A 72,089-nucleotide genomic window follows, 5' to 3' on the forward strand; every position below is an offset into this window, starting at 1 on the left:
ATTCAATAATTAGTGTAGTGTATCTGAGGTTCTTCAGATTAAGGTTCTAAAGCGAACCTTCATTATTTGTGATGAAACTAGAAGAAAAACGAAGAAGGAAGCCAGGAAAGAAAACCTCACCAGTGATTGTTCTCCACCCAAAACGCTCTTGATAGCACTCTTTAGATTCACCCTGTAGAGGGAAGGAGTGCAATAAGCTTTTGCCTCAATTACATTTATTTAGCAAAATGGCTTCAGATGCTCCTTTACCAGAATTTCATTGATGAATGGACTTGTTGAAGGTAAGAATAAACATACTGTTCTTCTAGTTTCCCACACATACCAGGTGCTAAAACTTAAAATGGGGTCAGCATCAACAGGTCAAAACCACCATGGACAGACCCCGCCGAATCCAAGAGCCAAAATAAATCTTTCCTTTTCTTGTTTATCTCAGATATTTTGTCACAGTATCAGAAAGCTACCTAATACAAATAGATTGTTAAGCATTTTTAGCTCATTTTATGTCAAAAATGAAAAAAGTATTTGCTGTCATACCCTGAAGAGTTAGTAAGTTTAATACACACTTTCTAAAGACAGAGAGAAACTCCATCAACCCTATGGGGAAAAGGTAACAGAAAATACAGACAAGTCAGAGAAAAGAAACTCAAATTACCTTCAACCTCCTCCTATTTGCAGGAATCACTTCTAAAGACACATTTGATATTTGTGATAAAATGATGTACTCACAAGCCTGTCTACTATGGCACAGTACTCTCTGCTTTTCCACAGTGTTGCTTTCTCAGCTTTCCTTGACCTAATCACAACCATCATCAGAAAATGTTAGATGAAAATTTCCAGCAGGAAAAAAATTCACCAGCTTTAAATTGCATGCAGCTGAGTGGTGTGCCCAGATCTCATGCCATGCTATTCCTGCCCCAAGACACAGATCATCCTCTGCCCAGTATAGCTATTCGATATATACTGCCTATTTATTAGCTACTTACTAGCCAACTGGGCTATCAGAGTGATGGTGTCATATTGCTTGTGTTCTAGTAACCCTTATTATACTTAATTATAGCCCTTTATATCAAGGTTTTTTTAACAGTATACTGATATACTGCAATAACATATAATAATCCCTCTATATTATAATATGTTGAATTATATATTTAATTAGGGTATATTGAATATAATTATTTAGCATTGTAGCAAAATATTACAATTGTATTCTATTTTTGGTGCTCTTAAACTCTTACTGGGCTTAATTTATAAATTAGACTGTATCATAAGTATATATATCAAGGGAAACCATATAAATAGGGTTGGATACTAGCCATTGGTTTAGGAATTCATGTGCATTTTGGAACATATCTCCTGCAGATGAGTAATGATTCCTCTATTACTTTTCAAGAGTAAGGAATACAAAACTATTGCTTCAATGAACCAAAAATAGAGACTGGTTAAAGAAAGAACATTAGTATTGAGTATTAAAAGAGCAATGGGGGGGGGAGCGAAAAAATGGCGGCTTGCTAGGAAGCTGGATAGAGAACGTCTGTGGAGAAATCAGATCAGATGCTAGAATATGACAACATGGATAACGATTCTTATTAACCAAGGCGGTAACTGAAAGAAAAAATAAAAATAGGAAGAGGAAGGAAAAGCACAGGTGGAGGACTGAAACCTGACATGCTCACTGAGACCCATTCCGCACTGTACTAGGCACACCTGGATGATCCAAACTCGTGCTGAGACCACAGCTACTGATAACGGGAGTTGGTGAATTCCGGGCCCTTAACAGGAAGACGTGGTGCAGTGAGCAGTGGATCCAAGGAGAAGAGGTTTATTGGCTCTCATTGAGTGCTGGAAATTGGATCCCGGAGCCCTGTGAAGCAGCTGGAGCTACCTGGCTGCATCAGAGGAGACTGCCAGAGGACCATACACCTGGGCATTGAAGCCGGGCCCAGTGCAGTTTTCTGACCAATCCGCGCTGTGCTGGGAGTGCAATGAAGACATGAGGTGCAGTGTGCAGTGGACCCAAGAGAAGGAACTGCATTGATTCCCAGTGAGTGCTAGGGATTGGGTCCTGCGGCTGCTGTCACTAGCTGGAGTTCATGTTGGAATTGGGCAGAGCCCAGCAACATGGTAACATCAGTCAGCTGCCACTGGTGCAGAGAGGACTGGTGGAGGACATCTTCGAGTTGGACAGAACGCAGCGCTGTGGTGACGTCAGTCAGCCACCCCTGGTGCAGACAGAAATGGTGGGATCTGCAGGGGCTGAGCTACACCTCTGGTTGGGACCCAATAAGCAGGTACAAAATTGTCATGACTCTGTGACGTCCACAAGGTACAGACTAACTTGTGGATTGACTGGCTCAGAGGCTCAAGACTAGCCTGCACCATCCCTGCATCCCTGCGTGTACCTCAGATAACAGCAAATTGGGGAGGGCAGCAAAACCCAAGTCAGCATGCTTTGGAAAGACACTCAGCAATACAGAGAGGGCCAGAGACCCCCAGGACATACCAGGTTTATTTTTTTAAATTTTATTTAAAAAGAAAAAGAGAAAAAACAAAACAAAACAAAGCGGTGTAAGGGTACAAGTAATACAGAACTACAAGAAAAAAAAAAAAAACAGTAAGAAATCACCAGTCAATAGATTACACATTATCATCTTAGAGATAGTTGCTCAAGTCACAGTATCAAAGCATACAAAGTGAACATTCAAACAGAGAGACTGCCAACAGTTGTGTTCAATGATCCAACCAAAAATATTAATATGGTCAGCTATTTAACACCCCTAAACACACTTGCATTGTATCCTTTAGAGCACCTTTTTTCCCTCCCTTTTTTACAACAAAATTTACACATTTTGGCTTTTATTACTCCTTAGTTCTTATTACTTTTTTTTTGGAAGAGAATAAAGTCAAATATGGCAAAACAAAGCTGTCAGTCAAAACCAAGGATAGACATAGTACATGATGTAAAAACAGACTACAAGATTATCAACAATGGTTACCATAATGCCTCTTGCTTCCTTAAAAAGAATTGTCTATCTCATTAGGTATTATAAAGTTGAACAAAACAGTAGAGAACAAGACCAATAAAACTTAAACATTGTAAACATTACAGGACTTCCAAAGGAGATAATAGTCAAACCAGAATGGGCATCTTAATGAATCTTACTGCCTTCAAAGTAGTTGCCTATACCCTCCAACTTGATACTATCATACAGAATGGAACTAAGTGTAATCAGTCAAAACAAGATAGTGGGATTATTACAGGACTTCAAAACAAGTTAATAGGAAATCAAAAAAAGTTATTATAATATATCCTGCTAATTTTTTTAAATTTTTCACCTTAGTTAAAAAAACCATAAAAATAACTAAATAATTTTTTTAATGAATAAGGGAGAGATTGAGATAAAAGAGGATGTAACAACATAACAATACAGGTCAAAGCATGACTGTGCTTCACCAGCAAATAACCCGACTTAATAGTAGTTACTATAGTGTCTGTCTTTTTCCTTGAAATATTTGAATATAACTTCATATACTATGGCTTCAAATATTTCCATATCAAGAAGCCCAGAATAAAGCCTTTCCAATTAATAAGTGAAAACTTGATAAGGCTTCAAGGCCACATAATGGGGAATCATGATTACCACATACTTTTTATATATTTGAATCATTACTTACATTAGGGAAACTATTTGGTATTTACACATGCGAGATTGATTTATTTCACTTATGAGTATGGTCTCAAGCTGCACTCATTTAATGATCTCAATGTGATCCTTCTTTATAGCTGAGTAATGCTCCATTGTATAGAAATACCACAACTTTTTTATCCACTCCTCAGTTGATGGACAGTTGGGTTGTTTCCAAGAGCTGGCGATTACAAATTGTGCTGCTATAAACAGAGGTGCACATATATCACTGTGGTATGATGCTTTCAGTTCTTCTGGGAATATGCCTAGAAGTGGAATAGCTGGAATAAATGGGACTTCCAATTCCAGCTTTTTGAGAAATCTCCAGACTGACCTCCACAAAGGTTGTACCAGCCTACACTCCCACCAACAGTGTAGGAGAGTTCCTTTTTCCACACAGTCTCTCCAGCATTTGTTGTTGTTGGTTTTCTTGATCCTAGCCATTCTTTCAGGAGTGAGATGGAATCTCAGTGTGGTTTTAATTTGCATTTCTCTAATGACCAATGATGATGAACATTTTTTCATGTATTTATTTGCCATTTGTATTTCTTCATCTGAGAAGTGCGTATTCATCTCAGAGGCCCATTTTTGGATTGGCTCTTTGAAATTTGGGGGTCTGAGTTTTTTTAATTCTTTATATGTTTTAGACAAGAGTCCCTTGTCTGAGAGAGAGTTCACTAAAATTTTTTCCCAGTTTGTGGTTTTTCTTTTCACTATTCTGGAGATTTCTTTTGACATGCAGAAACTTTTTAATAAGAAGTGGTCCCAGTTATTGATTCTGGGAAGTATTTCCTGTGCGGTTTGAGTCCTGTTCATCAATTCTCTACCTACCCCTATGTCTTCAAGGTTTCTACCCAATTTATCTTCCAATAGATTTAGTGTTTATGTTTTAATATTCAGATCTTTGACCCATTTAGATTTTAATTTAGTACATGGTGATAGGCATGGGTCTAGCTTTAGTAGCTTTAGTTTTCGGCAAATGGAGAGCCAGATTTTCCAGCACCATTTATTAAAGAGACTGTCATTCTTCCAGTGAACCTGCTTGGCTCCTTTATCAAAGATAAGGTGGTTGAGTATGTTTGTAGTTGTGGTTGTATCTTCTACTCTATTCCATTGATCTTTGGCTCTGTTTTGATTCCAGTACCATGTTCATTTTACTACTGTTGCTTTGTAGTATAACTTCAAGTCAGGGATTGTGATGCCTCCTGACTTGCCTTTGCTGCTTAGAATTGCCTTTGCTATTCTAGGTCTCTTCTGGTTCCAGATGAATTTTAGGAGTGATTTCTCTAGATTTATAAGGTATGTTGATGGTATTTTTATTGGGATTGCATTGAATCTGTATAACAGTTTTGGGAGAATGGCCATTTTTCACAATGTTGGTTCTTCCTATCCATGAGCAAGGGATGTCTTTTCATTTTCTGAGATCACCTTCAATTTCTTTTTTCAGTGTATTATAATTTTCCCTGTATAGGTCATTCACTTCTTTCGTGAAAGTAATTCCTAAATATTTCTCTTTTTTGCTTGCTAGTGTGAAGAGTGTGGTTTCTCTTATTTCCCTCTTTGTGATTTTGTTGTTAGTGTATAGGAATGCTATTGATTTCTGAGTATTGATTTTGTATCCAGCTACATTACTGAATTTATTTATTATATCTAAGAGTCTTTCAATGGCGTATAGGGGGTCTTCTATGTAGAGTATCATGTCATCTGCAAACAATGATAATTTAACTTCTTCTTTTCCTATCTTTACCCTTTTATTTCTCTCTCTTGTCTAATTGCTCTGGTTAGTACTTCCAGTACTATATTAAATAGGAGTGGTGATAAAGGACATCCTTGTCTTGTGCCTGATTTTAAAGTAAACGCTTTCAATTTTTGGCCATTTAGTATGATGCTGGTTGCTCGTTTGTCATAAGTGGCCTTTATTATATTGAGGTAAAGACCATCTATTCCAATTTTCTGTAAAGTTCTTATCATGAATGAATGTTGGACCTTATCGAAGGCTTTTTCTGCATCTATAGAAATGATCATGTGACTCTTACTTTTGGCTCTATTGATATGGTGGATTACATTTATTGATTTACGTATGCTGAACCATCCTTGCATTCCTGGGATGAATCCCACTTGGTCATGGGGACACACCAGTTTTAAAAAACCAGAAAACATGACAAGAGATAGGAAACAAAAAACCTCCAGCTGCTGAACCTGGGCAAATAAGCCCAGTAGAAGTAAATACAGAAGAGAATCAGTGCAGTAACCATCCAATACTAGACACAGCATCAGTGGACATAATACCTTATAATACCAATAAAAATACCTTCATGTCCTCATAGACAAATTTAAAACTGTACTTCTGATCCAAGTGAAGCAAGATATAAAAAGATTAATTAAAGAAATGGTTCTCCCAAGAGAACACAGATGGAAGAATGGAGAAACTGAGAAAAGAAAGAGAAACCTCTGATGAAAAATTTAAACAAAATCTAGAATACATAAAGCAGTTCCAAAGAGATTACCAGGAAACTAAAACTCATTTGAAAACTGGCAAAATGCCTTGACAGAAACTAAAGTTAGCCTTTTGAAATTTGAAGAGAGATTTGAGATATACGATCATGAAAGAAAATATCTCTAAAAAATAATGAGGAACCAGGAAGAAACAATTCACAGGCTAGAAGAGTACAAAAGGATCTATAACTTAAGAATAAAAAATGTGAGCAAAGAAGCAGGAGTAACCACAAATGAACTACAAACAATATTCACAGATATAATTAAGGAAAACTTCCCAAGCATAGGAAAAAGAAATGATATCCAGATAAATGATGCATACAGAACTCCAGCCACCTACAACCAAAATAGATGTACACCCAGACATATAATAATCAAGATTCCAGAAATCTACCAAAAGAACAGAATATTAAAAGCAGCCAGGGAAAAGAAGCAGATTACTTACAATGGAAAAATTATCAAAATAACAACAGACTTATCAACATAAATTCTCAAATCGAGAAGATCCTAGGGGGAAATGGTCTAAGCCCTGAAAGAAAATAATCTGCAACCAAGACCAATGTACTCAGAAAAACTCTCTCTCAAAATTAATGGAGAAATAAGATATTTCCAAGACAAGGAGGAACCATGGGAGTTCATGGCCACCAACACAACCCTAATACTGAAGGCCATTCCAGAGAGAGAGAGAGGAAAAAATACCAGGATTCCAGCAACAGTGGCAGAGAGGCCTCAATGAATGGGGCAGACTGTGGAATGAAGAAGTAAAGTGGACAAATTATAGCAGAAAAATAGAATAGCAGACATGAGGCAGAGGTGGTAAACTATAATATTTAATATAGATAGCCCTGATACACTAAAATTTAAAAAAATAAGAAACACAGGCAGAGTAGATTAGGAGGCAGATTCCATCGAGATGCTCTGAATAGGAAATATACTCAACCCAAAAAAGGGTTAATAAACTGAAAGTTAAAGATGAGAAAACAATGCTATATGTGACAAGAAACCAGACAGAAATAGGGACAACTCATCCAGCAGCTGCAGATAGATTGGAAAGCTATGACACTTTTGGGCAGTGTAGAACTATACAGCTGGAAGGAAGGAAAACCCTATGACTTTAGTAAGCAAAGGAGTACAGCCCAAGATCAAGCTCAGGGGTAAAAATGTTCAGCAACACTCAGGTAGATAACAGGCTGGCCCCCTGATCTAAAAACTAAAGGAGCTAGTGGGACCCAAAACATACAACGCATCCTGAGAAGGGGAAAGGTGAAAAATCGCCTAAAAAAGGATGGCAGAGGACATTGTTAATAGTGTATCAGGATTTAAAAGTCACAGTAGTCTTATTGCTCTGTTTAGTTTGATTTTATTTTGTTCTGGTCTGTCCACTCATATCAGATTTGAGGACACAGACATCTAACCCAAAAATAGCAGGTTATACCATGGTAACTATCCTTAATTTCCTATTAACTTAAACTGAAACCCTGTATTACTTACATTGTCATTCTATGACTGATCTTATTTGAAGCTGGTTTGTTAGACCGTGATTTTACCTTGGCTCATTTTATTTGAATTTGGTATGCTTGATAGTATCAAGTCTACGAGTAGAAGCAACTACTCTGAAGATGACAAGAAGTAAAAGATATCCATACTGGTTTTTATTATTAACCATTTTCAAGTCCTACAATGTCTTCAAAGTTTTGTTTTCATAAAAATAGCTATGTAATACTATGCTTAAATATATTAAGCCTGATAAGAAAAAGCATAGTAACTATGGTAGATCACCTAATATTGTGATCTTATGTGACTTTTTCATTGCATGTTTTTCTAGGAATTTGTTTTGTTGTCTTGTTATGATCTGTTTTTCCCTATAACACAGAGAGGATAGATATACATGTAGAAATTCACACATGGGAAGAATTTTTTAAACCATTTACAAGAACAGATTATATAATGCAAGATGTAATGAACAGATACTCTAAAGAAGAAGAGACACTAAGAAACCCAATGCTAATTCTGTAGCATTATAAAATCTAGCAATACTATTATTCACTGTTCAGAGTGATATTTGTCTAGTCTCTTAAGTTCAATTTCAGCATATGTAAAGATAAGGACAGCTACTATGAAGAGAATGAGAAATGTGATGGTAGTTATTATTGTCTTCCCCAATGTCAGGTCTTGAAGACCTAAAAAGCCTTCATCATCCTGTAATGATTTGATTAGTTCTATAATATGCAGTATGTATTCACTGTGTGTGAAGATGGAGACAACTATTTGGAAGAACACTAGAGACAATAAGATAGACATTGAAGATCTCCAGTGGACTTGCTTTGAAATCTGTATTTCTTTAAATTGTTTCTTTATGCACTATTTTGTTCTGTTTTGGTATGTTTATTCTTAGCCTCTTTAAGATAAAAACAAGCATGTAGCGCTGATAACCATATTACTAAGTTTTTATTGGATCATTGAGCAAAATGGTTGGCAGTGTCACTATTTGAATGTCATTTTATATGATTTAATTTTATAACATGAACAACTATTTCTAAGATGACGATATATATATATAACATCAACTAGTGATTTCTTACTGTTTATTTTTCTGTAATTCTGTATTATTTTTACCCTTTTTTTCTAGTTTTTTTCCTGTTTAAACAAATAAATAAAAGAACAATGGAAGATAAAGCAAGGAAAGGAAAGATGATGGCAATGGTAGAAGGAAGAGAAATCTGGGGTGGAAGAGAAGTTGGGAAGCTGAACAAACCTCATTTCGAGCTTTTGGTTTTAAACGGGACTTTTCCCCTTAAAATCCTAATGCAAATTTAAATTATATACACGATGCAAATAATATTTTTTAAAATAAAGCAAAAAAGTCTGTTAGTGTTTTTAACGCTGAGGATTTTTGTAAGGCTGACATAACAAAGTACCACAGATTGGGTAGCTTAAAAAATCAGAAACTTACTTTCTCAAAGTTCTGGAAGCTGGAAGCCTAGAGTCCAGTTGTCCCCAGGGCCTCCCTCCTTGGGTTGCTGGTGGCTTTCTTCTTCCTGCGTCTTCTCATGAATGTGTGGGCCATGTTCTAATCTCTTCTTCTCATGAAGACCCCAGTCATGTTGGAGTAAGGCCCATGATAAAGTCTTCATTTTGCCTTCCTTACTTCTTTAAAGACTCAATGTCCAGGCACAGTCACATATGAGGCACTCTGGGGGTGAGGATTTCATGTGTGAATCAGGGGAAGAGTTCAAGCTGTAACCCAATTCAGCCCACACACTATTTACAAATGGGCAAAGTTAGTCACGTTTGTGTGAGCATGTGAGGAAGGATTCCGAGCAGCAAGACCATTTTTGCCTGGTTGAAGTGCCTGAAGGATGAAGAGGAAATGCGAATGACAGGGTGATTCCAAGTGACCCATTCAGCCAGTGACCCAAGCATAGCATTACAGTGGATGTGCTGCAGCGCAGGAAAGGTGGCTGTTCATATTCCATCGGGACAATTGTCCTTCAGAAGTTGTGACATACCTGGCTCAGACTGAGAAAGGTGTGGCATGTTTAATAGGGGGCACAAACTTGTCTGTGATCCACAAGATCATGACAGCTGGACCACTCCTTCCCTCTCAGGTCCACAGCATCAGGGAGCACCAGAGAGGATTCCTCAAACCTAGTCTAGCTCCTGCCTAGAGCTGAGTGGGGAAAGCAATGCAGGAAAGTGTCATGCCTCAGTTTACACCCTGTGGATTCCAGCATGCTGCATGGAAACCCCATTGCTGATGACCTTTCTTCCTTTGCTACCTGTATCAATATCTTGCAATGCTTGAAATTGTAAAATCCTCACCCCCAGATTGTTTCCTACATGTCAGATACCAGTGAGTCCTGGCAAGTCCCTATCAAGTATGAGTCCCACTGTGAGGTGTACAAATAGGAAGAAAAAGCTATTCTAGCTTTTATGTGTTACTTTGTTTGACACTGGGAATTGAACTCAGGACCTTTGCTCTTGCCAGCCAGGCAGTATACTGTGGAGCTATATCACTGACACTATTTTATTTTGTTTTGTTTTATAGGGGTGTGTGTGTGTGTGTGTGTGTGTGTGTGTGTGTGTGTGTGTGTATGTGTTTTGCTGGGGAACAAACTCAGGATCTCATGCGTGATAAGCAAGTCAGCTTCACTTTTACCCTTACCACAGATTTTAGGACAGGTAAATCTTAATTCAAAGAGCCTCTGAGCTCCCTGACACATTTCTTCCTGCTCCTAGTCACGTTTGCAGATATACTGGATCTAGACAGTAAGACTGACACCAGGCAAGGTTTCATACTCAACATCACTAAGGCAAACCCAGTAACAATTTCTTTCTCACACCTCCTCCTAAAATAAGCAAATCCTCCAATATGATTTTGATAAGACAGTTAGTTTCTGCAATCCAAGGACTTCTTTGAAAAGCTATTATCTTCACCCACTTTCCTTCCCACCACAGGTATTTAAGGCTCCCAATGTCCACTCCTGTTGAATGGGCTCCACCTCTCAAGTGTTCATCATGTCCTGATAAAGCCGTTACATGATGCTCCCATCAATGGGTTACCCCTCTGGTGAAGCTAAGCCCTCACGATCCAATCACCTGAAAGTCCCACCTCTGAAGAAATGGGACTTTGGGAGAACACTGTGGATCTAAACAGAACACCCCCTCCTTGGAGTTACACTGCAACCTTAGAACCCGATGAGAAATTTGGAAAGGAAATAACCGTGGAAGAAACAGAATACACAGTGCAGGAGGGTCTCATGTGGCTGCAATCTGGGTAGCACAACTTTTTATTATTCAAGGTGCAAAAGCTGTCAAAGACTTGAGAAGAAAAGGTGGTGGAAGCTGCTGTTAATGGTTCATTAGGAAGTAACTGTCGGCGCCCTTCAAATGCTTGTGGCAACAAACAAATTAGTTCATCTCAGCAAGGTGGGAAAATTGAGGATGAGAATTCCATCTACTGAAAGCATTTACAAATTTTCCTCACATAATATCATTTCAGAAACTCAGAGGGAAATTTGAATATCAGCAAATGGTACTTCAGTTTTTAATAATGGCTTATGTTGAAAAGAGAGATGGCAAAATTTAGAGTCCCTTGTACATTAAATAAAAGGTCATCAGATTTCTTAAAAATATCTCCTGAAATGACAAATATTATAGAAGTCAAAACTTATCCAAACTATCTTCATAAGAGCAAAATATTGGGATGTTGGATGATATCATTAGTAGAATGTCAACAAAAGGTGTTTGTGAAGTGTCATAAATACTAACAGAAACTTTCAGCACTTAAAAAATGCTGATTTTCCTTTCCCAATTATACAATCAATATGTGTTTCATTAATGATACAGAAATAAGAAGAAAGTCTTGGTCCTACTTTAATGTTTAAACAGATAATCACCACTAGTATTATTTCTTGTTGCCTTACAGTCTTTTATTTCTATTCTATTTATTCTATTTCTATATAACTTCTACAGTTGAAAAAAAGAAAAGGAAATGACTCATCTACCCTTGAGTCTGTCCTGAGCGCTGTCGCCCATTTCTGATTAACTGCATGCATCACCATGGAGACCAAATCATCACCAGTGCTGCCACCAGAGACTCTCTGACCCACGATTCCCATTGCTCACTGCACGTCTACATCACCGCACCGACAGGAGCCTCAGCCCCTAGTGCACAGACCCTCAGCGCTGAACCCACAGCTGCCATTACTAGACATGCCAGGTTCATCAAATGAGAAAAATATAGAAATGGGAAATGTATCACTCACTTCCTGCCACAGGAGCTGGAGGAGAGAAGTGGGGAGAAAGTGTGTGCAGTAAGAAAGAGAATAGAGACTCCACAAGATGGAATTAGATCATATGATCATTGGGTTTTCAGTGGAATTTTATTTTTTAATTGTTTACTAATATAATTGTGTCATTGCAACTAGTCTGTGGATTGTAAAATGTTATGATTTGGAAAAACTTGTGCTCATAGATATACAGATTTCTGTATATTATTTCTTACAAGGCTCTGTGAATTTATCCATCTTACTTCAGAATGAATGACCCTTGTCAGGAAATCAAGTAATAGCCAATGTTGGCAAGGCTGCAGGGGAAAGGAAGACTTCTTCATTGTTGATGAGAATGTAAACTAGTACTTTCATATGCGCATCGGTGGGGAAGCTTCGCAGAAAACTACAAATAAGGGCTGGGGATTTAGCTCAAGGGCATAAGCGCCTGCCTTGCAAGCAGGCAGTCATGAGTTCAATCCCTGGTACGGATTAAAAAAAAAAAAAAAGAAAATTACAAATAGTACTGCCATTCGACCCAACTATTCACCTTCCAAGTATCTTCCCAGAGGGTCAAACACATCCTATTACAGTGATACATGTGCACCAGGATTAGAGCAGCACAATTTATAACACTTAAATCTGGACATGGCCCCTATGCCCATCCACAGATGAATGTGCAAAGAAAGTGTGGTTCACTGAGATTCCATCTCACTCCTGAAAGAATGGCCATAATCAAGAAAACCAACAACAACAAATGCTGGAGAGGCTGTGGGGAAAAGGAACTCTCCTGCACTGTTGGTTGGAGTGTAGACTGGTGCAACCTTTGTGGAGGTCAGTCTGGAGATTTCTCAAAAAGCTGGGATTGGAAGTCCCCTTTATTCCAGCTATTCCACTTCTAGGCATATTCCCAGAAGAACTGAAAGCATCATACCACAGTGACATATGTGCACCTATGTTTATAGCAGCACAATTTGTAATCGCCAGATCTTGGAAACAACCCAAGTGTCCATCAACTGAGGAATGGATAAAAAAGTTGTGGTATTTCTATACAATGGAGTATTATTCAGCTATAAAGAAGGATCACATTGAGATATTTATTAATAAATGGGCACAGCTTGAGACCATACTCATAAGTGAAATAAATCAATCTCGCATGTATGAATACCGAATAGTTTACCTAATGTAAGTAATGATTCAAATATATAAAAATATGTGGTAATCATGATTCCCCATTATGTGGCTTTGAAGCCTTATAAGGTTTTCACTTATTAATTGGAAAGGCTTTATTCTGGGCTTCTTGATATGGAAATATTTGAAGCTATAGTATATGAAGTTTTATTCAAATACTTCAAGGAAAAAGACAAACACTATGGTAACTACTATTAAGTCGGGTTATTTGGTGGTGAAGCACTAGGTTGCTGAAACAGTCATGCTTTGACCTGTATTGTTATATTGTTATGTCCTGTTTTATTTCAATCTCTCCCTTATTCATTAAAAAATTATTTAGTTATTTTTTGTTTTTTTTAATTAAGGGGAAAAATTTTTTAAATTAGCAGGATATATAATAGTAACTTTTTTTGATTTCCTATTAACTTGTTTTGAAGTCCTGTAATACTCCCACTATCTTTTTTGATTGATTAGACTCTGTTCCATTCTGTATGATAGTATCAAGTTTGAGGGTATAGGCAACTACTTTGAAGGCAATAAGATTCACTAAGATGCCCATTCTGGTTTGACTATTGTCTCCTTTGGAAGTCCTGTAATGCTTACAATGCTTAAGTTTTACTGGTCTTGTTCTCTACTGTTTTTTTCAACTTTATAATATCTAATGAGATAGACAATTCTTTTGAAGGAAACAAGAGACATTGTTGATAACCATTGTTGATAATCTTGTAGTCTGTTTTTACATCATGTACTATGTCTATCCTTGGTTTTGACTGACAGCTTTGTTTTGCCATATTTGACTTTATTCTCTCCCCCAAAAAAAGTAATAAGAACTAAGGAGTAATAAAAGCCAAAATGTGTAAATTTTGTTGTAAAAAAGAGCTCTAAAGGATACAACAGCAAGTGTATTTAGGGGTGTTAAATAGCTGACCATATTAATGTTTTTGGTTGGATCATTGAGCACAACTGTTTGCAGTCTCACTGTTTGAATGTCCACTTTGTATGCTTTGATACTGTGATTTGAGCAACTATCTCTAAGATGATAATATGTAATCTATTAACTGGTGATTTCTTACTGGGTTTTTTTTTTGTAGTTCTGTATTACTTGTACCCTTACACCACTTTGTTTTGTTTTGTTTTTTCTCTTTTTCCTTTTAAATAAAATTTAAAAAAAACAAAGAAAGTGTGGTATTTATACACCGTGGATTGTTACTTTGCTATGAAGAAGGGGGAGTTTGAAGCACTCACAGGTAAATGGATGCTCCTTGAAATCATAATACTACGAAATAAATCAGATGCACAAGCTTAACTGTCACATGGTTTCTCTCATATGAGATGCAAAATATAAATAAAGAGCAAAATAAAAGGTAGATAATAGAAAATAGGGAGACCTTTTTCAAGTACGAAGAGAAACAAAAGATGAAGTGAAAGAGAGGAGGGAAAGGGGATAAAAATAATTGAAAGATAAAAATGGAAACAGACTTTTGCAAAGGAAGGAAGGGTGCAGGATAGGAGGGACAGAACACAAGCTAAGAGGTGTTATGTGCTTGTACCCAACTCCCCACAATAAATGTTTATGCACTGCTAACATGTACGAATAAAAATAAAAATGCCTGCAAATCTGTAATTATAAAAAATAAAAATAAACAACTAGCCATCAATGCATGTAATAACACAGTAGACTCTTAAAAGCATTTTCCTAAGGAAAAAAAAGGCAAATGCTTAACTTTACATGTTGTAATCATGTAACATAGAATATGTTTTAAGGAAAAACAGGGAAATATTAATTTTTTCCTATAAAAATAAAAAGTCAGCAGTTGCTGGGTTTGTAGGAATTGGTGGGAATGAGTAAAGGAGGGCTGCTTGGGCTCTCTAAGGTGACTGAACAGCTCTGTGTGATCCACAGGTGGGAGATCCAGGCTGTGCATTTGTCAGAACAATAAGATGCACGTACGGCACACAATGTTAAACTTCCCTGTTTGTGGCACAGAAAGAGAAGTAGGAAGGCAGACAGACAGATGTCTGAGGATGACAGGACAGAATGCAGTATAGCCCGTGACAAGAGAATCTAAATTGTTAAAAAAAAAAAAAAAAAAGTACGACATAATCTCATTGAAGGGAGTGAAACCAAACAAAGCTAAACTAAATAACTTGGAAAACATTGTTTAGATTAAGCATATTATAAATCTAAAGACAAAAGGATTTGTGCAAAATTCTAGTTGGTAGGTTTGTTTCTTCTAGGGATAAAGGTTAGCAGCCCTGGACTACTTTACGTTTCACTAGGAATGATAAACAGACCAGGAGCTCCCACGGATGTCTACACTCTAATACCTGGAAGGAGTCTGAATGAATTACCTCATACACCAAAAGATATTTGCAGACATGGTTCATTATAGGGTCTTGAGACAAGGAGAGTATCTCTGACTGTCTGATTTGGCTCAGTGTAAACACAGGAGCTATTAAAATGAAAGAGCAAGGCAAGGAGCCCTGGGCGGGAGTCATCATAATTGAAGCTTTGAACCCGCGGTCAGGAGGGATGTGATTATTTGTTCTGAAAACAGGGATCATGACGAAAACTGTGTCAGCAGTGTCCAGAAGCTAGAAAAGCCCAAGATGTAAATTCTTTTTAAGGTTTCCTAAAGAAACACAGCGCTGGTTGCAACTGGCTTTTGGTACAATGAAATTAATTCTGGAGTCCAGAAGTACAAGATAATATACCTGTGCTGCTTCAAGCTAATTTTGTAATAATATGTTACAACAGAAATATAAAATCAACATAGATTTTTTGGGTCATAGGAAGTAAGGGTTACTTTTGTGAATTCCTAAAAGAAGAAACTTTAGAAATGAGCAGTAACTACAAGGTAAAACCATTAAGTAGCATTCAAGAAAATTCTAGATTGCAAGAAAGTGTTAACTGGAAATATGGATCCTTTTCACTCTGTTATGAGAAGTAAAAAGAATGGTGGAGCAAAAATATTACTTTAGAAGATGCCTACATTTTCATAAAGATTGTTCAGTAAAAATACAGTTGTTTAAGATATTGCCAATGAGGGCTCAGAAGGAAATGAGGACCATGTTATTAAAAACTGTGAGAAACGAAATCTTTGTTATTTAGAGGCAGAAACTTAGTGGAATTGCTTCCTGTACAGATTGTACCAACATGTGAGTTGAGTACTTATCAAAAAACATGTTGAAGGCACAGCACAGCCTATTTTCTTTTGCTGTTACAGTAAAATGCAAGTGTAAAAGAAAGAGTGATGGAAGAAATGTTAAGAATAAAGAACCCAGGGTGTGATTGCACAGGGAATTCTCAGCATATCAGGCTTGCAAAAGGTACTGCCTTTGGGGTATTCACTATCAGGAAAATATGCTTGCAGAGAAAGCCCAGAGTGTGGCAAAAGCATCTTTTGCTGTGTCTCCGCAAAAGAGACAGACATTCAGGATGTTCCATCCCACAGAGGGGTCTTGGTTGAAACTGAGTGTGAGTGGTGAATTCTCTCAGCTACACCCACAGAAGGTAGGAACAGAGATCAGAATACACAGGAAAACCATGGGAAGGAGCTTTCGGACTCATGGAATGAACCCTGTGATATATACAGCAGATCCACAAAATTATTTTTTATTTTAAAAAGCAAAACAGAAAAAAGATAAAAATGATACAGAATTTCAAAAAATAGAAAATTAACACTAATTAATATATTACATATTGCTATCTTAGAAATAGTTGTTCAGCTTACAGGATTTAGACTTTAAAAAAATAAACAATAAAAGCACAATTTTTTGTATGAATAAAGATTCGTAGCATAGCTGTCTATCTTGTGTACACCTTGTACATACAATCTTTTCTCTTCTTCCTTCTCTCTTTTCCCCTACCCCAGGGTTTCTTTCCTTTTGAGCACTTTTCCCCCTTTCATTATCACAATATCTATTGTACATTTTGGATCTTATTTATTTGTTTTCTTTTACGCTATTGAGACAACACAGTATTTACAAATGTGAGTTTGATTTATTTCACTTATAACTGTGGTCTCAAGTTGCCTCCATTTACCTATAAAAGCCTCAAGATTCCACAGAATTCTTTATAACTTTATTTCAGCAGCAATAGACAACGAGTACACCAGTTTCTCAAGAAATAAGTAAAGAAAAATGTAATGGGAGGCAGAATTATCACTGCTGTGGAATGACATTGTAAATAACAAAAAAAGAAATTAGAGTAAGTGTTGTTTTGTGGGCTCAATTAGCACGATCAGTATAAACATATATTAATGCATACATAGATAGATAATAGATAGATGATAGATGGATAGATAAATGTGGGTTTTTTAATTTCTTACCTATTCTGTTTAAATTTATCTCTGGTGCTGCCTTTACATGAAATGTAGCTTCAGAGCAAATCTTGGACAGTCATGGTGATACATGCCCGTAATCTCACCACTCTAGGAGGCTGAGGCAGGGAAATCACAAGTTCAAACTCTGTCTGGGTAAATTATCAACTTGGTGAGACTCTGCCTCAAAATAAAAAGTAAAAATAAGGGTCAGGGATGCAACTCAATGAGAAGATCATGGGTTCGATCCCTAGAACCAAAAACAAACAGAAAATATTGTAATACTATCCTTAGTGTATAATAATGTCATATAAAATTTTAGATTATTGTTTTACTTGTGATGAATTTTCAATAGTTCAAGGTTTATATATAGAAAGGAGAATGACATTCTAACTGATACAGTTAGCTCTCTCAAAGACACAGGTCATCAATTCTAAAACTATGTTTTATGCATGGTAGGTCTGAACAAATAAGCACATCAATTACATAAATTAGGAGTCAATCTTTTCAAGGCCATATAAAGAAGTGGTAAACAGGGGAAAAAAATAGAATGGTTTTGTTGTTCTAGATTAGACACAAAGATATTAATACAAATTCATTTCTACACACCAAAAAATGCTAAGAAATATTTTTGTATCTGCAGATAATGTTTCTGAGTTTTATCTGCTCAAAGCACCCAATTAAAATGATACTTAATTAGCTGTGAGTGTATTCAGGACTCAAATATTGGTTTCTAAACATGGTTCTCCAATTTCAAAAAGCTAGAAGCATAGATAATGGGCACAGAGGCCAAGCTGAAATTTTACCCAATAAACAGTGCTATGACAACGTAAGCAACAACATAAATGCTAAGAGCACTGAGATGTATCTCAAGGGATGTAATAAATATCTGTTGGTTCATATTATAGAGATGAGTAATTTAGTTTCATAAATAGGACAAGTCTTCCTGTAAATGAATTCCAAGTAATATATAGATATTCATTCATCCATTGGATGAAGCTTAATTTCACTCCCCTTGAACGTGGAATGCCTTAGTGATTCACTTCCAAAGCATGAAGAATGGAAAGGAGAATCAGTGACTTTATAGTAGAGAAATCTGACAGGCATAACTTCATCCAAAGAGTCAGGGTTAACATCTCCAGTGATAAATCACACTGATGTGATGATGTGATGTGAGAAAGAAGGACAACTCACTCTGTGGTATTCATCACTTAACTCCTAACATAACAATACACAAAACCCAACTCACGATATATTCTTCAATGTATCTAAGCAGTACTCTTCAGAATTAAAAAGGACCATGAAAGAGGGAAAGACCGAATTATTAGTACAGATCAGAGGTGTCTAAGAAACATACTGACTGAACACAACATGATATCTAAGTTAAATCTTGTTCCAAAAACAAAAAAAGCATAATGAGAAAATTGTCAAACCAAAATAACTCTGTAGGTAAGCTTATAGTATTACATTAGTGCTAATTTGAGTTTTTCAAAATCTGTCATTATGTAAGAGCTTTTCACTAGAGACAATTGGGTGAAAACTATTTGAGAATTTTCAGCAATATTTCTGTAAGTTTACTTTAAATGTAAAATTATCAGTATAACAATGGCAATGTCCTTAAAGAAAAGATAAAACAATAAAAACTAAATCAACAGGTAACTATGACATAAATAGAAGTAAAATTATTTACTGACAGACTCACAAGTGACAAGAGATGATAGGATTGGTAGACAGGAACATCAGAAAACTTTTATCAATGCACTTTGAAGTATCATAAATGCAGATTAAAATATTAAGATGATAGGCTAATAAATGGAGGCTATATAGAAGCAAAGAAAACATGCAGAGATGAAAAACATAGCATGTGAATTAAAATGTATACTGGATGTGATATTTTTTTTCCAGTACTGGGAATTGAACTCATGACCTTGTGCTTGCCAGGCAGGAACTTACACCACTGAGCTAAATCCCCAGCCCACTGGATGTGATATTTAATAGCAAATCACTGAGTGTTAATTTAGTAAAAATGTTCATACAATGCAATCCCAATCAAAATACCAACAGCATTCCACAAACTAGAAAAAGCAATCCTAAAATTCAGATAGAATCAGAAGAGGCTCAGAACAGAAAAAGCAATCCTGGATAAGAAGAGCAAAGCAGAAGGTATCACAATCCCAGATTTAAAGTTATATGACAAGTCAACCGTAATACAAACAGCATGGTACTGGCAGAAAAACAGACACATGGATCAGTGAAGCAGAATAGAGGGTGCAGAAACAAGCCCGGGCAAAAACATACACTGGAAGAAAGATAGCCTCTTTAATAAATGGTGCTGGGAAAATTGGCTATCCACATGCAGAAGACTAAATCTTAGACCCATGTAAATCATCATATATGAAACTAAAATCAAAATGAATCACAGATCTAAATGTTAAAACAGAATCATTTCCCCTGCTCTAAGATAAAATAGGTAAAACTTGAAAACATAGATATAGGCCAGGACTTTTTTTTTTTTTTTTTTTTTTTTGGTCTTTTTGAGACAGGGTCTCACTATGCAGTTCAGGCTTGCCTTGAGCTCATTTTGTAGCCTAGGCTGGTCTTGAACTCGCAAAGATCCTCCTGCCTGAGCCTCTCGAGTGCTGGGGTTACAGGAATGAGCCACCACACCCGCGGAAAGGACTTTCTGAACAGAACCCCACTGGCATGAGAAGCAGTACCAGGAATCAACAAATGGAATCGTATCAAACAAACCTTCTGCACATCAGAGGAAACAAGGGCACAGAGACAACCAACAAAATGTCCGCTGCTTTTCAGACAGAAGACTAAGTCCTAGATTATCTACAGCACTCAAAAATATTAAACCTCCCCAAATAAAAGACCCAGTCAGAAAACAGGCAATTGAAATGAATAGATAGTTCTCAGAAAAAGTACAAATGGCGCACAACTAGATGAAAAAATGTTGAACATCTTTGGCCTTTAGAGAAACACAAATTAAAATTACATGAGATTCTACTTTACTGCAGGAAGAATGGCTATCATTAAGAAATCCACTGATAGGAAATGCTTGCAAGGCTGGAGGGAAAAGAAACTCATCTGCGTTGTTGGTGGGAATGTAAACGAGAACAACTACTGTGCAAATTATTGTGGAGATTCCTCAAAGAATTTAAGTGAGAAATTCCCTTTGGCCTAACTATTCCCCTTCTGGGCATCTTCCCCACAGAGTTAAAGACGTCGTATCGCAGTAATAACATGCATCGCCATGTTTATAGCAGCACAGTTCATAACAGCTAAATCTTAGAAGAGACTTACATATCCTTCAGAAGATGAGTGGTTAAAGGAAATACCGTATTACACACAATGAAATGCTACTTTTTTATGAAGAATGTTAAATTTGAGTCATTTGGAGGAAAATAGATGAACCCTGAGATCATTATTTTAAGTGAAATAAATAAAATCAGACCCACAAGTTTAAATATTACATGGCTTCTCTTATACGAAAAACCCAAAATATAAATGACAAGCAAAGTAAAAGGTAGACAGCAGGAAGGAGGGAGAGAGATCTGTGTCAAATGAGAAGGAATCAAGACATGGAAGTCAGGGAAATGGGATGGTAACAGAACTGAGATATGTTATACACACGTACGAGGACTGTAATCATCTGTCACAGCAACATGTATTCATACAAAATAAAAGCTGAAGAGGGCCGATCTCACACTACTAATAGACACAGCAGGAAACTTGGAGATACACTCATAGTGACTAAACAAAATGAAGTGTAAGACATGAATTATGAAACATCTCAAAAATATCTTTCTTCTGAGGATTTTATATCAGGGTAATTCTGGCTTCAAAAACCAATATATAGTGACATATAGTTTACTGGTTTTCAACTTTAATATGACTGTATAAGTAAAATATACTGTATAGGTAAAATATTTCAGTACTGAATATAAGTATTATTGACCTAATAATATAAAATTTAATGTAACTTGGGTGCAAAGCAGAAAGGTAAAAGCAAAAAGGAATAATCCCAGAAAAAAATGATAACTATAATATACTTATTTTATAAATTAATGATTGAGTCATATACAATAGACCAGAAAACAAAGTTTTTAATAATTATGTACATGTAGAGTAGCAATAATGAAAGGATTGCAACAGTAAAATGACTACTAATTAGGGAAAGGCTGGGGGAAACAGAGAGTTGGATAAGGAATGTGAAGAGAAAAATCAATAAAAATTTCCAAATACCATATAGCTGTAGGAGTGTATATGGGAGACAAGTATAAAAAACACTAGAATGTATATAATATCTGTCCCTAGGGAGCAGCACAGCAGTGAGACTACAAAGGAAAAGGGAAGTTTGGAATTCTGTTGTAAGGTTTCCTGTAATAACCTAGTGCTTCTATTGCTCCATAAATTTTTTTAAAAAATTCAAAGTGTCCTGTCTGTTCTTTTTCCTGCCATGTTGAGGACCATACTCTATAAAATTTGGCGTATTTTTCATTGCACATTTAATAGTTTCTACTGATGACGCCATTAGTGCACAGAAGTAACCATTTTGTCCTCTGTGTGCATTACTGATGCTGTATAAGAGCACTCAGCAATAAAGGGAGTGGACAGTACGTGGAAAGCATGGGTGACTTTTAAAAGTGTTGTGATGGAAGACACCGAACAACAGAGGGATTGTACCGTGTGGATCTATATCCAGAAAGTTCTAAGACAGACAAAATGGATCTCCAGAGATAGCAGCTGTTGGTTTTGCCTGGGACTGACCCTGCCCAAGTGGATCCAAAGAGGAATAAAGTAACTGCAGTAATCACAGCTGCTGCTATATTGTAATTGAAATGTCACTATGTGGCACATTTATTCATTAAAAAGCCATCAAACTGTGCGGTTAAAGTGTACATATCTCGCTGCCTGTGCTTTTTTCCTTACAAAGCCTGATCAAATTGGCAACCATCATGTTTCTGCTTCATGCAGTCCAGCGGGTTGACTCCCCATGTGACGCCATCTGGGGCTGCAATCAGCTTCAGACTGAAGAAGACCACAGCACGCTTGTGCCACTGCCCAGAGTTAATACACCCCCCACCTTCAAGCCGCTTCTCTTTCCAGAGAAACAGGTGACCAGAAGTCCCTTGGGTGCTGCATTGGAGTCGCCCTCATCTCTCTTCCAAGATCGCCCTCTATTAGGAACATCCAGCAGCAACCATTACTCTCAACCTGTCTCCGTGCATCCACAGACCCATTTGTTAACCAGCCCTGCATTTGTTTGTTTTGGTTTTTTGTTTTGTTTGGCATCACCAACTGTATAAAAGTTTTTAAGTGAGATAAAGCCTTAGTGTATTGATGTGGGGTTCTGGGCTAATTGTTTATGGATCTTTTTTGTATCATACGTCTGTTCATAATCAGGAGAGAAGCACTTGCCTCTGTTGATGAATTCTGGCTGAAATGTCTTGAAGTTATGACCACCAGGCATGGTGAAACCCAGCTCTGACCACCTAACACCTGGATCTGTCTTCACCATGGCTCAGCAGGCTCCCTCCTTCAGACTGTATTTTTAAGGTCAAACCAGCAAATTAAACCCAAATATATTGAAGACCCAACTCACTTTTCCCTCAACATGTGGTTATGACTTCTACCATTATCATTAACTATGATATTGTTTATTTTGTTGTCTCAGAGGTCAGTTTCAGAAGTTGTTGTATTTGTTAAGATGAATCTTATACTAAAGGAAATTTTAAAAATATGGTATTTACTGCAATAGTGTCATTTATATCTATCCCAGTTCTACTTTTTGTGAATTAAAGTGATAACCACAAGTGATCTAGAAGACACAGTGTCATCTATTTTCATGGCTGCAAACAATGTTAATTTCCTGAGCCCCATATATGCCTTCCACTATCTCCTTCAATGAGCTTTGCTCCCAGTTTTACCACTGTGAGCCCCATATGATGGCATAGTGCAGATCTACAAAGTAATTAGATACAATAATTTGTAGCTCCCAAGTTTCTAGAAGGAGATTAGGCAAGAAAGAAAACTCATTTTTGACACAGAAGATCAAATGCAAGTTTGGACAATGGGTGATCCTGTGGGAGTTGCATTCACAATGTGGGACTCATTAGGAGTCTCTGGTATTTCATTTCCTAACACTCACCACCTGGAGATTTCTTCCCTCTTGGATATTGTGCCAAACTCAGAAAGCTTTTCCTGTAATTTTCACTGTCATTTTTAAAGACTACATAGGGATGGGAGATCTTCTCACCCTTGTCTTCATCAACTGTTGTATGTTGGCTTCTGATTCTCTCTGAGAGGTGTTTAGGTCATTAGGATTATGTTATTGAAAGAGATTATGAGAGCCTGATTCATTCATATTCTCTCTCTCTCTCTCTCTCTCTCTCTCTCTCTCTCTCTCTCTCTCTCTCTCCCCTTTCCTCCCCCTCACTCCCTGTCCATGAGGTGAGTGGCTTTGCTCCACTGCATGTTCCTTGCTGTTACCATAGGACACCCTCACCAGAGACCCAAAGACCAATAGGTCCACCTGACTATAGACTGCAACTTCTAAAACCATAAGCTAGAATAAACCTTTTTCTTTGTAAGTCTATTATCTCAAGCATTTGTTGTAGTATCAGAGAGCACACTAATACAATAACTGAACATATTGTTTTTCATATTTGCTATATTTTAAAAAGAAGATAAAAATTCTTACTATGATCTTTGAAGCTCTTCTAAATCTGTCAGTTTCAAAAAATTCAGTACAGAAATCTGTGTACCTAAAGAATACCTTCTACAAAATTAAACAAATCATGTGGTCCTCTTATCCAAACTTGGATTAAGAAGTGCACAAAACAAGTGTTGATGTGGAATCTGTGAGTTTTATTTGAATTTTTTTCAAAATGACTGTTCACAGAGTGCAGAGAGGTGTTTGCCTTGGTAAACTGCACTCCTTGAATACACAGGAGGAACAATATTACCACACACTGAGACTATAAGTAGGCAGTAACCAGTATCTATATGGACGTCTCTCCGAAGGGTATACAAAAAGAAAATCATGTGGTATATACAGTATGTTCAGTGCATCCTTGTTTGTGTAGAAAATACAGGAATAATGGAGCAGAAGTGAATGCAGGAAGGGTTTAATCAGGACATTCCAGACCTCAAATACCTTCCACACTCCTTCAAGGCAGGGTGCAAAGCTTTCTGTTTTGCAGGGAAGATAGGCTCTAGGATAAAGAAAGAAAACGAGATGGTAGAATGAGCATGCATGGGACCCTTCATGTGTTTGTATTCAAGATTTCACTTCTACATGCTTCTATGCAGGGCTCAAAACAACAAAATGTGCCTGCCGCACCCACACCTAGGGTCCCCGAGTCAACCTCCACAGGCATTGAGTATTCACCCATTTATAACCACACCACAGTAGTAAGACAACATGGTGAAGGAGTCTGTCTTCCCACCAGACTCATCACCTTTCACATAAACAGCAGATACAGTGCAGAGAATCCAGAAGGAACAGAGACCAACAGGAATCAGGGACCAGGTGAGAGCCCAGAGGATAGGGGAGGATTTAGAAAGAGAACTTTCAATTCCTCCGTCTTCACTGATATTACAGCATTAATAAAATTTAGATAGCTAATATTATTCCTTAAGTGCCATAAGGAACATGAAGGCTCACGAAATGAAGCTTAGACTCAGGGTGCTAAGGTGAAAATCCAAATTTTATTAATGCATGGCTGTTGCACCTAAGGGCAGGTCATCCAAGCGCTCTGCCTCAGATTCTTAAACTGTGACATGTAGATAATTACAGAAACTCTCTGCAGGGTGATGAGCAAGTTTATATATTTAATAATGGAAGACACTTGAAATTCCTGAAAGCAAGTAAGCACTCAATAAATTTTGCATTTGGATTATATTTATTATCATTACTCTATGGTTAGTATTTATTATTACTGAAACTACCAATAATCAATGTTCCTAATATAAATGAGGGCTTACCGTTTATAAACTGCACACCATCCATTTAAACATTGATTTATCCCTGTGTTTACAATAATCTCTTCATTCTTAATTGCTGTATTAATATCAATTATACTAATTATATAATCATATCAATGATGCATCATAGCTATTCCTCAGTGCACACAATAGGATCCATGATAGTATTATTAATCATGATTATTATATTCTGCTAATCAAAATTAACAACGTACTAAAAAATTCCGTTTCCCAGAGGGAAACCAGTATTCCCAAAGAGAATAGCAATAGACTTTACAATTACCCTATTAGTCCTGAAAGATCCTGGGGCTTGACAGCACTCTCTAAGATGCACCAAGATCTCCGAGGTCAGTCCTTACAATCATGGCCCTCCATCATCATGCAGAGCTGTCCTGCTCCCCATGTACATAGCTATGTTCCTGTCCTCTCAGTGCAAGGATGGTGGCACAGGATGAGCCCAAAACCTTAGTTTCACCTACTAGTCTGAGAACACCCGGGTCTGGAGACTCACGGGCTGGAATTTCTTGCAGATCGGGGGCCTCCTGTCATGTCCCCAACACAGTTCTTCCTTAATACACAATATACACATTTTTAGGCCACGAACCCTACATTTGACTATACCCATTCTTCAACCTCAGCAGTAAGAACAAAACAGGGCAGGGCTGGTTTCTTTTCCTCATTCTCTCTTTCAGGGTCTCTTAGTGCCACTGAAGAACTGATCCAATCCTCCTACCTCAGCAAGAGGGAGAAAGGCTCCACTGCATCCCATGGAGGTAGAGTTCTCAGTGCTGTCAGTGCGGTATGAATGCATGTTTATTAAAATGTGTATCTAGCTACATGTACACAGAAATATTTACATAGAGAGTTTCTCTGGCTCTGTACCTTAAACTCATCTCAGTAGCAATGAGTGTACCTAGTGTCCTGATCTAAACCCTGCTAGTTTCAAGCATCATGATGCATTAAAAGAAACAAGGGCCTCTGAAGAAAGGGCTGAATACAGCATCAGGGCAGCAAAAATGCAAGAGAATCCTGGTTATTAGAATCCATCTGAAACTCTCCAATAACCAATTGTCATAGCAAGATATATAATGATAGCATTGAAACATAAGGCACAGAATAAATAAATATTCATTAGTTTATACTGATGCTTAAAAAGCTTGAAAAAGTAATTGAACAGAGAGATAACAAATCTTCCTTACTGAGAATTCCAACTAATGCATGTAGACTCCTGCTGTCTGGAGGTAGGAATTCATTTCTTTCAACTTAAATAATTGGAGAATATAACCATATCCAAAGAATAGAATACCAAAAGGGGAAACAGTGATTTTATAATACAGAAACTGCCAAGACCTGTGCAGACAGTGGGGTCCTGAGAGGGGCAACAGCAGATTAAGCAAAACCTAGACACATACTAAAAGGAAAGCTGGGACCAGAGGGCTTGACCTCTCTGATGTTTCCATCCTAGGATGGTCTGTGTCTTGATGTGCACACAGTGACCCGGGGGAGTGGGGAGAGGGAGTGTGTGAGGGTAGGAAGCACAAGGCCTCAGTGTTTTGCTGAGAACACTGAAGCCGAAACATTCTCAGAGCTTTCTGTGCTGTAGCTCACAGGGAGGAACACCAGGGCCGGACCCTGCTGGACTGGCCTTGCTCTGGTCCCAATAACCTGTTTACATGGATCCTTCTGGTGCTCTGTGTTCTGGGGCTGGCCTTGATCTCACCTCAAATATGTGGTCAATGTCCAGCTCATCCACTCTCCACAGAAAGACTGAAGAGACCATTTTTGTTTTGTTTTGTTTTATTTTTTTGTACCAGGGAATTGAATTCATGACCTCATGCTTGCCAGGTATGTGCTTATGCCACTGAGCTAAATCCCCAGCGAAGAGACCATTTTAATCAAGTGATCAAGACCAGTAGCAGCAGAGATAACTGGTAATGATCTCGTGTGCATGTCTCCTCTGAAGTGTTCTTCCTAAAATCAATAACCCAAATCTAAGTAAAAAATAATATCAGAGAAACCAACACTGGGAAAGAGTTATTATATAACATTTCTGGCCAGTATAATTTAAAAGTCTTATGATTTGGAAAAATTGGGAAAGTCAGCTCTAAGGTCCAAATTTTGTGCCCCTCCTCATTTGAACATTGAAATTGTGTCCCCAAGCATAGTATTTTGAATTGGAGCTCAGAGGAGGTGCTTGCCTGAGAGTGGAAACTTCCTGAATGGAATTAGTATTCCAATGTCCTTTTCACCTTATAGAGCTCGATTGTCTTTCTAATACATGAGGACACACTAAGAAGGTGCTATCCCTGAGAAATCTGGCCCTTGTCAAACACTGACTCTCCTGGTACCTTGATCTTACACTTCTGCTTCCAGAATTATGGGAAATATTTATAAGCCATCCAGTCCATTTTTATAGCTGTCTGAATACAAAGACAGTCAGAGAAATGTCACATATTACAAAACACTAAATAGCACATGAAGACTTAATGTAATCTGTCATCCTGGATTTGATCAGGGAAAGGAAAAACAACCTAAGTGGGAAAATGTAAGACCAAATAAAATATATTCTTTAAGTAGCAGTATTGCACCAATGTTAATGTCATAGTTTTGACAAAGGTACTATTGTTATACAAGGTATTTGCACTCTCTTTACAACTTTTTTGTAAACCTGAGAGTAATTCAAAATAATTAGTGCTTTAAAAACTTAAATCACAAGCAGTGTACTCCCAAAAAGTAATGTAAACAAATACAACCTAAGAGTAGGTGAAGTCGGTGACTATTATAAAGAAAACCATTAGCTTGTGAATACATAATTAGCCTGTAAATCCCTTATGAATGTACTCAAAAGATGAAAACAATGTGGGTGATTAAATAGTCCCAGTGGAGTTCAAAAGCCTTGCAGAACTAAGGGGGCTGTGGAGTGCCTCAGCCAGCAGTGGAAAGGAGACCCATTCTAGAAGAGGAGCTAAGACTATGAATCCTGTCCATGGGACCAAGGGCCTTTTACGGTGCATTCCCAGACCACTGGGTATTAAGAAAAGTTAAGCTTTCCCAGGTTAGTGCGATTTCTGGATAGAGAAGGGGAGAGATCTAGGAGTGAAAATATTCACGCCTCAAATTATTTTATACATCACAACTCAGTGAACACAATGGATGTGACTTCCTTCTGGTCTTTGCTTTGCACTAGTACATCTGACACACTTTACCATGCTTGTGAGTATAAAGTACTATAATCTCACATAATTCACTGCACATCAGATACTAGTGAGCCTGGGGAGACTCCAGGCTCCACAAAGGAGGTTCCACAAAGGAAAGAGCATTGGCTCTCCTGATGGGAAGGCTACTGGGCCCCTGCCTCTTGCCTAACCTACAGGCCTCCCTGACAACAGTCTTCTTGCTTTCATACCATCATAATTACATTTATGTTCCACAAGAGTTGCCACCACACAAAGGAGGTTCCACAAAGGAAAGAGCATTGGCTCTCCTGATGGGAAGGCTACTGGGCCCCTGCCTCTTGCCTAACCTACAGGCTTCCCTGACAACAGTCTTCTTTGCTTTCATACCATCATAATTACATTTATGTTCCACAAGAGTTGCCACCACAATAGGTTATCCTGTTACTACAATCCTTATAATTCAGCGTACATGTTCCATCACTGATTCTGAAGTCTGATAGCTCTGAATAACACCATGATTGGCCACATAGCTTAATACAGGACATAGAGAACCTTATCACTGAGGCCATCAATTCCAGAACTTTCCCCACAAACCCTGGCAACTTCCCCTTTAATGCCTCAAACTGAAATCATTAAGTAGCGTATGTAGTGTATGTGGCAAGTGTCACTTAGTCTACTACTTCTGAGAATTCTATTTTATGTTGTAGCATATGGACACTTAATGCCATTCCAGTGGGTATGAAGTGGTTTCTCATTATAGATTTAATTTACATTTTCCTCATAATGACATATAATGATGAACATCCTTTCATTTGTTTGTTGATCATAAATATATTATCTCTACCAAAATATCCATTGAAATGTTTTGTCCATTTTAACTTGTTATTCATCACTTTATTGTTGAGTTAAAATCATCCTTTGTTTTAGACACAAGTATTTTATTAGCACGTGATTTAAGAATTTTCTCCTATCTTGTGATTTAATTTTTCCCTTTCTGATGATGTGTATTGACAAATGTAAATTTTGTTGAAGTATAATGTTGTCACATTAAGAGTCAATGTATGTATGTGTCCTGTTGAAATGTCATCAACCAGTACATCATGTAAATACTTCCTGTATTATTTTAGATCAGTGCTGAGTCATCTTTCATCTCTATACATACAATCTACCTGAAAATAATTTTATCATATGAGAAAGAGACTTTATAATAACTATTGATATTTTTAAGCCTGAAAAAAAAAACCAAGAACCAGTTACTGCTCAGTCTTGTAATCCACAAACGAGCCCCCCAGAGTCCCCAAATTTGAGTCCAAAAATGGGGCAAAACATGTTTTTTTAAAAGCAGCGCTGATTTATTTTATCCTGGGCCCAGCGATACAGTGCAGTTGGAGTTTGCAAAAGCTGTGTGTCCCCCTCAAAACTTGCAGACTTTTTGTAGATATCACAGTTCACAAAGTAAGGGGTTATGGGCATGGATAAGGAAACCTGCTAAGGAAAGGTTTCCCTTAGCAGAGGACAGAGAAGTCTAGCAGTAATTAACAATTCTTTGTCAGCTTATTTTAGCACCACATCTGTTATTTGTAGAGGGCAACAATGGTTAACATATCAATTAGGTTAGGTTCCCAGGGATTTACAATTCTTTACAGAGGGGAACATTGATTAACATATCAATTAGGTCACCCAGAAGGGGAAAAAAAACATATACAGAACAGTAGGCGGTATTACAGGTACTTTGGCATAATACAAAAATAACGAGCAATAACAAAGCTCTTTTTGCTAGTGTACAGCATTTTCAACCTCCGTACTAGGATTACTAGAAATGGCTGTTCATTGTGAGACCATCCGGGCTTCAGGATGTATGTAGCATCTGTGTCTACTCTGCTGACATCAGCCAGAATGCCAGCACTCAGTAGCCTTCTGTTTATCTGTGTGACATACACATGTGCTTCAAAGTGATGGGTTTCCACCACATTTCATCTTCCTTCCTTTCTACTGTGTATTTTGTTACAGACAACTGAGTTAGATAGAAATATTAGAGGTAGTCAGACAGGGCTGGGTCCTCAAAGGAGCCAGTATAGAAGCCCTGATACTTTGCAACTGTGGGGGAGACAGACACCTCCTGCTGTGGGCCAGGTCTCAAGACAAAAGGTCAAACAAATTGCACCTACATCCTAAGGACTGATATTCTAAATAGGTTTCTATCACCCTGAGGAAGCCAGGAGTCACCATCCCAACTCCGTAGGGGTAGAGTTACTGCTCTTTAAACATAATTTTACCTGAGCAATTAGTCTTACTGGTTAACCATAGTTCTGCACCACCTTATGCCCACTTTGTGAATTCCCAGGTTTTCCTCATCTTAGTTTTACTTTATAAAAATCCCTGGAAAAGACAAGAGTCTTTGGCCACCCACTGGAGACTCCTTCTGTCTCTCTCTCTCAGGTAGAAGCTTTCTTTCTCTCAGTAAATATTTTCTACATTTAACCTCTATTGTTTTTTAAAATTCATTCTTTGATTTTAGTTTGGGAGTTTCATTCCCCTAAATCGTTAAGTTCTCTTTTCCACCCTTCAGGTTAGTTCCTTGGATAAGAAGACATCCTCCTAGGACATCAATCCGGTATTTATCTTTGTGAACATTCCCAATCCCTATAAGCCCACTAGTCTCTATAAGGCTCTTGGAGCATTTCAGAACTGCTGGGAAATTTAATGGAAAGAGCCCAGCCTACCCAGCCCATCTTTGTTCACGTAGCCTGGTCAGGAAGTGAAAATGGACAGAGGACTGAGTCAGCAGAAACCAGAACCTTCTCTGGAGGTCTAGGGTCTGAATTTCATTGTTTGGTCTCTGAGCCTGGTTTTTCTCAGGTTTGGGTTCATCTAGCAATTCCCAGGCAAGTAGGCAGGTGGCAAAGGTCAGCCTCCCACCACACTTGAGGACATGTGGAAAATACAGGGTGATAAAGCCCAGGGGCATCATCCAAACACATGGACTCCACTTACAGTTTTCCCTGAGGCTTCAACTGCCCCCTTTCTTAGAGAAATGAGGAGACCTAGACCGCTCTGTAGTACAGATTCCCTGGTGTCCAGGTGGGCATCAGTAATTCAGACTGAATGGGTATCTTATAAGATACCCCTAAAAAAAAAAAATAAAAATAAAAAAACACTGTCACACCGAGCAGCTGGAGATGGTGATCACTACATGCACGTAAAGCAGTCTGTGTATGGTGGCAGACACATGAGCCCCAAAAATCTAGCACGCTATGAAAGAATAGCATGCCATGCTTCTAGGAAAAAAATACAGGTGGGGTGCACTTCTATCTCAGAAGGCACAGGTGCTTCTCAGTTCTAAGGATGTGGGTTACAGCCAGCTTGTAAAGTGTCCTAATATTAACAGGTCATGTTGGAAATGCTGAGGCAGCCTTATCTAAAGTAAGCAAAGCTGTCCCATTCTGACAGAAAAAGCGCGACAAAAATGTCTAAAGCCCAAGACAATGAAAAATTAAGGTCTTTGCATAATGTTCCGGGTCACTAGGTGCTTTGATTCTGCTCTAATAGTTAAATTCATATCCAAAAGCAAATGATTTAAACATAATATGGAATTTGTAGGGCACAACACAACTAGAAAGAAAAAATTACTGACTGTAAAACTATAAGATGTGATGGGTGTCATCATAGATAAATATATTTTATAAATAAGTAAATATATTTTAGTATAGTTTTTGCAGGAATGCCTAATATTAGGCTTAAAAAATTAGTGGAATTGCTACGTCAGGCAATTTTTTAAAAATTATGTCATGTCAGGCTCTTGTCCTTAAGTGTTTCACTCTGACAACCCACCTCTCGACTCTCACTGCTGAGAGATGAATTTTTAGGTTCTACACAACAGCGCGACCCTGTGATGTTTATCTCTCTGACTCTGGCTTGTTTCACTTAATATAGTGTCCTTCTATAATTTCCATTCCTCCTGCTACAGATGAGAGAATTTCACCCTTTTATGACTGCATAGAAGTCCACCGGGTACACAGCATGCACCACTATCCTCAGGACACTGATTCCCTCTGGACATACGCTGAGTGAGGGCGGGTTCTCCATGACAGGCCAAGCCCGCGCTTCTCTTTCCCTCTGAACTTTCTGCCTGGGAAGATGCAGTGACAAGGCCTTTACCACATCCCAGCCCTTGATCTTATTTTACCAATCTCTGAATTTATGAGAAAATAAATGTAGTGTTATTATAAATGCTATAGTATTTTATTATAGCAGCATAGAATTGACTGGAACAATTAAACTTACGCAGATATAGTGCTGAATAGGGTACCCACCACAGGGTATTGGATAAACGTCACCTCTTATTACTGTTAGAAGTACAGTACTGAATTAATTTCAGGGATAGATGAACTCTCCGATTGCAAAAATTCTTTCCTCCATCGCTCTAGACATTTGAGAAATCATTTTCAATTGTCCAATAATCTCTATTTTCCAGAAAATTCCAGTAGAAAACATGGAAGGGCACATTCAGGCACTACCAAAAGTGCTTTCTGAAGTATACTGTTTTCTCGTAGTGGATCCTAATCCAGAGAAGAGCGAGGTAAACAAGTCTTGAGAGACCCCAGATCCGAGATTATGGCAGGGAGGTCAGGCGGGCTGATTTGTTAGTAGTGTGTTCCTAACAGAGACTGCGATGGTGCCTGATTCATGCTTCACGCTCGCCGGGCAGAGGAGCTGACCTCAGAGCTTCCCTAGATTTTTAAAAGTTCAAGGATCTTCGGAGCAGGAGTCTACACGTCGAGGCAGCATGGGTTTTTACGCCACCTACTGGTCTATTTTGAAGGACCACGGTATTTATGTAAGCAAAGAAATGAGGTCTCTTTTTCCTTCTAGAGGAACCCTACTTGTCCCCAGCAATCTGCTTGACCGTCAGCTTTCCAAGGGATGCCCCTAAAATCTCCTCTGAGGGGAGAACAGTAGCAAAAGCCTGGTTTTGTCCATCCAGAGGCACAAGTCCAGGACTGGCTGTTAGATCGGCGGTTTAGTCACTTACTCTCAGGTGGCCCCAGGCCAAATCACTTCCTCTGCACCAGTTTTCCCATCTGTGAATCACATGGCTGATCCCTGCTAACTCTAGTATGGAATTTGAGGTTTTGCATTCCTCACATGTAACTGAACAGACGTATCTATCTATACTCCACTAAAAAAATTTTTGAAGTAATTTTTAATATTATATTGTAATGTCTAGAGGCTCTCTTCACGTGACTCAATTCCAGTATTGACAATTGATTTCCCCTCTTATCATTTATGCACAAATTTTAGTAACATGGACATTTTGGACAACTGAATACTTTTCCATTGGTTCTTTTGGTTTTGTTTTCTATCTCACTGAATTCCACTCCATATTATCTCCTTATTTCTTATTTCACATTTAATTTTCCTTTCCATTTCCCAACTTCTTAAACTCACAGCAGAACACTATTATGGGCATTTATTCGTATATTTACATGAAGAAATAGTTGTATGTTTATAATATTCATCTATTTTTAAGCATATGCTCATAAATTTCCCTATGAGCACCACTTGGCATCCTCCAAATGTTTGTTGTGTTTTTAGTTTTATTTAGTTAAGGATATTTTCTAATATCCTATAATATTGACTATTTGATTCATGTGTTAATACGAAACACAGTGACTTAATTTCTGATTACCTGGAAGTCCAAGATGCTCTCTGTTAATTCCTTTTTCATTGTAATTTTTATTGCTACATGTTTGCAGCACATAATTGCATTCACGAGGAAGAGTCACTGCTGGACATAACACATCTTAACTCTTTTTACATCCCCTTTCTCCCTCTCCCTCCCCCTGTGTTTCCTAGTCCCCTTCTCTTTTGCAAAAGAGCTATTTCTGTGTTGTGACTGAGGAGCAATCTGTATGATTTAACCTTTTAAAAGTGTATTCACACTCACTTGGTGTTTCAGGGGGTGATCTACCTTGTAAATGTGCCGTAAGTACTGGAGAAGAACGTCTCCTGTGCCGTGACTGGGGGGAACATGTTTGTCAAACAGGTAAATCATTTCTGCCTGTATCTGTTCACATCTTCTGTGCCTTAGCTTTTGTCTGCCCTTCCTACTTTATCAGTTTCTGTAGCACTGAAATCTCTGTCATTTTGGAGTTGTCTGTTTCTCCTTCCAGTGCTATCAGTTTAATATTCAGGTACTTTACAGTTTTATATTCCGATGTGTACGTCTTTAGTTTAATTATGTCTTCTAAATGAAAACATGGTCTTGACCTCTCTATCATGGTGCTATGTCTCACTTTAGTGTACCTTATCTTGACATCTATTTGCTGCTGCTGCTACTGTGATCTGTCTGATTTCATTATGTCATCATGTGATTTAAGATTTTTGGTCAGGGTACTTTTAAACCATACCTTTTCATGTATTTAAGGAGGTCCTTATTTATATTTTTTGTAGACCATATTCTTACATTGAGTTTCTTTTAGTAAGTAGGTAGTTGGCCCTTGCTATTATTCACGGTTTGACAATCTGTATTTTAACTGACCTGTTGACTTATACTTCATTCAGTTACAAATACACAATGTTGACCACCTTACCATTTGTCCTGTTTGTCCCATCTGTTCTTTATTCATTTTTTATGCTTTTTCATCTTTCTCTTGGCTTGCTTATATTTATGGTTCCATCTTTTCTCAGTTTTAGGCCTATTACTTTTTGGCATTTTGGAATATATCCTTTTTAAATTTTCTTATGGTTAACAAATGCTTCTTTATCACAGTGTTACTTCAAATAATAATATAAAGAACATTACAACAATGTGCTATCATTTATGACTTTCATTTGTACTAATGCTGTCATTTGTATTATTTCCACAAATATTATAAACATTATGATATGCTGTTTTTCCATTTATATGTTAGAAAGTTAACACTTTTTAACACTTGCCTAGATAATAATCACTTTTATAACACTTCATTCATTTACATTAATTTTCCAACTATATTTATTTAATATCCATTATTCAAGAATTGTCTTTAACTTTTCTTGGTGTGAAGCCTGCTAGTGAAGAAAATCTTGCTGCTTTTCTTTGAAACTTTTTATGCTGCCTTCATTTTGAAAGACTATCTTACAAAGTATAAAACATAAGTTTAACATATTTATTTTTATTTTCTTCATAAAATTATTTCCCCATAGTTCTGATTTCAAGTTTTTTCATAAATTTGCTTTAAATCATCTTTGTTCTTGTGTAACATATCTTACTTTTTCTTTACAACCTTTTGTCATTTTTCCTTGTTTTCAGCAATATATTTGTAATATTTCCTAGTGAGCTTTTGATTTTTATCTTGCATAGATTTTGTTGAGTTTCTCAAACCTGTGCCTATAATTTTCATTAATTTGAAAATTTGGGGCCATTGTTTCTTTAAATATTTTTCTTGTTCTCACAGCTCATCGCTCATAGGATGCCAGTGAGTATATTTTTACCATTTAGTTTTCTCTAAAATTCACAGATGAAATTTCTCTAAAGCTCACAGATGAAAATCTTTGGTAAATTCAATGGCAGCAAAATGTGAAGTGTGCTCACATGGAGAGGTCCCACCTGTATCACTCCCATGGAGAGAGAATGAGTGTAATCACCAGGCACTGCCCAGCCGGGCGGAGGCACTTTATAATCCACTCCATACGCCTAAGACTGGAGAACCTGTGAGTTCAAAGCACATTTGGTGCTAAGTGTTTCGGATAAGAGATTGTGTTGTTGGTGTTCTTAGCTCTGCTGTTTTCCCTGAAAAAAAAAACAATCACTTTCTTTCACAGAACAAGTCAGCACAAGTTTTAAAAAGGAACCTACTTGTAGCATAGATCTGTTGAGATACAGGACCAGTCTTAAACATAGGTGAAAAATGCAACTGTTGCTTCAAACACATAATATAAAACTTACAACACAGGGATATGCCACTCACAGAAAGGAGGAAGCATCTGGTCACTGGTTTGAGTTCTCTCCAATGTAACACTTGTTTTAGTGATTTAGGAGTTAGCATCTTGAGCTTCTTCTTCATCTTCATGATACTGAGATCACTCTCTACCAGACATCTTGTTGTACCTAAGAGGCTCTCTTGTGTGTCTCGCTAGGAGATAGTTTGTGTGCCTCGGCGTTTGTATGCTCAGAGGTTGATCCATCTGTTTGACCGTCTGGCTTCTTAAGGGTCCATCTGACTGGGACCCTGCTGTATGCCTTAACACATCTCATTTCAATCAGTGTCCTGGAACTATAATTTCAGTATCTATATTATGTATAATTTAGTGTAACATCTATATATACAGTAATTTTCACTGTATATGATTTATCATATAACACTCTTAAGATTTAATAATATTTAATAAAGTAACATTGTCATGGCCAATCACATACCAGTGCTAATTTAGGTGTAACACTGGGTCATTTAATACCTTAGAATATTTATGTAAGGTAGGTACCACTATTGACATCACTACTGTACTGATGACGAAAGGCAGACTCAGAGAGGCCTATCTGACTGTAACCAGGGAACAGTGATCTATCTGACATATGCATTGAACACTGCATACCAGAAATGTTTCACTTGGTCTTAAGAGGGCATACTCTTCACCCACCTACAGTAAGTTCACAGGCCTAAGAGCTGCGTACGAAGTATTTTATCTTATATTCTACATTCATGTGCATTTTAACTACATAAATCAGTAAATGCTTAAATCATATAATTACTTAAAATACAGCGTGTTTTATCAATTTTACCTTATAAAGAATATTAACAGTATATTGTTGGCTATATATATTTCTTATAACATTGTTTTACTGTCTGCATTTACATATTTTTCTGCACTATGTACATTTTCTTATGTTATTTTGTGATTCTTAATATGTTTTGTATATTCTATTTTTATAATTATTAGGTAAATATATTGTATTATAAATAAATTTATATATTGCTTTTATATTACAGTAACTATATATGACTTACGTTACTTATTATATATAAGGCTCCACATCAGTAATTGGTTTTCATTGTCTTAATCATAATTAAAATAATAACTAGTACCAAAACCTTCCACTTAGCAATGGCTCAAAGTAGGCTAAGCACCTTTAGTCGCTTCAATCCAAGCATTCCTCAGCCCACAGGTCTATAATGTTGAGTCAGTGTTTCACAGGGGGAAAGCCACGGCACTTGGCACTTAGAACTTATCCCAGGAAGTGACCTCCCATTCGCCCAGCCCAAGAGGGTCTGGCCGGTCCAACATCAGGAGATGCCTGGAGCGCCCTCCACCACTGCCCCAGCCGCGCCCCTACCCAGAATTCTGTTCCCAGGTGACAGAGCCGTGGCTCCAAACGATCAGGCCCTCTGGGCTTCACTTAGTGGCTTTGGGTGTGCAGAGTTCCTTAGGTGGCAGAGGGCCAAGCGCAGGCAACCTGGAGAACATCAAACAGATGCAGAGACACAGATCTAAATAGTCACCCAGAGACAGACAGCCTGAGCCGCTAAAGAGGTCCGTACCCGCGCTCGCCCTTTCTTAAACTGTCACCTTGGAGAGCCTTCTGCTGGCTGCCCAGGCCCCTCGCAGCGTTCCTTGTATTGCACCGCTCTTCACGCTTCCCGGGACTGGAATATCCCATCCCGCCTCAACGTTCTTCTTACTCCAAGCCAACGTAGCTGGCCGCGCGCCGTCGAACCCGCCCCTTGTCCAGTCAGCCAATAGTGATGTGCAGAGGGCGGCGCGGCGCGGTCCTCAGTCAACGAAGACGTAGAAGCCCCTCACAGCCACGCCCACCAACGCCCCCCTCCCCGATTGGCCTGGAAGCCTAATCTGCATGGTTCCGCCCACAGACCCCACCTTACTTAAAAGTGCTATCAAGGTGAACTTTTACACGTCTGGATAGACACTATTCATCTTGCATCTTTACTTTCGCAACTCCAATCTCGGTGCCACAAGGGTGTCCGGAGGTCGAGCTTCCGTTGCTCTAGGGCCGCCGACCCTTTTGGATGATCGCGGGGACTCATGAGTAATTCCCACTTCCGAGAGGTCCGCCTCTTATTTCAGGATCCGAGTTCCATAGGCCGACCAGACTGCGCGCCGCACCCCGATTGGACGCAACAACTGCTCGTCAAGCATCCACCACCCCACCAAGTCTTAGCCCATTCCAGCCTTTCTTGGAGGTTAAAGAATGAAGTTACCTCAGTTGTGGGGGAGCACGTTTATTGGAACGGCGCAAGTATCCTTTAGGGCTTAGGCTGTAAATGTCTCAAGTGAAAAGAGAAAAAAGCTGGAGCCTTTGTGGGCCCAGAGAGACGTCACTAGCAGATGCCAACTACTAGTCTGGGTATGATTTGGACTGGACTGGAGGAAGGAGACAGTCTCCCCCTGATTGGGTCAGAAGAAGAAAGGCCCGCCCTCTGTGCTCCACGATTGGCTGAGTGTGAGCCGCGCCCCCCTCACGCCTGCAGCTAGGGTGAGAGACGTGGGCCGCTCTCACCCGTCTTCCGACTTCCAGCAGGTTCCTTGGGAGAATACAAAAGGGTGCGCTGGGTTCCAGACTTGATCCGAAGTAGATCCTGGAGAGGCGTGCTCCATCGTAACTGTGAGAGGGCGGCGGGAGAGAAGCGTCGTGGGGAGCGACTGAAGATCCGTAACCGGAAGTGTCATCTCTAAGACGCCGTTTCCGGAAGTGTGGCCGAACCTCAGCGGCACCCGGAAGTGTGGTGCTGCCCTGGCTTCGGGAGTCAGGATCATTTGAGATACAGAGCTTAAAACAGGTGTTTATATATCTTTGTTTCCTTCAGGCTACTAGAAACTCTCTCTGCGGAAAGCGTTGGAGGGTGCAAGTATTTGGACATGATTTTGAATGGCTCATCCGGTTGAAAGCCGTGGGGGAAACAAGCGCTGGGAGTGTCCAGGGGGCCTGGCTCTGTAAAGGCTTCTGAGAAGTTTCTTTTGCTGCCTGCCTTCTTTTGCCGCCTCGATTCCCCTTCCCCCCAGGGATGTGCAGATGGAGGCCGGCGGAGACGCTGCTGCCCCAGCCCCTGGGGACGCGCAGGACTTGGAGGACACGCAGGACTTGGAGGGCACGCAGTTCCCTAGTGAGGAGACTGGAGATGGTGGAGTTCTGTCGGGCCCACTGGATCCCGGAGACGGAGAACTGGAGGAAACAGGTATATGCTGCTCTCTCTAGGGTCTTGGAAGGAAAGCGCGCGTGAGGGAGGACTTGTTGGGCGAGGGAGAAAGAGGATTAGTGGAAGATCAATGAGGAGTCTTTGGGGACTCCGGGAAGTAGCTTGAACCATAGCCAAGTCAGGAGGAGGTAATAGTAGACTAATTTGTGTAGTTTAAATCATTAAGAAATTAAAAGGAAGTCAGTAGGTATCCGCTGGTGTTCACCAAGTGCAGTTCTGTGGTCCTGGTAGATGCATGTTGTGGGGGATCAAACATCCCTGTCCAGGAAAATACCCATTTTAGCACTGGAAGACCTTATCCCAGAAACCTCTCAGTTCTGGGCAAACCAGAATGTATTTGTTGTGAGTTCAGGTGACTGACAGTCAACAAGAGTCTGGTTGGTGGCAGGGCCACTGGGGGCCTAAGGTATTTATGTTAATGAACAAGACTAGAGTCAAAGGAAGAACTATTTAGAAGTTAAGTGTTTGAGGGTACTGGGGTATAAAATCATTGTGATGGGAAAGGAAATCAGTGGGGAGTACTGAGCATTCAGTGTCTGCATTATTGAAGAATCAGTAGAGGATTTGAGGGGTTGTTAAGGAACCAAATGTTAATGTATATTAATGGTAATCAGTGAGGGAAGAGGGCCAGTAAGATTTGGAGAACTAGGTGATCACTGAGGGGAGGAGGGAGATTTATAATACCAGTTCAATTTGTGTATGTGTGAAGGTGCTACGGGGGAATCAGTGGAGGTTATTGGGAAACACTGTTTACTACTTATTTTAGAATTAGTGGATGTTGATGGGGTCACTGGGCAATGTCAGCAGACATCACTGAGAGTAATGGGTGGGATCTTTTTAGGACTTGGGAATCACTGGCAGGAACTGGCAGTTATTAGGAGGAGTAATTGGTATTTGGAGATGAGGGAGTGTCTTTGAATGCTATTGAGGGAAAATGAGGTCACTGCGATCTTATGGGAAAGTTAGACATAGCTGCAAATGGATAATGATTGTCTTTGGGCGAATCAGTTGACATCAATGGAAATAACTGGGTGTGTCAGGGTGCAGTAGGAGTTACTAAACTTGTGGGTGTTCATGAATGTTAATAATGGTTTTGCAGGTTTCTTACTTTTCTGTGGTTGTTGAGACAAAATACCTGACACCCAAAATTAGGGAAGGAAAGGTTTATTTCTTAAAATTTTGTAGGTTTCAGTCCATACTCAGCTGGCTCCAAGGAAGGGTGGCATGGTGGGGCCCCCCTTTCCTGGTCCCCACAAAACAGCAAGAGCAAACTTTGCAAAAGAGAAAAGACACACCTTCTTCCTGCCCTTACACTGTATATCTGCTCTGCTCCTGGGTGAGTATAGCACTCACACCACCAATCCCAGTGCTAGAGAATGATCCATTCACGAATGCTGGGTTCAGCTGTGTCCATGATTACATGAGGCTTGGGTCGGCCATCGGAACATAAACCATAACAAGAGGACAGCGGTGGAAGTCATGAAAAGTCCTGGATGAAGCAAGATTTATGGTGGCCATTGGTGGAGTGAAGGAAGTGGGTGTGGAAGCTATTGTAAACTCATTGTAATAGAAAAGGGGATCAGTGAGTGTTGGCGGCATTCAGTATTTACGTTATTGAAGATCAGTAAAATAATTTGTGGGTCAGGGCAGTCATTGAGACCTTAAAGACACACATTAGTGATTTAGTGATGTTAATGAGGTGTCCTTGGGAGGATGTTAATATCTTAGTGGAAGCAAATAGAGGAAGAGAGTAGGAGTTAGAACACCAATGTGTTAATGAATTTTTTCCCCAGTGTGAGACACTGAACCCAGGACCCAAGGCTCTTTTCTATTTTTGTATTTCATATTTTGAGACAGAGGCTGACTAGGTTGCCAAGCTTGAACTCAAACTTGCAGTCCCCCTGCCTCGTGTACCTAGCTTGTTAGTGGATATTAATGGTAGTCATTGGGAGAAATAATATCATTCAGAGTATAAATAGTTGACCAAGAGAATCAAAAGGAGTCAGAGATCAGTAGATACCCATGAAAATAAAAGACTGGAGAGTCAGAGGGTGGGGAGACCGGATATCAGTGGATGTTAATGGTGGCCACAAAGGGGAGAGTAGATACCAGGAGAATAAATAATGGGTCAGAGGAGTTAATGGGTCACTGAGGATGATGTTAATGATCACTGACAGTGAGATGCTTTGAGGACTTGGAAATGGCAATAGAAAGAGAATAACTGACTTATAGAGATGCAGAGAATCTAGTGAATGAAATAAAGTCTAACTGGGTTATTTGGGGATTTCGGGGGATTGTGGGAACTTAGTAGATCTCATTAGAGAGGTCCAGCCCTCCCACTGAGATTCACCAATCTGAGAAGCAAGGGAGATACTCTTTATCAACACACAGGGATTGTAGAGAGAGGGGAAAGGGTTTGGTGGGTCCTTGGGAGCCCCATGTGGTTAGAGGGGTCTATAGGCAGATGACCCACTAGGAGTTTCCTTTTAGGACCCAAAGCTGAGGATGAACCACCCAGCCGCCTCTCACCACTGCCCCAGCCAGAAGTCCCATCAAGCACCTGTGAACACTGGAATTCTGCAGCCTCAGACAGCAGTCCCATTCATGGCCCAGAGAGTGGCTGTGGGGGCCAGGGAGGAGACCCCAGTGACGAGGACTGGCGCAACCAACGGAAGCATGTGTTTGTGCTGAGTGAGGCTGGCAAGCCCATCTACTCACGGTACGGTAGCGTGGAGGCGCTGTCAGCTACCATGGGCGTGATGACAGCCCTGGTGTCCTTCGTGCAGACCGCTGGGGATAACATCCGCGCCATCTACGCCGGTGAGCAAAGGAGTGGGGAGCAGAATAGGAGCCTTGACTGGGAATGTGGCAGGCTGGCCGGCCACGGGAGGTGTGTCTGTCTGCCTGCCTGCCTTCCACCCTCGGCACCAGCAGCCAGCCTGGGTGAGCCGGGGTCTAACTCTGTGTCAGCACCGTCCTCTGTTTGGCCTGGGTTCTGCGTGCCTGGCATCTCTTGAGTAACTGGCTGGATGCCCCTGTGCTGAGAGCCTGGCTGTGCGGGCTGTAGGCTGAGCTGGGTGCTGGCTCAGTGTCAGTCCTTGCTTCAATCTGACCCCACCACCCCCAGTCCATGCTGTCTTTCAGCATCCCACTGTGACTGTGGTGTCTGTACTCCCCTAGTTGGTTCTTGCCCTAGTACAGGTGCCAGAGCAGTGCAGTGGATGGGGCCAGGTAGTGTGTGTGTGTGTGCTTGATCACTCTTGATCCATCTCTATCCCTATCCTCCTCCAGAGGACCACAAGCTGGTGTTCCTACAGCAGGGTCCCCTGCTGCTGGTGGCCATGTCACGGACTCCTCAGTCAGCCGCCCAGCTCCGAGGGGAGCTACTAGCTGTGCACGCACAGATTGTGAGCACACTGACACGTGCGAGCGTGGCCCGCATCTTCGCACACAAGCAGAACTACGACCTCCGCCGCCTGCTGGCTGGCTCTGAGCGCACACTGGACCGGCTTCTGGACAACGTGGAGCGAGACCCCGGGGCCCTGCTCCTGGGAGCCGTGCGCTGCGTGCCACTTGCCCGCCCACTGCGGGATGCACTGGGCACGTTGCTGCGCCGCTGCACGGCACCTGGCCTGGCATTGTCTGTGCTGGCAGTCGGCGGCCGACTGATAACAGCAGCCCAGGAACGGAACGTGCTGGCTGAGTGCCGGCTGGATCCAGCTGACCTGCAGCTGCTGCTTGACTGGGTGGGGGCACCAGCCTTTGCAGCGGGTGAGGCCTGGGCACCCGTGTGCCTGCCCCGCTTCAACCCCGATGGATTCTTCTATGCTTACGTGGCCCGCCTGGATTCCATGCCTGTCTGCCTGCTGCTGCTTGGCACCCACCGGGAAGCCTTCCACGCCATGGCTGCCTGCCGGCGCTTGGTGGAGGATGGAATGCGCAGCCTCGGTGCCCTGCGTGCCCTCGGGGAAGCTGCCAACTTCTCCAGTTCCCAGGAAGCCAGTGCCCCTGCCTACAGCGTGCAGGCTGTAGGTGCACCTGGCCTCCGTCACTTCCTCTATAAGCCACTGGACATCCCTGATCATCATCGCCAGCTGCCACAGTTTACCAGGTGGGAACTGGTAAAGATTTTTCTAACCAGGGGGGTCAGCATCCTGTGGTTATGACTTAGGCAAGATACCCAGGAATGTTCTCAACAGAACAAGTAGAGCGATTCTCTGATGATAGGCTCAGCTGCCCGCCTGAGGAGTCCCTGTTTTAGTGGAGAGAACATCATATCTAGCAAGTCTCATAGTTTGATGTAGGAAAGCTCGGTTGTAGTCACTGAGAATCCTCAGGTTTAATAGGAAAGGCTCAGCTGTGTAACTTAGTTAAGTTCCCTAGACAGAAGATGGACCAGCCAAGTAGCCCCTGGACTAACCTTGTCCTCCCCCTCCCATCATGGCAGCCCCGAGCTCGAGGCCCCATACAACAGAGAGGAGGAGCGGCAGCGGCTCTCGGACCTGTACCACCGCCTGCACGCCCGCCTGCACAGCACCTCTAGACCCCTGCGCCTCATTTACCACGTGGCTGAGAAGGAGACGCTGCTGGCCTGGGTGAGTCAGTTCCCCCCTGAAGCCTCCTTTCCATAAATGTAGCCCCTCCAATCACAGAAGCCTTCATCAAGGGCAACAAGTCCTTGCCTGGGCTGTGCCTCACCTGGAGCTCTTAGCTGTGCCATTACACATGCACCTTTGAACCTCAGAAGGATTCCTTACTGCCTCCAACCCTACATTATGCCTGTGCTGTTTGCTTTTCCTCCGTTAGCAGCCAGTATAGTATCTTTGACTTTCAAGAGACCCCATTTACAACCATCACTGCCTGCCAGTTCCATTTCCCACCCCTGCAGTTTTGATTCCGTGAGTCCCTAGCACTCTGTGAATACCACAGGCTTGGTGCAACGCTGTGCCCTTTCTGGGGGTGTCCATTCTTCCCTGGGCTCGTCATATCCTGAAGATCTGTAAAGGTCAGCTATAGAAGAAGGCCAATCAAGATGATCTGACTGCATAGAAATGGCACCTTTCCGGGGCTCTGCAACTTTATTATTCACTAATTTTCTGTATATTTGCTGTGTACCGGGACTTGATCTAGGCTAAGGATTTAAAACTTACTTTGAACTTTAATGTTCAAATAATTTTAGACCTAGAAGTTGCAAAAATATAGTACAAAGACTTCCCTTTAAAAGTTCCTTCACCTAATTTCTCCAAAGGTTAACATCCGGTGAAACCAACCTACCAAACAACAGGAAGTTATAAACTGGTTCAATAATATTTAGCTCAGAGACTTCATTCAGATTTTATCAGTTATCCTATCTCTGTCCCTTTACTTTTCTGGAATCCAGTCCCAAATGACAAGGTAGATTGATTTATTGTCTCTCTGGTCTTACTCTGAAATAGCTCACCGGGGTGTGTGTGTGTGTGTGTGTGTGTGTGTGTGTTGGCTTTGGTACTTTTGAAGACAGTCTCTCAGGTTGGTGTGAGGATGAAATTGAGTTCTTTATATTCTGCCCAGGCTGTGAATGATAAAAAACAGTCCCATAGAGCACAGAACAGGGCCTTTTGTACAGTACAGTGGTGCCTCTCGGTCCACATATTTAATTTGTGCCACCATTCTGGTCGTAAACCAAATTGGATGAGAACTGAATCAAATTCAGTGATTAGGTTCAGTGTTGCCCTTATGGGGACATTTGATTCAGTTCTCGTCCAGTTATGTTTGCAAGCAGAATCGTGGCAAGAATGAAATTCATGAACTGAGGCACCACTGCGATCACTTACTGAACATTAAGCATTGTTATTTTTATCCCCAACCCATAGATAGCCTGAAGGCCAAAGAGAAACCACACACAGCCAGCCTCCATCACCCAATTGAAACCAGGGGGTTCCGCTAATCTCTAGGCCCAACCAAGAGCCCCTGGCCCAACAGTGACCCAAAAATATCAGCTTCCCTGTCATAGCCTAGTGTTGAAGCAGGACCAGATGGGCATTTCTGCCGAGGACATCTTCTGGCTGCAGGAGGCAAACATGGGGCTGGGTTAGGTGAGACAGGATGGTCCATGGTCAGCTCTGTCCTGACTGCCTTTTCTCACACCCATAGGTGACCTCCAAATTCGAGCTCTATACCTGCCTCAGCCCCCTGGTGACCAAAGCTGGTGCCATTTTGGTAGTGACCAAACTCCTACGCTGGGTGAAGAAAGAGGAGGACCGACTCTTCATCCGATGCCCACCCAAGTACTCCACACCCCCAGCCAGCTCTGCGGACCAGGCTCCCCACAATGGCTTGTTCACTGGACTCTGAATGGTAGTGCTCAGACTGCTGGAAGTGGCCCACCTTGGCTTCTGCCTTCTGTCTCTGCCCTAAAAATGTGGGGATTTGTTGGTGGCTGATACCTGTCTCTCTGAGCAGTTGGCCAAGATATGACAGCTGCCCACAAATGGGAGATGGGTGGCAGCAGCCAGGGGCCCAGCGAGCCCTTCTAGACCCTTCATGTACCTGCACCTCTACAGAAAGTACTAGGTCTCCACACTCTGCCTCACCTCCTCACCGTGGAAGATGGTCCAGCCTCTGTCAGGGACTGTCCCCTCTAAACTCACTTCAGAAGGCTTTCCAATTGAACTGAGCCCAGAATGCACAGGGCAGGCCAGGTCTCCAGGGTGGGTGGTAGGAGTTCTAGAATTGGGAATGCAGGGTCAGCCTGTGCCCATAACCAGCCTGAGGGTATTTAGAAAAAGGAAAAAGTACGTAAAAGGCTTAAAATTAAGCCCATTAGAATTTTCCCTTGCCCCTTATCTGAATCCTGCCTCCAAAATGAGCCACATTAATGACAGCTGCTTCAAGTATTAATGAGAAAGGAGCTTCCGGTACCCACCTGTGTAGCACAAGGTGTACAGTAACACAAGGTATACAGAAAGTAGGTGTAATCTGCTTCTGAAGCTCATCTTATTAACGATCGCACCAGTAACTCCCAAGGGCCGTAATGAAAATTCGCAAACAGAAAGGGAGGGATTCAAACTCACATACCACTACACATCACATGCACGTTTACCCAGATGCTGGCAACCTGCAACAACACAAAATCTTCCAGAAAGATCTTCCAGAGAGTTTGCACGTGTGTACAACTTCATTCCCCAACTGTCCAATACAACGGTATTGTTTGTCTAAAAGCAGTTAGGGCCTGGTGAGTATAGGCATGCGTGGTGGTGTTGGGGGGGGGGGGGCGCAACAGATGCTCTGCACATGCTCAGTGGATACCCCAGTGGATATTCCTGCCCCCTGTTAGCAAATGGCGAGTTGTTTAGCACGCATGCGCACTACCTTTCGCTTGTCCGGGTGTTTTGTTTTTTTAAACCAATCGTTAAAGGCTTTAGAGCAAGACTCGCGTTGGAAAATGGCGGAGAACCTGGAGTGCTTGAAGGAAGAGTCATCGGAAGCCGTGGAGGAGGGTGAAGGTAGTGAGGGCCGGTGGTCCGCTCTCTTCCTTCCCGAGGACAGAAGGGAGGGAGGATTCGACCCTGTAGTTAACCATAACAAAATGATGGCAGCAGTAGCTTTTTGAAAAAAGTAAAACTTTAAACCTCTTATTACTGAAACTGAACTGTTCCACAAAGTGGAAATAAATAACATGCACATTTTCATCACCTAGGTTAACTTTTGTCAATCTTACTGACTTGTTCAATTATTTTTAAGTAATTGTAATTATTTTAAATAGTTCATATGTATCTCTTCAAATGTAACAGGGCAAAAGGTTAAGGAAAAAAAATAAACATCTGGCTTTTGGCACGCCTAAGAAAATAAGCTGATCTTCCCAATATCAGCATTTCGCACCCAGCTTAGGTAACACTAAATGGATTCTTAATTGACAATAGCTCTTCTCAAATTTGACATGTTTGATGATGACAATTGATCACCCAGGTGAGGTCAGTGGTAATTTATCCTAGACACTATTGGAAATTGTAGACCCATGGGAAGGGAGGTGTGTCCCCAAGGTAATCCACTAGTATGCCTCTAGCAATTTTTTAAAGAGATTTTCAAAATACAGCCAAGTAGAGAAAATAGCATGAGGAATATCCATGTAACTGTCACTCTTGATTCAATAGACATTCAATTTCCTGCCCTTTACCTGTCTCTTACTTTCCTGCACTCTTTAAATCAGTATAATAATAAACACATAAGATTATATCTTGTCAAACTTAGGCTTACAGACATCAAGGTAATTACTTACTTGTCTATTACCTGTCCTAGGGCGTGAGCTCCATGAGAACAAAGACAGTTTACTGCCATCTCCCCAGTACCTAAAGCAGTGCATAGTTGGCACACACATGGTGGTCTGTAATTTTTGATGGGTGAATAATGAAGTAACTTTAACTCAAAGTGTTGTCTTAGAGCCAACTTTCAAAAGAGAAAAAAAGGATAGAAATTAGACAGATACTTTAAGTATATAGTATAGCTACCTGTGATTTAAAAAAAAAAAAAACTACCTTTCAGATTGCTTCAAAATTGAATTTGTGATTATCTTCAGCAATGGAGAATACTGAAAAACACTGAGGATTTCTAACCCATCACATGAGGTTTATGTAAAGAAGGGGGTAATATCTAGCACTGATGATCCCGAGGCAATATATACCTTCTCTTACCTCACTGGGAAAGGGAATGCCCAATAAAGGTTTTGCTGTGGGCAATTGGGAAGAGTATTTGTAGTGTCTAAAATACTTTCCACATCTGCAATCACCATGTTAAGTAATTATAGGAAAGTACATAGTTGCATGGCCCAGGAGTGATTACTAGAGTGTTAAAGGAGGTCAAATAAGGAATATTCATAGAAATGGCCAAATCTGTATGTCCACATACACTGGAGTGCAGGGAGGGGGAGGGGAAGGAAGCTGGTGGATTCTTTTTTTTTTTTTTTTTCTCTTTGAAAGGCAGATAAAAGTAATTTTTAATGGGTAAAATCATTTTTCAGCCAGGCATGGGTATCAAATGCCTATGATCCCAGCACTTGGGAGGCTGAGGTAATCGAATTGTTATGAGTTCAAGCCAGCCTGGTCTACGTAGTGAGATCCTGTTCTCAAGAAAATGAAAAAAAGTTAAAGAAAGAGCTCTTTAAAAAAGTCAAGTAAGCCAGCTGGGCCCAGAATAGAAAGGAGAAATGTGAAGTATATATAGTCTTTTGTGTGTTAAACAGGAAAATAGCTGAAAACAGCTTATCAGATAACTGGACAAAGGACTCAAATTTTGGGGGTGTTGAAGAGGTGGAGGCATTTGTGTGATTTATATTTCTTTTGGAAAAGTTTAGGTTATCTTATGTAATTTTAAAATATAAGGGAGGAGAGGGAAAAGACACACACACACACACACACACACCCCGCCCAAGGATCATACATTAACATTGGATCGGGATTACGATCCAGAGGTTTAGTTTTATGGTTGCACTGTGGTTACTTTGCAGATTCTCTCTGTATATAGGAAGTACACATTAGGCTTAAGGAGCAATGGGCCATAATGTTGGCCACTTACAGTACAAAAACCAAGATAGGGAATCTGATACAAGGTTAGGTGGAAGCACTGTGGCCTATTTCTACAACTTTGTGTACATCTGAAACTATTTCAAAATAAAATATTTAAAAGGGAACTCACTCTGAAGACTGTTTTCTCTTGTGACATGGAATTCAACATTTTTTATGAAGACGTTAGATTGTTTCAAAGATTTACTTACCAGTAGCCCTTGGCTTTATCGTATGACTAATTCCAGTAAAGAAGAAAAATACAGATGGAGCTTTTGCAGAAAGTTGTAAAAACCAGCTGTGAAAGATGTGGGGATGATCAAGAAAACTTTTATATGGCCTCAGAGTTGATTAGAGGTTGATTATTCACCTTGTTGGGGAGGATTGGGAGTCACTAGAAAATGTCCTTAAGTAGTTGAGACTCAGTGAAGTACCTAGAAATGAAATGTCAAGAAGCCTGTCAAGACTTACTTGAAGATATTTTTAACACAATAAAAATACAACTGAAGCAAATATGGATGAATATTAACAATGTCAGATATGGGTCAGTACAGTAGAGTTCAGCATGGTATCACTTCCTATGTCCTTTCATATCCCTTTGAAATTTTTCCTAAAACATTAAATCACAAACACCTTGCCATATATTTACTAAAGTCTAAATACTTAAAATGCATCCATAGGAAACATCCTGCTGCTGGTGATTATCTCTGAACAGCAAGATTTAGGCCCAAAGAAGAAAGGGAAAGTTTTATTTTTAAATTCATGTGTTTTTGTGATGTGTGTGTAAAATTCTTGAATGTTATTTGGGTAAGAAAGTTAGAAAACAATGTATGACATTACAAGATTTGGACGTTGTCAGTAAACTGGCAGTGATTCCGGAAGGCTGACAGGCTTAGAGAAGAGTCTGTTGGTGACAGGAGATTTTAATTTTCATTTCCATATTCTATATTTGTTTATAGGTAATGAGAAAATTAAAATGCAAAATTAAACTAATGCATTGTAATTTATGAAAGACTTCAGGCCAGGCAAAAAGATGTAAAAAAAAAAAAATGTCACCAGACATTTCAACAAAATTTAATAAGCTCAGGTTAAAAATAACTTACCATATAATTTTAATGGCTGTAAAGAATTTCATCTTCCAAATGTGCAGTAAATAATCCCCAAAGATATATTCAAGTTACTTCCACAGTTAGGGTTACTAACAATGAACAGTTGCCTACCATGCATAACTGTTCCTCTTAGAGTGATTCCTAAGAATGGAATTTCTGATCCAGAAGACATGAGATAACTTTGATATTTACTACCAGAAAGTTTGGAATGAAACTATTTTCTGCCTCTCAGACTGGCAAAAAATAGAAATGATTAAAAACATAACTTGCATGGCGGTGCATGCCTGGAATCCCAGCATTTGGGAGGTTAAGGCAGAAGAATTACTGTGAGTTTATAGCCAGCCTGGACTACATAACAAGACCCTGTCTCAAAAAAATAAAAAATAAAAAATCACAACGGCTAATAAGATATGGAAAGGTTACTTTGTGAGCCTGAAAAAGGTAAGAGACAATTTCAAGATATCAGTCAAATTTGACAATAGACATTCTGATGTGGCAAGTAGTCTGGTATGATGGTTTGTGTTTGAATGTCCCCCCAAAGCCTCATGTAGTCATCGAGGGCAGGCCTTTTAAAGATGGCTGAATCTGGCATTGTGATTGGTTCATTGTCTAGTGCTGGGATTAGTGCTGTGAGTGCTGCAGCCATCCAGGGGCAGGCAGCTGGTATACAATATAAGGAAGAAAGGAGACATGCTTTTGCCTTGCCCTTTTGCTCTTTTCTCTTGTGACCCCCATAAACAGCTGCCCCTTAACCACATACCCAGCCTTGGAGCCAGCTGAGTATGGATAGAAACCTCCCCAAACTGTAAGTTAAATAAACCTCTCCTTCTCTAACTTAGAGGGTCAAGTATTTTGTCCCAGGAACAAGAGAAAAGTAATCAAGACACCTGGGCAGTATCCTAGGTGTGTTGAGTAGATACACTCTGACACAAGCACTCAGAATAAAGTGCAAGGATGGTGTACCAGGTGAAATTGTGTCCCTCTCCAAATATATATATCCACTAGAACCTCAAACTGTGACCTTATTTGAAAATAGGGTCTTCGCAGATATAGCAATTTAAGATGAGGTCATTCTAGATTATGGTGGGCCATAATTCAAGGGCTAGTGTCCTTAAATAACAAAAATAAATAAATATGGACCCCTAAAGAGAAAGGGATGAGATGACACTCAGAAGACTCCATCTGTGGTACTTTGGTACAGAAGATGACAAAATGAATATAGATTATCATAGTGGAATTGTCCGCAACAGCAAAACAAGGGAAAGAACCTAAGTGTTCAAAGTAGGAGACTGCTCTTAGGGAAACAAGCAAAACACTATGCAGCGGTAGGCATTGTCTAATGAATGCAAGATATGAAACATCACCTAAGAGACACTAGCATTTCCATAGAAGATGGAACGTATGCTCGCAGAATTACATAGCTTGGAACAGTGATCTCTGAGGAGAGGAATGGGGAAGCTGCCCGTCTGTAGCTGAGGGGCTTTCACAGTGTACCCTGGCTGGATAAGCATTTCTGCAGTCTCCTTGTAGCTGCTGTGTGTTTATGAGTAGTTGTTCTGTTTACTTACTTTTTGCTAGTACACGTTTGTAGTCTGCTATGATTGTGTGTATCACTTGGCACTTATACTGAACACGTGTTATTTAAATCGTCCTTTCATCCCTCACCCTTCCCTGCGCCTTCCAACTTTTGAGCTGTCATTCTTCACTGCCTACTTTTTCTTGGAGTGGCACAGGTCCCTGTGATTTGACTTGTATCATTGTCTTAGAGAGTTCAAGATGTTTATAACATAAAAAAATATTTCCCTTTGTATTACTGAATTTGAAAAGTGGCAAAGGCTCACGTTAAAAATGTAGTGAAGTGTGTATGATGCAGAGCACACGTGTGTGCAGATCAGATGAGGTCTGTTCATTGCCGCTGGCTGAGACAGCCTCATGTCTTTGTAATACATCCCCTCCCACTTCGTCTCTTCTTGGCAGTTTTTTCTCTGTTGGGTTTCCCAGTTTGATGCTGATCACGTCTATTGGTGGTCACTTGTCCTGTGCATTTCCTCTAGGTTGCTATTAAAATAGGAAAGGCAGTATGTTTTTATTTTGATTTATCTATTTTTTGCAGCCCTTTCTGCAAAACAGGGTTATGTAAACAGGGTTATGTTCTTTCATCAGAAGTCCTGTAATATGCAGCCATCTGTTTTTAAATGTACGGAGCCAGGAATGACCATTTTTAGACGTATTCATTCATCAGAATTGGCACATTACAGGCAGTAATGATTTTAATGAAATCTGCCCACACGACTGCTTTTTGTTGAATGCCAGCCAGAGTATGTATCTGTCCCTGGCCAAGTTTCATCAAGGTGATAGCTGAGGTTTCTTTTGACCCCATCCAGAGTAACTGACCATTAGAGGTCCTGATTCATACACCGGGAACCTCAGAGACAGAGGAGCCGGGTCCTGCACAGGTGCTGCTCTGGCTGGAGCCTGGCCATGAGCTCACCTTGGCCTCCAGCCCAGAGCTGTCCGCAGAGCCCACGGGGGACTTCCTTCCTCCCTTTCCAGATGGGCCTGAACCTACCCTTGCTGTCGCTGGCCCTGTTAATTCTGGTTTTCATTTCTGCAGGTCAGGCTGGATTTTTGAAGAAGCCTGAAGACTTACTGTCAATGGTGGAAAAGCTGCAGAAAGGTCATGTATCTTGTGTCTAGGTGCCGGCAGAGTTTTGAATCGAACAAATATGGTTCAAACTCAGACTTCATGACTCACAATATTGGCAAATCATCTCATTGCATTTCCTCCCTCTTACATACCTTAAGTACACCCCCATATAATACATTCCCATTGTTTAAACTTTAGGGAGCCTAAGAGGATGGAAAAACCTACTCTGAACACACACACACACCAGTCAGCCACTTCCCTGACCCATGAGCTAGCAACAGCTGTATTAACATTGTCAAGTATCTTTCTAGAGATTTTTTTAAAAATATGTACTCATTGGGGTATACCGTTTGTCTTGCCTTTTTATGTACAAATGGCAGTGCAGGTTGCTCTGCCCCCATGCTTCGCTTGTTGAGAAGAATCTGGGAACAAGCATGCATCCAGTACTCACATCAGAGATGGAGCAGAGTGCTGGTTGGGTGTAAAGTTAGACCCGTGCTTATTCTCAGCTTCAGGTGCTACCATCCAGCTGTCTGCTGCCAACGAGAGCTCTCTTGTCCCTACTCTGGCTGTGTGTACGAATGCACTGGGGCTGTGTGTACGAATGCACTGGGGCTGTGTGTACGAATGCACTAAAACTATGCACAGAAATTGCAGGAGTGAAAATGTGCAGGGACCGAAGTGCATGGATGACCTGTCCATCTTCAGTAAAGCAAAAATACTTCTCTCCTCCAGGGAGTTTTGTGCCTTGTGAGCAGCACCGTGGAGAGCGCCCTTCTGGCCTTCACAGGAGCTAGAGTTGCTGACCTCAGACAACCTGAGGCCTGAGCTTAGCAACTTCAGACTGATTTACAGGCAGCAGTGAGACTCTGCAGAGGTGGTCAAGCCTTATTTCCCAGCTCTGTGTCTCCATCTTTAGAGCCAGAGAGGGAAGAAGAGGAAGCCTTTTCCTGCAGAACCCTGAAGCAGGCACTGTGTAGAAGTTAGAAAGGACAGTAATCTCCTGTCACTGGGACACTTGCAAGCTGCCACCTACAATATGAGAGCAGTGTTTCCCTCCTTTTGCTGAGACCAGTGCTAGCGTTCACACTGATAGAAGTGGCAGCTGGCACTTTTAAGAGGGAAGGGCAGGTGAGACATCTGCCCTGTGCCCCGCCACATGCAGAATTCTGGCCCTAAGCCTCCGCAGTGGCCCTGGAGACTCGGCGTCACCTCTCTTTCCACTGTTCCCTGATCCTCCCACCTTCCTGCTGGACTCCAGCTGCACCAGCCTCTCCTCACTTCTCCGCACTCCTGCCTCAGCCCACGCTCCCTCTGCCCCTGATGGCTCCCGCTCCTCCCTCTACCCCAGGCACCACAGGGCCTGCTTCGCTCCCTTGATTCAGAATCCTTCCTTCCTCAAGAAGCAAAGCCCCTTTTTACCTTCTATTCTCCCGTACCTCACTTCACAATATCTCCCTTGACAGCCACCCAAATGGCTTCATGGGCCTCCGTTCAGCACACACCACGCTCACCCAGCGAGCCCTGCCAAGGCCCGTGGTAGAGCCCAGCAAACCACATGTGCTCAGGAGATGCTTGTCAGTGGACAAGCAGCAGAACCCCAGCACCAGTGCCCACCCCACCCCACCTCCCAGGCAGCCAGGCATCTGCCTCCTCTGGCTCAACTCTTCTTCCTTTCTTCAGAGGGGACCCTGGAGCCACAGATCGAGGATCTCATTCACCGGATCTACAAGCTTCAGCAAGGTAACTCGGGCCAACTGGAACCAGCGGAAAGGGCCTGGACTTTGAATGCCTGCGTTTTATCTAGAAAGCCCAGTCCTCCTGGGAGGCTGTCTGAAGATGAGTGTGTAACGTTATAGTTTTGGGGAGAAGAGCAAAGTTGCACTCAGCATCTTCTCTTCGTTGGCCCAGCAAAGAAGAAATCCGGCGAGGAACTGGGAGAGACGCAAGCTCTCTGGGAGGCCCTGAATAGGGAATTGGATTCCTGTAAGTGGGGCTGGAAAACGGACCCAGAAAGCCTATGATCACTGCTGATACTCTTTTTTTTTTTTTTCTTTTTCCTTTTTATCGGTACCAGGGATCAAACTCATGACTGCCTGCTTGCAAGACAGGCGCTTATGCCGCTGAGCTAAATCCCCAGCCCCAATCACTGCTGATATTCTTGTACCTGCCTCAGGGCCTTTGCGTGGGCTGTTCCTTGTCTGCAATGCTCTGAGCCCACGTAATCTAGAGGACCTCTTGCTATATCATGCCATCCTTCAGCTCTCAGCTCACATGGCCCTGAAAGGCCTGTTTTGAGGATTTCATCTCTCTGTCCTCTCATTTTACTGCTTGATGTCGCTTTCAGAACCTTATTCCTATCTGACTTGATATTTGCTTCTCTCAGTGTAAACTCTGCATTCTCTTGGGTCTTTACCCCTTGGGCACTTATGGGGGTGTGCACAGAAGGGGAGAGGCTGGATCAGTACAGTCCCAGTGAGATGGTGCAGGGTGGCACTCCTCTAGGGCCCTGTGATGTTGCCTTCTGCATGAAGTTGCAGTGGGGACATGAGATGTGGCCCCCGGGCTAAAAGTGGCATTGTGCTTTCCAGTGAATGGAGAGAACCTGCACCTAGAGGAGGTCTTGAACAAAAAGCAAGGTAGGCACCTGCTGCCGTGTCTTCTCATCCCACCCCTGCTCCACCAACCCCCATTCTCCAGAAGAGCTGGAGGAGCCTCACTGAGTCCTGGGCTCGGATGCCCCCTCTGCTCAGATCTCTGTCTTAGTGGCCTCCTCGCATCCCGAGTCCTGGGTGCCCCCTGCGACTTGGGGCCCCTTCCCTCTGCCCACACTCCCCTCCCCAGGCAGGGCCATCAGCTTCCTCTCTCCTCAGAGGCACTGAGGATCCTCCAGCAGCATCGCCAGGCCCAAGAAAGTGGGGCTCCGAGGTAAGTGCCCTTCCCCAGACCCCCCTCTCCACCCATCCCAAGGGGGAGAGAACCAGATATAGAGTGCTAAGTCTCAGGTACACACGCCTTACTTCCTGTTCTATAAAACCCAGCATGCAGGCAAGTCTTCCCCCACTGCCCACTTTAGGGGTGTAAGACTGGCTCAGCCGTGCAGTCACTTGTTAGTTTGTTGATTAAATGAACGCTGCCCACTGGTGTTATTCTATGTCCTGTTGGCTTCCCAGCCTCTGCCATCTATTTACTGGCCTCTGCATATGCATCCATTTGCCTACCTGCCCACGAACACTCTTACCGGTTCATTATCTCACCTGTCCTATATCTACTTAACTGGGGCATCCAGACGGGCAGCTACATCTTCAGCATCCGACCCCGCAGTCACGCTGTCCCGTCTTCCCAGTTGTCTCTCCATTCAGCTCACCGCTTCACCACCCACCCATCCAGCCTCTGGCTCCTCCCATTACGCCTCTAATCCTTTCTCCACTATTCCCTGTTATTTATCCCAAATGTTCCGGTTCTTGCGTTATTTCTCCTGCACCCGCCATTTCTCTACCCAGGCATCAGCTCCCAGCAGCCAGGACCTGGAGGCCTGGGCCCGAGGCGCCTGGTGCCGTGCTGCTGGCTGTGCGCCTGGCGTGTGATCCGTGTCCCTGCTGTTGGCCCCCAGGTCGGCTGCAGAAGAGCAGCTGAAGGATCCGGTGGCCCGGCACAAGGCCCTCTGGGAGTTCCGTGTGAGCCACTGCCGTCGCCCTCCACGAAGCCTCTTCTGACCTCAGTGTCTTTGCTGACTGCCCGGTGCCCTGGCCTGCTCAGACCCAAGGCCACGGGACGGTTCCTGACTCCTGTGCCCCTGTCCCCTCGTACCTTCAGTCGGCCCACTCTGCATCACGCCCCACTGCTACTACATCGCAGTCGCATGGCAAAGCCGGCTTCCCTGGTGTCCTACAGAGGTCACCTGACAGTGGCGAGCGGGAGCCCCTAGAGAGCCTTGGTTCCCTGTGGTGGCATTGGGCCATTCCTGGCAGGGCAGGGCAGGGCGAGGCAGCCTTCTCCCCCAGGCTGGAAGGGGGAGGCTAGCTTGGGACAGACTCTACCAGGAAAATAAGAGAGCGCGTCATTTCGGGAGCAAACGAGACAGAGAGAGAGGTGCAGCTGTGTGGGTGAAGCCGTGCAGGTGTGTGGGTTCAGAGGCTCCTGGCAGGAGAGAAGGTGGATGCAATGCAGGGCCCCAGCTGACCTCTGCTTGGCGCATTTTCAGAACGGCCAGCAGGGGGCGCGGGAGGTGGGGAGCGTGAGCCTAAATGAAGTTTGAGTACCCGGAGGGAGAGATGCAATGAGCGACTGGGTGAACTGGGGCTCGGGCCACTGCAGAACCCGCGCACTTAGTTCATATTTGAATGAATGAGTGACCCAAAGAAGGTAAGGACCGTCAGGAGGGCGGACAGGCCTCCTCTGTCCTCGCAGGTTCTGGAGCAGCGACTGGCCCGCGAGATCCGCGCCTTGGAGCGCAGCCAGGAGCAGCTGCGGGCGCAGGGTGAGCGGCCTGGCGGGGAGGGGAACCCCGCTCGGGCGCCCTGACGACCCCGCCCCTTCCGCAGGGAGCCTGGTGCGCGCGCGGCTGCAGGAGGTGGAGCAGCGGCTGCGCCCGGCGCCCGAGCTCGGGGGCGCCCCGGCAGCGACAGGCGGGTGAGGCTTCACCCTACCTCGTCCCCACCTTCGGGGTGCCCAGGCTTCTATGGGCATCAGTGGCTTCCTCTCCTCTCTCCTCCACAGTCCGGAAGCGGAGATCCAGAGCTTGGAGAGACGGTCCCGGAGCGCCCCAGGAGCCAAGGACGGAGGCAAGGGGCCGGGTCAGACCTGGAGGAGCTGCGGCGAGGTCCGGGGTAGCAGTGCGCCCCAGCTCCGAGACCTCACCGCTCAGCCACGCGCCTGCTGCTCTCAGGCCAGCGACGCGGAAGGGGAGCCGGAGCCGCAGGCAGAGCCCGCGCCGACGCCCCCGAAAGCAGCAGCAGCGCCCCGCCCTGGTTTTCGCGAGGCTGACCCGAAATAAAGGAGCAAGTTCTCTCGGACTGTCCCCAGGCTCGGGCTGCTGGTGTACCGCGAGCCGGTGGTGGGCGGGGCCCCCGCGGACCTGGGTTGCCAGCCGCTGAGGACATAGGCCTCAGTAAACGCAGCTCAGTCTCTGGGTGGGTAGGTGTCCCCTGAGGCAGCAGGGTCGCCTGGAGTCCACGGCCACGCCACGAGTTCTGGCATCACCCCTTTTGAAGTATTAGCAAGGGGTTGAGGGACTCCGCTGAAGACCCAGGCTTCTGGTGGGGCTCTGCTAACAGACACCTCCGCCCCCTTGCAGTAGCCCTCCTGGCCTGACCCTCCTGTGCCAGCTCCCAGCTGCACAGCTGCGGGTTCACGAGCCTGAAGCGCGTCACGCCCAGTGTCCCCTAGGGCCTTTGCACTGTCCTCAGCCCCGCTAACCTCCCTCCCCAGCCCGCCTCGGTCTCCTGGAAGCTTCTACACTCACTGCTGTTCTAAATGGCTCAGAATTGAGCCACAAAGAAACCAGCTATGAAGAAACTAGAGGAGCCCAAGGAGGGGCAGTTGCTGGACAGGGTAGGCCAGTCCATGTAGGTGATAACTGTCCAGGCAGGTAGTGGCACAGCAGTCACCAGGACAGTGTCACATGCAATATCAGCTGTGCCTGCCAGCTGTGTGGCGTCAGATTACTTCACTGGGCCCAGTTCCTTCATCAGTGAAATAATTGTTACCGTGTGGACGCTCTTGCTCTTGGTATGTTTCGGCTCGTGGTGAGTACTGGTGTTACAAAGAATTTTCATGTCCTCAGTCGGTCATCATCCCAGGAAATCTACACACCGAACAGCATATAGGTTTTGTTGGCAGTGGAGTGTGTGTGTGTGTGTGTGTGTGTGTGTGTATGTGTGTGTCCCTCCTAATATCAGGTCTCTGAATTGGACCCCCGCCCGAGTAGGAGAGACACAACTCCCCCAAACAAATGAGTTACTCGCACCTAGCGGGGCATGGCGTTCAACAGGAAGCCGGCAGCTTCCCCACACAGGCTGCAAAGAGTTGATTCCACAACAAACAAGACATGCCGTGCCTGCCAGCAGCCCCTGTACCAAAGCCTTAGACTCCCCTACTCAGTGACCCAAAATTATGCACACCTCAGCAATACCTTCCTCGCCTACTTAAACACCCCTATAAGAACACTTCCTCAGCCCTTGCTCAAGGCCGGCTGTCTTTCTGCCCTCCGCCTGACTGCATTTGGTCAGCGATAAGGTCCTTGATTGTTGCTTCAACTTTGCTTGCTTTGATGATCTGCTTCGGTTTAGCCTGATTTAGGTGTTAGGCTAACCATCAAGAAACTGAAACCAGGCAAAAACTAACTAGTTTTCAAGGCCAGGACTTCCAGAGTTTTGCTGTACTGAAGCCCCCATAGATGGTGATTGGTGTTACCTGAGGTTGGATAACTTTACAAAGAAAAGGGGGTCATCTTGACTCACCGGAAGTTCAAAGTTGAGGGGCCAGTGATACAGGGGATAATCTTATGGTCAAGGGCTCTGGACATCACACGGCCAGAGACAGAGCACATCTGTGTGTCCCGTCCCTTCTTAGTCTCCAGGATTCAGTCATGGGAACTTCATCCTAGTGACTTTATTTGGTTCTATTTGCATCTCAAAACCCTCACCCTAAACACGATGTGTCTACACATGACGCCTTGGGAGACACCCAGACCACGCGGGAACCACGGCATGGATTATGACTGAAATCCACTTGACCAACCTTTTCAAAATTCAGCACTTCAACGTGTTTTCTTGGAGTATTTGCCGTGTTCCTGCACTTTGTTGGTCACTGCACAAGTGACAGGAAATGTGTGAGTCACAGTTCTGTCCTCATGGAACTTGTGGACTCCCTGGAGGGAGAACAGACCCAGTCACTCCATGAGAGCAGACAGATCGCAGCATGCTCTTGGGAAACACCAGCCCCGAATCCAGGGGCCCTTCTTGTGACTAACTCCCTGATTCCCTGTGATGGAGAAATAAACTGAGAATATCTCACTCATACAACTTCTCCACAAAAAGTAAAACATAAAGAAGGCAGTTTTCTTGTTGAGTAAGCATGACACCAGAAGGAAGGCTTATCACAGGCAACCTGCTGTGAAGACTGCAGAGGCAGGAGTATCGCCCTCTCATGATCAAGCTAATGTAGTCCACTCTCCATAAAAAATAACAAATCCTCGAATAAGTGAACCTGGCACTTGTTTGTCAAACACACAGTTCATCCTAAATTGGGGTGACCATTCTCATTCATTAGTTTGCTTTATCCTGAACAAAAATCACAGCAAGGCACCTGCTGAAGGTAGGACGGTCTTGCACATGTGCACACACACACACACATGCACACACATGCACGCACACGCACACACATTGGGAGTTCCTGTAATCTTCCTTGAGGTTACGTTTCAAAGAGGCTGTTCCTGGGTCCTTGAGAAAGACTGCCTGCCTCTTAAACAAGGCAAGAGACGTTAGCTTTTTAAAACACTAAAATGCACTTGAATTGACGGAACACGTTTTCTTAGGTAGATGTCCTTAAGAAAAGTCAGAGGTGCCTCTTTCTCTGAGCACCCACATTCCACTCGTGTGTGTCTTGTATCTTAAGCTAGTAAACCCTTCTCATATCTCTTAGGAAAATGTCAGGGCTGGGGAGTTTCTTTTCTTTTTTCAACAGGCAGGGGAAATGAAGCCTTGTGTTGCTAATTCCTATTTGCTCTGCCCTGACAACCTTAGGGAAGTCACTTCATGTTTCTCTGCCACTTTGTTTATTTTCTCCCTTGTGGTTCTTCCCTGTATCAGTGCTGATAATTTTTAGTCCTGCAGTAAGTTGAAGCTGGTGGTATCTTGTCACCTTTGGCTTCCTTAAAACTCCCTCTCCCTGCGTGATTGTTTGAGGAACAGCCCAGTTGTTCCTCATCCCAATGATCCAAGAACTCAGCACACCCTCAAGGGCTGATCGCAAAATTAACCTGATTGTGAATACCAGAGTCACGAGCATACATTCCCCGCTTTGCACATGGTTTCTTTTGCAATCCCACAGCCTCCTGACAAAGCCATAGGGACAGACCTGTGATGCTGCATCCAGGCACATTTGGTCCCATAGGCCCTCTCTTTCCTGTGTTCCCCACTTGCTGGTTGAGCTTCCTGCTGCCTCCTGGCTAGACTTCCTACCAGCATCCTGATCTCACTCAGTTTGTTTTCATTTCCTCAGTGTGTCTCCTGTGCCAGACGCATCTGAACCCAGCTCTCTCCCAGTCAGGGTTCTCCTAAAGAGCACTTAACTCCCTGGTAGGAATAAATGACACAAATGAGACAAGCCAAAGCCTAGTTATGGGTCACATACATGGATATTAAGCCACATGCCAGGCATGCTATAAACATCCATGACTTCCTGTCCTGTCAGGGATGGAGAGAATTAATAGCTACCCTACATGAAGACCCCAAGATCAAATTGGAGAAAAACTCAGAGTTGAGTTGTTCACCTGCAGAAAGCATAGCAACCATCTGGGACACAATTGTATTCCTGACTGCAAGCATTGGAACACCCATGTGTTTGCCACAACCCACTGATCTTTGAGTAGGTTGTGTACCAGAATCAGTAGCAGCACCATAAAAAAGATGCTGTTATGGCTTGTGTCTAGATGTCCCCCCATGGGCTCATGTACTCATAGGTGGGGCTTTTCAAAGCTGGCTGAATCTAGGTGTGGGAATATGGATTAAGGGTGTATGATAATGAAGTCAGCCCACTAATTGGCTTAGCATTGGTTAGTTCTAGTGTGAATATGGGAAGGCCCACCCCCATGTGGATGGCACCACCCAATAGGTTTGTAAGGCAAAGGGAGTCTTGTTGCCGCTGCTTTGCTGCTCTGCCTTGGATCCAGCCAGCTATGGACTAAAACCTCTGCAAACCAAAGTAAAATAAAACTTTCCTCTTTTAACTTTTGGGTGTCAAGTGTTTTATCCCAGTAGTGAGAAAATAGCTAAGATGCCCAGATTGTCTTTAGCAAGTGTGATTCAGCCAGTCTGGGATAGGGCCCAGGTCTGAGTGTATTTCTTTTAAGACTTTCCAGCTATTGATGTGTATTTGGCATTGCAGCCACTTAGCAGAACTAAGTAATACACTTCTGCTGACTAAGGTAGTGCTCTCTGGGCTAGAAACACCAGGCTCACCTGCGGACTTACCACAAATGCCAACAGCTGGATCCTAGCCCAAGTCTGTTGCCTGGGACATTCTGCGGGTGAGGCCCAGAGGTCTGGGTTTCTCAGACTCTACAGGTGATTCAAATGCTTAGGCTTAAGAAACCCTGAACTATCACAGTGAAGAGCATCTAAATGTTTCCACTTTTTAACAGCTATTCTTGAAGTCTTTATTTATTTATTTATTGATTGATTGATTGATTGATTGGAATCAGGGATTGAACTCATGACCTTGCATTTGCCAAGCAGACACTTATGCTGCTGAGCTAAACCACTGACCCTTTCATAGCTATTCTTATGCGTGAATTAAAAATTAAAAAGCAGCCTTGGAAGACACAATTTTCAGGACCAAATGTAAGATTCTCACATTTAAAAACTGCATCCCAGGATAAGTTCTTTTTCCTGTCTAATATCCAGTTATCTCACCTGTAAATCAGAAATTAAGATAATCACTCTACTAAAGTTGTTGGGCAAAACAAGGTTTCCATTTCCATTCCTTCCTCACTATGGGAATTCTGAAGTCTGAGGTTGGATTTGGTAGGGATGATGCCCATTGCTATGCATTCAGCCTGGATTCTACCTAGGAATACCGAATGTATCTGCCAAACCGGATTGGTGTTTCTCTGGTGTCCCTTGTGATCTGTGTAGCTCAGGTGACTACTTTAATAACACTGAAGCCTGCAGGAAGAGTGCTATTCCTCTTTCAAGATTTTTGACTTGCTGAATAAGACTTTATAGTGATTTACAATGCCTAAAAACACCTGTAAGTTTCTAGTATGCCCTTTTAAAAGAAAGAGAGTCTTGGTTTGCAAGCAACTATATTTTTCTAGAATGTAATATAATTGTCCTGTATCCTGATTTGTTTTGCATTTCCTTCTAAAGGTAATCAGCTCTTCTCAAGTTCTTTGCAAATTTTTGCAAAGGAATATTTAAAATAGCTTAGTGTGTTCAACATAGCTGAGACCAAAGAGGGCCTGCATCAAAGTCGCTGTTTCCAAACAAGATCTGCAAGGATCTTCTGTAGAAACCACAGCCTTCCACTGTCACAGAGAGCAAGGAAGATGAGAAGGAACACACACAGTCCTGGGATAAATGTGAATAATTTACACTGTGGTAACAGACCAGCGTCACTGTGTAAAAAGTTTAGCAGATGTTCTTGTGAAAGGGATGCAGCATGTTTAGATGATGCTTATAAAAGGATATTTATTACTCCTTTATATTAGTCAGCTTTCCGTCACTGTGATCACATATCTAAGGAATACAGCTTAGAAGGGCAAAAATTTATTTTGGCTTGCGGTTTCAGAGGTTTCAGTCCATGGTCCAGTTCCATTGCTTGGAAACCTGTGGTGAGGCAGAAGCACTGTGGGAGAAGGACGTGGCAAAAGAAAGGGTGACAAACACTTTCCTTTGAGAGGAAGGGGTTATGGTCCCCCCAGATCACGCTTTCTCTTTCTATCACCTCCCAGTAACACCATCAAATTATAACCTCCAACCACTGATTAACACATGATAGAACCATCACCGTCCATTCTGTAACAGATTCACTCCTGAACACATGAACATTTTAGATCGGAGTCATGGTGCATGTTTTTAAAACACTGCCAGAATATGAGCATTTAAAGGACAAATATTGTGGTGGTCCTGGTATAGTCTTGATCAGAGCATTTTCTAAAATTGCTAAACATAACTTGAGTTGACTATTAATGAAGTGAAGCTCACTGAGTAAGGAGAAGAGCTAGAATACTAAAGGTTTTGAAGTCTGGTTCATGGGAGTTGAGGTCAGAGGATCTGAGAGTATTCTGAAGGAGACAGACCTGCGTACTGTTTTGTGCTATAATTGTCCAAGTAAAGGGTTTGGCCCCCAAGTTACTAATATCTGCTGGGTGTTCCTCACATCCATCTTTTTGTCATCTTTTTCTCAGTGCTGTTCTTCTAGCTCAGATGTCATTGTCACTGTCCTGGCTAATGCATGACCCTCATTTCTCCTCTGGCTCTAGTCTAACCCGTTCTTGTTCATCTACCACAGTGGAGTCAGAACAAATAAAACCATCGATCTTTACATCTGCGGTGGTTTACCATGAGCTACAGGGGCAAGTCTGAAGCCCTACTCCAGAATGCAAAGTCTTGCCCAGTAGTCTTTGGCCTGTCTGTTTTTCTATCTGCGTCTCCCTCCACTTTGAACCCTTGCCTGTTCACCTCCAAATTATGCAAGGTAGAATTTCCTTGTTATGTCTTTATTTGTACTTACTTTGGACACCTTACATTTTTTTCAGCTGGCACAAAACATGTACATATTTGTGGAATATCATCGGCTATTTTGATACAGGTATATAATGTTCAGTTGGGGTAAGCAAATCTACCTCCTTATTTATCAATTTTTTGCATTAAAATTATTCAAAGTGACTTCTTGCTTTTTTTGAAATATATAGTGCATCATTCTCAGGAGTCACTCTGACATGCAACAGAACATGGGAACTTATTTGTCCTGACTACAACACAATGCACATCCATCCCTTCCTCTATTTCCCCAGCCTCTGCTCTCAGCTTCTACAGATTCCGCATGTGTGAGGAAATCCACCATTTCATATTCTACATGTATGCGTGATTGTGTGATATTTGCCTTTTTCTGCCTGGCTTATGTTACTTACCATGATGTTTCATTCCTGTAGCTACCAACGATGGTTTCTCATCCTGATTTTGGCTAAGTCATATCCCATTGTAAGTGGGTAACTTACAATGTAACTCCTCTCTTCATCATTTGGTAGACATTTGGATTTGATTCCATTTCTTGGCTCCTGTGAAGCCGTAGCCTACAGATCTCAATTTAATTTCCTTTGGAGATGTACACAGTAGTAGGAATGCCGGGTCATATAAGAGTACTTTTTAAATTTTTTTTGAGAAGAATATTTCCCACTTTCAGCACTAACTGATATTCCCACCAGAGGTACATGGTGTATTAAGGTCATTTTTGTCCACATGCTTGCCAGCTCTTGTAATTTTTTCTGTCATCTTTGCAGAGGCCATTTTAACAGGTACGAGGTGATAATATCACTGTAGTTTTAATAGACATTTCCCTGATCAGTATTAATGCTGGGTACTTTTCACATACCCATTAGTCTTTTATATGTTTCCATTGAGAAATGTCTCTTTGGTTCTATTGTCCATTATTGCTGTTTTTCAATTGGATTGTTTTGTGCTGTTGCATTGAGTTCCTTTTGTATTCTAGATATTAACTTCAGATGTATAGTTTACAAACATTCCCTCCCACTCAGTAGTTGTTACTTTGCTGTGTGGAGATTTTATAGTTTAATGTAATCCTGTTTATCTATTTTTGCCTATATTTTAAGGGTCCTCTCCAAAAAAATCCTTACATAATCGAATGTCATGAAATCTGCCTCGGGTAAATCTGTAGATTCAGGTCTTACATTTAAGTTTTTGATTCAGTGTGAGTTGATTTTTTTTAATATGATAAGGGATGGGGAGGTCCAATTTTATTTTTCTGCATATGGATACCAACTTTTCTCGAACCTATTTAATGAAGAGGTTGATTTTTCTCCCAAATGTGTGTTCCTAGCACCTTTATCAGAAGTCAGCTGACTATAGATGGGTAGATTTACTTTTAATGTCTTTATTATGTTCATTAGTCTATGTGCCTTTTATTCTAGTATCCTATTATTTTGATTACTATAATTTTACAGTATATTTTGAAATTAAGAGGTATAGCACTTCCTGCTTTGTACTTTTTGCTCAAAATTTCTTTGTCTATTCAGTGGCTTTTGTGTGGTTGGCTCTTTAAAGATTTCGATTGTTCTATGAAGAATGACTGATGTTTTGATAGGGATGGGCCTGAACCGTAGATTTCTTTGGCTAGTATAGATCTTTTGACCAATTAGATTTTTCCAAATCATGAACATGGCATCTGTATGTTCCATTACTTTCATCAACATTTTACAGTTTTTGTTGTACAGATATTTTACTTCTTTAATTACCTTTATTTTTGTAGGTATTTTTTTGTGTAGCATTGTAAATGGGATTGTTCGCTCCATTTCTTTTCTCAGCTAACTCACTATTGTTAGTGTACAGAAACACTGATTTTGTTTCCTACAAATGTCCTTTGACTGTTTTTTAATAGCTGTTTGGTGTCTTTGAGAGCTTTTTACACTTAAGATTATGTTTGTAAAAAACAGCAATTTGACTTCCTCTTGTCCCAATTGGATACCCTTTCTTTCTTTCTCTTGATGGATTACTCTGGCTAGCAATTCCAGTACTATAATGGATAGAATTAGTGAAAGTGGGTATCCTTGTTTTACCCCATATCTAAGAGAATTTTTAATTTTTTTCTGTTTTTCTGTGATATCAGTGATGTGTCTTACAAATGGCCTATGTTCTTTCTACACCTATATGTGTTCAGAATTTTTATCATGAAGGGATGCTTGTTTCGTTTTATTTTTTTGTTTTGTGTGTGGTTCTAGGGATTGAACTCAAGGCTTTCATAATGAGCTACATCTCCAGCCCTTTTTATTTTGAGACAGAGTTTTGCTAAGTTTTCCATGCTGGGTTTGAACTTGCAGTCCTCCTGCTTCAGCTTCCTAGAGAGCTGGGATTACAGGCTGTGCCCAGCAAGGAACGTTCATTTTTAAATGCTGTCTATGTCTATAGATATGATCACATGACTTTTATTTTTCATTCTGTTGTGGTATAGTATATTTACTGATTTGTGTCTCAGTCACTTTCCTCATCACTGCAGCAAAACACCGGGCACCCATATTTGATGGAGAAGAGATTTAATTCGGCTCATGTTTCAGAAGTTTTGATTCCACGACAAGACGGCATGAGAGAGGAGCATGGGAGAAGAAACGCTGCTCACAATCATGGCAGTCAGGAAGTGGAGAGAGAAGGGAAGGGCCAGGAAGGGAGGTCTGTTCTTTCCGTTCATGCCCCCCCCCCAGAGACCACCTCTTTTAACCAGGCTCTGCCTCCTTATAGCAAGTCTGCTATATTTCCCCAATTTTTTAATCACCTTCCAAAAGCCCCATCTATGAGCACATGAGACTCTTGGGGGACATCTAGGTATAAACATAAGCGTTTGTGTGTATTGAGCCATCCTTACATCTCCGGAATGAATCTCATTAGGTTATGGTGAATAATTTTAATGTGCTGCTTGGCTTGGTTTACTAGTCTTTTGTTGAGGATTTTTGCTTGTGTATTACTGAAGGTTACTGGTCTGTAGCTTCTGTACATGAGTGTGTGCACATGTGCGTAGGTATGTGTGTATGTGTGTGTATGTGCTTGCTTGGTTTTGTGTCAGGGTAACGCAGAATGCAAGGCTTCTAATAGACGTTTGGATGTGTGGTTGAAGTGGCTTCTTTTCATTCTGTGGTATTTAAAAATGAACCCACATGTGTCACTTCAGAAATCATATTTGTTTCAGTGTGCGAACAACATTTACAACTACTTTCTGGAAAAGTTGCTTAACTTGCCACCACCAACAATAACAACCTCTTTCCATGACATTGATACTGCAGAATCATGTGTGCCTCCTAACAAGCTTCAAAGACCAGAAAGAAAACTATGCACAAAGCCTAGTTTAAGTTCTGTGGCCAGAGTTTGTGTCGCAGAGGCTATTATGACGTAATTAGGGGCTCTGCTGACAGCCGGCTTGCTTTTACTTTGAATTGCCACATTTTCCAGAAGCAGACTTGTGTAGTTCAAAGAACATCAGAGTAGCCCTGCTGAACGCGACCAGGAGATGGCAGCTTCCACCTAGAGATGCTCCAACCCACTGCAGCGCTCTCGGAACTGGTGCATAGAGGGCGCTGAGGTTCTGCCAGCTTGGAGGGCAGCTGGTTCACAGGACCTCCCAGTAAAACCGTCCTCGTGTCTCTGTGGTTTTCTTCATTTGTGTGGCAACTCCACATATGCACACCATTCCACGTGAGATTTCCGGGCTGAGGCAAAGCTACTAAGATGCCAACACTTCAAGGATCAGATAAAACTGTCTTCTTTTTACCTCCTCCTTTGTATTTCAGCATCCCAGGAAAGCCCACATTAGTGTATCAAAGGCAGGATTTATGAGACGTGTTGGGCCATAGCAGTATCCAGCAGAAACAACAGGCAAATTATGAACTAGAACTAATTACGTGCATGTTTCTATGCAACCGGCATGGTGAACGAGCTGTGTGTTACCCAATATGATTGTAACTATGTAGTTTTAAAGCTACAAGACAAGCTGCTTTATTCTTTATCTCTCGCTTCTACTGTAGTCATCTGATGCAAAAAAGATTATTCAAAAAAGATTAATCCCCAATTCCACACCTTTTGTTCTTTTTATAGCCCTGTTTTCCCCTACAACACTGGAACAACAAGAAAATATTTATTTCTCTGAAAGAAATGTAGGTGTGACTGGGAATTGTTTTTCTTTTTCCAAATAGAATAGCATTGAATTAGACAAATAGTTTTGCCAACTGCTGAACAGAAAATTTTCAAACAAAGGCCAGTTTTTTTAAAGTGGGGTGTAATGTGGAATTCTGGTTTACTGTGAATTTTCAGGAGCATTGCATAATACAGCTTTCTTTTTTCATGATCACAATACTACTGAAAAAACTATGTAAATTTTAAAACAAGGCTAAATAAATTGATACATTTTTTTGCCCATAACATTAATACATAGAATCAAGTGCATATTCTCAGGTGGAGGTAAAATGTGCATCTTTTCTCACACAGGCTACTATTGGCCACAAGGCCATAATAAATCAGCAAAGTGAAGCTATCTTGTAAATCAATATGAGATTTAACTGGTATTAATAAAAAATAAAATTTAAGCCGTGGATGTGATTATTTTTTGTCTTGGTTAGACCAGTCCTGGTGATGCTAAATTTTTGTCACAACATTGTTGCAAGGATGTTTTGGCAACCACAAAATTGTCAGAAAAGTGACTGAATGTTTGAATACTACTTTATGCCAAACAGCCTCAGGCTCCTCAGCTGTTTCTTAGAGCATCAGCTAAAGAAAAGAGAATTTAAAGAGACCATTGAACTTCATGGCTAAAGGGTTTTAACCAGATACCGGCTTATGAACAGGAAGAAGACACAGAGAGAGACAGCAACTCATTTCGGGAAGAAACACCCATTGGGTAATAGTCAAATAGTTATCACAGTGACACCATTGACAAAACATTTGACTGTCTGATAACATGTACAGGCAGAAAATCTTCTCCACTTAGGGCATATACTAAACAAGAGGCTGGACACACAACAAGGACCAAGGCAGGCTCTGTGCTTGCTTCCTCAATCCTTCAGTCTGGGGCTAGAAACCATGGTTGTGAAACCCTATACACAAAAGAGGAAAGAGCAGGGCATTACAGAGCCCATCAGAAAGCATTTAATCCTAATTTCTCTTTGGGGGAGCTAGAGAAGCTTTCCCAAAGGAAGATTGCCCAATTTGAGACCTGAGTAACGTTAAGAGAGGAAAACTACTTGGACCAATTAAATTTAGTAGACTTTATATGAGCAAAACAATAACTCATGAAATGTGTAGCTCCCATAACCAGAATAAGTTCTGGGAACTCCCACAAACAATGGGATCTGACAGCATTTATAGAGAATGGAAGTGAGGTTTAAAGACAGTTTAACTGGGAAAGCTTAATTGCTTAATTGGTGACAGCCCTCTGCAATTAACTAAAGCTTGGCTACTATGATTAAACTCTGTTGGTTTGGTTTGTTGGAGCTAACACAGGAGCCCACGCCACACTAATAGCCTTCTATAAATTTTGCTTAACAATAGTGAATAGGAGTTTGTTGGATAGAGAGGATGAGAAAAAAGGGATTTTTCCCATGGGAACAATCTACTATCTCAAACATAGAGATACCTGTGATTTCCTAGTACACCAAAGAAAGTGTCTTTGTTATTAACTGCTGCAACTTATGACTCTACTCCTGGTTTTAGAGCTTGCGCCTGGCTCAGCCAGCTGATTTTCCCTGACTTGTCTGATATCACACATGAGGCTGCCTCCTGTATTGGCTCAGTCAAGGTGGGTGGACCAGATGGCCTCAAATTTCTGGGAGTCTTGGTATTCCATTTGGTTCTTCTTTTTCTGGATGCTTCCCCTCCTGTAACATAGGCAGAGCTTCTTTATAATGAGTTCTCAGGACAGCATTTCAAGAGGGGTTTGAAGGTAGTTTAGGGCCAGGCTTGTAGAACTCACATAGTGTCACTTCTATCATACCCATTCTATCAGTCAAGGCAAGTTTGAGGCTAACCCAGACCTGAATAGAGACGAAATAGATCTCCATCTCTTTAAAAAAAAAAAAAAAAGAAAGGTAGTTAAATGTGACTCCACAGAAGCAAAGTCTTGAGGGATAATAAGCAGAGGAGGGCACAGTATGTCAAAGAGGGCCAGAGAAGGCATGGCCAGCCTGTTCAGGAAAGTTCAGTGTTTGACATTAGAGAATCAGGGAAGAAATTGTGCGAAAAGACCCAGCAGGAGGAGAACATAATTGCACTTTTCAGTATCCCAAATCCATTGAATCGTCTATGAAGTGAGTAATAAACATTGGTCTTATGCAGATAAGCATAAGATCATGAAAAGCCTTAAATGATTTTAATGGGAGAGTCTGGTAAAAGAACATTTATATCAAGGGATTTAGACAGTGGCCTTTTTCTCTGTGTCCCCGAAGTGTCACTTCATGGGCCCTGAATCATTTCATTTCTGTGGATTTGGTCAGGACCATGATTATCAGAACATGCTGGATCTCCTGGTTTTGTCAAGCCTGGGTCCTATTTCCTGTGTTGCTCACATTGTTTGAACTGGACTGAAGGAAAGTAGCTGCTTTCTTAGGAGCTGCAAAGACCTAACTTCATTGTGAATCCCAAACTTAGGGACTTTGAGATCTTTGTGAAAGCACATCAGCTTCAGGATACAAAGACAGAAGCTACCTAGGCCAACACACGATACGCTGCTCGCTGAATTTCCACAGGATTTCCCCACTGTTTGTCTCCAATCAGTAGGGAAAGGATATATTATTGCTGAACCACCATCAGAAAAAGTGAAACAGCAACCAACTTTTTTGGCAAAGCCAAGATGGAAGTCATTTGGATTGCCCAAGATCAAATGACAGTCCAATGGTCTCAGTCCCTGAGGGTGGATAACAAACATTTCCTCACAGACTTGGTTGCTCTGTGGGCAGAAACAAAGCACAATTTAAAACGAAAGTGCAAACTCCTTTGAGCAAATCCTTCTGTCATTTTGAGGTGAGCTGGCAACCACCCTGCCTTTATGTTCAGAAAGTCTTTTGAAAATCAAGTAGAAGCATGTTCTGGAAGCAACAGCAAGCTGAACAAGTATCTTCCGCTTCACGTCGGCCCCTTTGTTTCTTCAACCCAGAGCAGCGACTGGGGAAACACTCATCAAGAATCCAGCACTTCTTAATAGCTGTTAGTTGGCAGTCACGTCATTCAATCGACCTCAACACCAGGACAAACTCCATTTTTGTTTTGCTCTGAGGTGCACTGGAGATTCATTGAGATGGCAGAGTGAAGATTTGTTGATTCAGTGCGTTTTGTGTTAGATTAGCTCCACTGACAGAGGTAACAGGCCCTGGGCCTCAGGTTGTGTGTGTTTTACTAAGATAGGAAAGATCCCTTCAGGGCCAGACGGGCCTGGGGCTAATTATGCTGCAGGGTGAATTCATCACTGAATCTTTCAGGAACAAAGACAAATTACCTCATATGTTCACAAAGCCCTAAAAAATTAGGTGAGCAACTCCAGCACCCAGTCAGTGC

The 72,089-nt window shown here is 41.7% G+C and overlaps 2 protein-coding genes and 1 long non-coding RNA gene across 8 annotated transcripts; 2 read left to right on the top strand and 1 right to left on the bottom strand.

Moving 5' to 3' along the window:
- Window positions 1–32,833: 32,833 nt before the first annotated feature.
- Window positions 32,834–38,827, bottom strand: LOC106025990 (uncharacterized). The gene is made up of 2 exons (XR_001199604.3): window positions 38,163–38,827; window positions 32,834–38,049 (listed from the first exon to the last, which is right to left on the bottom strand). It is a non-coding gene; the product is annotated as an uncharacterized LOC106025990 (long non-coding RNA).
- A 302-nt stretch (window positions 38,828–39,129) lies between these two features.
- Window positions 39,130–49,472, top strand: Mon1b (MON1 homolog B, secretory trafficking associated). Its single transcript, XM_003462853.5, has 6 exons — window positions 39,130–39,391; window positions 39,615–39,787; window positions 42,299–42,628; window positions 43,100–43,919; window positions 44,256–44,403; window positions 45,941–49,472. The coding sequence occupies exons 2-6, from the start codon at window positions 39,625–39,627 to the stop codon at window positions 46,139–46,141; spliced, it is 1,662 nt and encodes a 553-aa protein (XP_003462901.1). The 5' UTR covers window positions 39,130–39,391; window positions 39,615–39,624; the 3' UTR covers window positions 46,142–49,472.
- A 174-nt stretch (window positions 49,473–49,646) lies between these two features.
- Window positions 49,647–58,544, top strand: Syce1l (synaptonemal complex central element protein 1 like). Of its 6 annotated transcripts, XM_023561969.2 has the most exons (9): window positions 49,647–53,130; window positions 54,784–54,843; window positions 55,012–55,086; window positions 55,692–55,739; window positions 55,974–56,028; window positions 56,714–56,777; window positions 57,511–57,580; window positions 57,645–57,732; window positions 57,820–58,120. In XM_023561969.2, the coding sequence occupies exons 1-9, from the start codon at window positions 52,935–52,937 to the stop codon at window positions 58,094–58,096; spliced, it is 933 nt and encodes a 310-aa protein (XP_023417737.2). In that variant the 5' UTR covers window positions 49,647–52,934; the 3' UTR covers window positions 58,097–58,120. The 6 variants fall into 6 exon arrangements, 4 of the variants coding, with proteins under 4 accessions (XP_023417737.2, XP_063103763.1, XP_063103762.1 ...); XM_063247693.1 differs by lacking the exon at window positions 57,511–57,580 and having other exon boundaries at window positions 57,820–58,211; XM_063247692.1 differs by having other exon boundaries at window positions 55,692–56,028.
- The last annotated feature ends 13,545 nt before the right edge of the window (window positions 58,545–72,089 follow it).

This window comes from Cavia porcellus, unplaced genomic scaffold (genome assembly GCF_034190915.1).
Source record: "Cavia porcellus strain 051 isolate PalLab524CR breed Dunkin Hartley unplaced genomic scaffold, mCavPor4.1 scaffold_4, whole genome shotgun sequence".
Taxonomy (NCBI): Eukaryota; Metazoa; Chordata; class Mammalia; order Rodentia; family Caviidae; genus Cavia; species Cavia porcellus.

Coding starts and splice junctions, on each gene's coding strand:
- Mon1b (XM_003462853.5), top strand. CDS start 39,625: ATGGAGGCCGGCGGAGACGCTGCTGCCCCAGCCCCTGGGGACGCGCAG. Junction 42,629..43,099: donor CATCCGCGCCATCTACGCCG/GTGAGCAAAGGA, acceptor ATCCTCCTCCAG/AGGACCACAAGCTGGTGTTC. Junction 43,920..44,255: donor CAGCTGCCACAGTTTACCAG/GTGGGAACTGGT, acceptor CCATCATGGCAG/CCCCGAGCTCGAGGCCCCAT.
- Syce1l (XM_063247691.1), top strand. CDS start 52,935: ATGAGCTCACCTTGGCCTCCAGCCCAGAGCTGTCCGCAGAGCCCACGG. Junction 55,087..55,691: donor GAATAGGGAATTGGATTCCT/GTAAGTGGGGCT, acceptor TGTGCTTTCCAG/TGAATGGAGAGAACCTGCAC. Junction 57,733..57,819: donor GCCCCGGCAGCGACAGGCGG/GTGAGGCTTCAC, acceptor TCTCCTCCACAG/TCCGGAAGCGGAGATCCAGA.